At 36.4% G+C, this 72,089-nt stretch overlaps 1 pseudogene; it reads right to left on the bottom strand.

The window, feature by feature from the left end:
- Nucleotides 1-38,252: 38,252 nt before the first annotated feature.
- Nucleotides 38,253-39,508, bottom strand: LOC109250676 (26S proteasome regulatory subunit 4-like; annotated as a pseudogene).
- Nucleotides 39,509-72,089: the final 32,581 nt, after the last annotated feature.

Below are 72,089 nucleotides of genomic sequence, written 5' to 3'. Positions count from 1 at the left end.
CAAAAACACCTGAGGGAGTTAACAATGATGCGAGCTCAGTGGAGATTGCATGTTGATGATTAATTGGATCCATGCCATGCTCTTACTTTCTGCATTCACCTTCACACTCCACAATTTCTCAGTTGTTTCTATTTGTAAAATAGAGATATATAATAAAGCCTACACCACAGAATTATCAGGAATAAAAGAAATGATGCATGTAACATACTGAATGTAGCACCTTGCTCATAATAAGTGCTCAATACCTGAAAATAATATATTTTATATTTTTACCAAAACTTGTATGTGAAATATTATTTCTAAACTAATTTCCATAAAATATACAAGCTTCAGTAGATAGCAATATACTAGATCATTTGAGCATATGCATATAGATAATTATAGATCGTAATTTCAATAAATGACTATTTTTATAATTTCAGCATTAACTCAGCATGACTTTCTTATATAGTTCCTGTAGTTCTGTTGAGAAGTAGAGTAGCATACTGGTTAAAATATGGCCCAGAGTTAGAAAGCCAGTTTAAACAATCTAGGATCTATCATTTATTAGCTGGATGACTTTGGACAATTATTTAAACTTTTTGTGCTTTAATTTACTCATTTAAACAAATGAATATATTCTTATTCTTCTTATTATTATTATTACATGAGACAATATGTATAATGTTTATTGCGCAGAGTAATTACTCAATAAGTAGTAGCTATTGTTATTCTTCCCTCAACAAAGTCTATCTGTATTAGTGTCATATTGCTCCCATACCAAATAACCACAAATTGGGTGACTTAAAGTAACACAAGTTTATTTACTTATAATTCTATAGTCTGACATGGGTCTCACTGGGCTAAAATCAAGGTATTGATAAGGCTATGTTCTCTTCTTAAGATTCTAGGGGAGAATTCTCTTCAATTTCATTCAGATTATTGGTAAATGCAGTTCATTGTGGTTGTAAGACTGAGTATTCTGTTTCTTCACTGGCTATCAGCCTAGAGACATTCCTGCTTCCATAGATTACCAGTATTCCTTGGTTTGTGGATTCATCCCTCCATCCTCAAGGTCAGCAATAGCGGACTAAGTCTTTCTTATACTTTGAATCTCTCCTGCCATCCTTCCATCACATCTCTGATTAACTCATCAGCCTCCCTTTTCCACTTTTAATGGCCATTGTGATTACATTGGGCCCACCTGTATTATCCAAGATATCTTCCCTATATTTAAGGCTCTTCACCTAAACTCCATTTTTCAGAGTTCCACTTGCCATGTGAGATAAAATATTTACAGGTCTGGAAGTTAAGACACAGACATAATTGGGGTGAGGGGGGCATTATTCTGCCAACACACTAAGGCTATGTTTTCTAGGTCTCTCTGAAGTATGTACTTGTAATAGCCAATTCAGAATTTTATGCACATGCAGGCAGGACTTAGAAATAAAACTTTTTGGTTATTTTGAAGAGGTAAAAGTATGCCTCACTTATTTAAGACAATTATAAAAGGTGTTGATTCCCTACTTTAGAATAATAATATAGTGAATATATAAATATTGAGAGCTTTTGACATATTGAGAGAATTTGTTTTCTTAAATTTATAATTATTACACTTCTCAAAAAGTTATCATATAATGAAGGAATGCCTGTAATCTACTATTAATTGGCAAACTGAGTCCAGTGTAATTGAGATAAAATCAATAAATTTCTTTACACTATGGGCAAAATTCTCTAAATTTGTAATTGTAACAAGAAACTTATTTCATCTCTTTCATAGTTAATTTTCTACATATTTCTACATTCAAATATTGATTATTGTAGGTATAACTCTCACAAATGTATTTAAGATGAACTTAGAGTAAATGTACACAGTTTTGCAAATGAATAATTGATTTAATCATCAATTCCATTTAGACAGTAGCTATCATTTTTCAGACTTACTATAAGTGATGGGAATTTAACAAAAAACAGATATGGTGTGCTCTTTTTCCTGTGAAAGTTTCCTCAGTATGGGACACAGATGAATGAAGAGATCATTTAGATTCAAGGTGTTACAGATGCTGGTAGAGGTATGCACTAAGAGCAATAGGAACATGAGGGCTAGTCCAGCTTCTGAGTAGTAGATCACAAATTTTTTAAATGGCAGAGGTGAAACATGGTGTTATAAACAGTAGTTAGATTTTTAGGTTGGCTGTTTACATAATAAAATAGCCATGGGTAATTCTATTTGTATTAAAAAATCGGAGAGTACAGATAGATGGTGGAGTAAGAAGACCCTAGGCTCACTTCATCTCATGGATAAAACTAGATAACACTCATATCAACATAAATAACCCAGAAAATGACCAAAGACTTGCAGAATAAACTCCACAGCTAAATGTAGAGAAGAGACCACATTGAAGAGGGTAGGAGAAGGAGACATGGTCAGGAAGAGATAAAGAGCTTCCCAAACAAAAGTTAAAGGAATTTATGACCACTAAACCAGCCCTACCAGAAATGTTAAAGGGGATTCTTTGAGTGGAAAGGAAACACCATAAGCAAGAATAAGGAAAGTAGGAAGCACAAAAAGTAAAAATAAGCATATTTGTAAAAATCACGCAAGGGACTCACAAAATAAAACCGTATACCTAAAATGTGGGAGGAGAAGAATAAAGAATGGGTTCTAACTTAAGTGGCCATCAATTTAATATAGATTGCTATATACAACAAATGTAATATACAAACCAAATGGTAATCCAAAAATAAAAACCAGTGATATGCAGAAATAACCCAGAATCCAAGTATATCACTAAGAAAGGCAACTAATCATGAGAGAAGAGAGTAAGAGAAGAGAGGAATGGAATTAAACTATGAAAACAACCACAAAACAAGTAACAGAATGGCAATAAATACATTCTTATCAAAATTACCTTGAATATAAATGGACTAAATGCTCCAATAAAAAGACTTGGTGTGATGGAATGGATAAAATAAAAATAAGGCCCATCTATATGCTGCCTACAAGAAACTCATTTTGAGCTTAAAGATTGAAAGTGAAGGGATGGAGAATCATTTATCATGCAAATGATGTCAAAAGAAAGTCTAGGTACCAATACTTGCATTGGACAAAATAGATATTAAAAAAAGACTGTAAAAAGAGACAAAGAATGACACTATATAATAATAAAGGGGACAATCCAACAAGAAGATGTAACAATTGTAAATATTTATACACCCAACATAAAGCACCCAAATACATAAAATAGTTAATAGCAAACATAAAGGAAGTAATACAATAAGAGACGCTAACACCCTACGTACATAGATAGATCACCCAAACAGAAAACCAACAAGTAAACAGAAGCTTTATATGACACATTGGACCACATAGATCTAGTAGATATATTCAAAACATTCCATTCTAAAACAACAGAATACACATTCTTTTCAAGTGCACATGGAACATTCTCCAGAATAGGTCACATATTAGGCTACAAAACAAGTGTCAACAAATTAAAAAAGATCAAAGTCATCCAATTCATCCTTTCTGATCACAATGCTATAAAACTAGATATCAACCACAGAAAAAAATCTAGAAAAGCACAAATACATGAGATTATATAATATGCTACTAAACAATGAATGAGTCAAGCAAGAAATCAAAGGGGTAATAAAAAAATTTATGAAGACAAATGAAAATGAAAATATAAAGGTCCAGGGGCACCTGGGTGGCTCAGTCGGTTGGGTGTCCGACTTCGGCTGAGGTCATGATCTCATGGTTCGTGAGTTCGAGCCCCGCATTGGACTCTGTGCTGACAGCTCAGAGCCTGGAGTCTGTTTTGGATTCTGTGTCTCCCTCTCTCTCTGCCTTTCTCTCTCTCTCTCAAAAATAAAATAATAAAACATTAAAAAAATTAGGAAAAATAAAGGTCCAAAATCTTTGTAATGCAGCAAAAGCTGTTCTAAGAGGGAAGTTTATAGCAATACAGATCTACTTTAGGAAGCAAGAAAAAGCTCAAATAAACAACCTAAGCTTACACATAAAGAAGCTAGGGAAAAAAGAACAAACAAAATCCAAAACTAGTAGAAGGAAGGAAATAATAAAGATTAAATCGGAAATTAAGAAAATAGAACTAAAAAAAAACCAGTATAACAGATCAATAAAACCAGGAGCTCATTCTCTGAAAAGATCAACAAATGGATAAAACTTTAGTCAGACTCATCAGAGAGAGAGAGAGAGAGAGAGAGAGAGAGAGAGAGAGAACTCAAACTAAATCAGAAATGAAAGAGAACAACACTACAGAAATACAAAAGACTATAAGAGAATATTATGAAAAATTGTATGCCAGCAAATTAGACAACCTAGAAGAAATGGATAAATTCCTAGAAACATATAACCTCCAAAAATTGAGTTAGGAAGAAATAGAAAATTTAAACAGATTGATTACCAGCAATAAATTGAAACAATAATAAAAAAACACCCAAAAAACACAAGTCCAGGACCAGCTGGCTTCGCATGTGAATTCTACCAAACATTTAAAGAATTAATACTTATTCATCTCATACTTTTTCAAAAATAAGAGAAGAGGGAAAGCTTTCAAATTCATTCTGAGGCCTGCATTTCCCTGATACCAAAATACTACACACACACACACACACACACACACAGGACACCAGACCAAATCTCTGATGAACATGATATGCACATTCTGATACACAAAATTCTCAACAAAATATTAGCAAACCAAATCCAGCAATACATTAAATAAATCATTCACCACAATCAAATGAAACTTATTCCTGGTATGCAAGGGTGGTTCAATATTCAGGAATTAATGAATGTGTTGCATCATACCAACAAGAGAAAAGATAAAAACTATATAATCATTTCAATAGATGCAGAAAAAGCATTTGACAAAGTACAACATACATTCAATATGAAAACCCCCAACAAAGTAGGTTTAGAGGAATATACCTCAACATAATAAAAGCCATCTATAAAAAACCCACCACTAGTATCATACTCAATGCTGAGAAACTGATAACTTCTCCCCTAAAGTCAGTAACAAGACAAAGGTGTCCATTCTCACTCCTTTCATTCAACATAGCACTGGTCATCCTAGCTACAGCAATCAGACAAGAAAAAGGAATAAAAGGCATCCAAATTGGCAAGGAAGAAGTAAAACTTTCACTATTTGCAGATGACATGATGCTATATATAGAAAACCCTAAAGACCACCAAAAAAAATGACTAGAACTGATACATGAGTTCAGGAAGGTCATAGGATACAAAATCAACGCACAGAAATTTGTTGCATTTCTATACACTAGTAATGAAGCAACAGAATGAGAAATTAATAAAACAGTTGTTTTCACAAGTCCACCAAAAAGAAAAACATACCTAGGAATAAACTTAACCAAAGAGGTGGAACACCTGTATCTAAAACTATAAAACATTGATGAAAGCAATTAAAGATGACATGAACAAGGGTAAATATAGTCCATGCTTATGGATTGGAAGAACAAATTTTGTTAAAATGTCCATACTACTCAAAGCAACCTGCAGATTTGATGCAATCTCCATCAAAATACCAAAAGCATTTTTTCACAGAACTAGAGAAAGTAATTCTAAAATTTGTATTGAACCATTAAAGACCCCAAATATCCAAAACAATGTTGAAAAAGAAAAACAAAGCTGGAGTTATCACAATTCTATATTTCAATATATACTACAAAGTTGTAGTAATCAAAACAGTATGGTACTGACACAAAATAGACACATTGATCAATAGAACAAGATAGAAAGCCCAGGAACAAACCACAATTATATGGCCAATTATTCTTTGACAAAAGAAGCAAGAATATGCAATGAGAAAAAGTCTCTTCAACAAATAATGTTAGGAAAACTGGAAAGCTACATGCCAAAGAATGAAATTAGACCACTTTCTTACACCATATACAAAAATAAACTCAAAATGGATTAAAGACCTAAGTATGGGACCTGAAACTACAAAAATCCTACAAGAGAGCACAGGCAGTAATTTCTCTGACGTTGGCTGTAGCAACATTTTTCCAGATATGTCTCCTGAGGCAAGGGAAATAAAAGTAAAAATAAGCCATTGAGATTACATCATAATAAAAAGCTTCCGCACAGCAAAGGAAACAATCAATAAAACTAAAAGACAACATAATGAATTGGAGGAGATATTTGTAAATGATATATGGAAGTTCTTCAAAAACTAAAAATACAACTACCTCATGACCCAGCAATCTCAATACTGAATATTTACCCAAAGAATAAAAACACACTAATTTGAAAGGGTATATGCACCCCTATGTTTATTGCAGAATTATTTGCAAAAGCCAACTTATGGAAGCATTCTACATGCCTATTGATAGATGAAGGGATAAAGAAGATGTGATATATATATATATATATATATATATATATATATATATATAACATATATATAATTCAACCCTAAGAAAATTGAAATCTTGCCATTTGCACCAACATGGATGGAGCTAGAGAGTACAATGCTAAGTGAAATAAATCAGTCAAAGAAAGACAAATACCATATGATTTTGCTCATATGTGGAATTTAAGAAATAAAACAAATGACGGAGAAAAAAAGAGAGGCAAACCAAGAAACAGACTGTTAAATATAGAGAACAAACTGATGGTTACCAGAGTACAGGTGCATGGGTGAATTAGATGATAGGGCTTAAGAGTACACTTATCATGATGAACACTGTGTAATGTATAGAAATGTTGAATCACTATATTGTACACCTGAAACAAATATAACACTATATGGTAACTATACTGGAATTAAAATACAAAACTTAATAAAATTTTAAAAATTGGATAGTACATATATGATTCATATATAAAGAAGGAATATTCAGTGGTTTGATACATTATTCTCCATTATTTGAACGAAAGAGAACTAGTACCATGCCAAAAAAAATCCCCTATTATTCTCCTATGTGTTGCATTAAATAATAACACAGTTAAATTACTGAAGATAGAGATGAAATTACACTTATGTGTCTCAAGGATTCAGGGGGAAAATTATGTACATATTTCTGTGGAGCATATCATGAAAACCATAAGAACTGTACTTAGAAAAACTGAACTGTAGTTTTCAAAATGTTATATTAATGAAATAAACACACCTGAGTTAATTTAAGAGATTAAAAAGTACATTTCATCAGCAAGTCTTTGATTTATGGATAGAACGTGTTAAATTTTGTTGACACAGTTTCCTATTATACTTTCTGCAACAGCACTTTTAATTTTAATCTCTTATAATAATAACAGAGTAGTTTGTTTGCAAACATTTTGGTTGTTGCTGCTATTGTAGAAGGTTAAAACTCTTTTACTGTTAATATCTTCATTGTTTTAAATATCAGACTGCTGTAGGATGAGAAGAAAAGACATTTTTTAATGGAGCATGGCTTCGTGGTCAATGATTGTATCAAATCATAACACCAAGAGTGTATTCACTGGCTGAAAGTAGTCATTTTTTGGCCAGGTTAACATCTTGAAATTATTCTTACAAAAGTGACTGTATAAATTTCCATTCCATTTTAGTACTTTACGTGAACATGAAAGCCTAATGCAAAGCCTAACTGTTAAAACAGAAAACGGTAATACTCTGCATATTACAGGGATTAAAACAAATTTGGGTGAAGGTTTTCAAGCATTAATTTTAAATATTTTTTGTGAATGTTATCTATAAAACCATACTTTCCAAATCCCTCCTGGGTGATTATCAGTGAATTGTTTAAATTTCCATTGTACTCTCCTTTCAGATCAGCTAACTGTCCGTTCAGTATTTTTTTAGGCTGAGCCCCTGGGCCAATATCACATTATAATTCATTTAACTATCCCTGGCACATTTAGAGCCATACTTTCACTGCAGCTCAATGAAGCCTTCTGCCGTATGTGATGACCAAGTTAAATTATGGTAATAAATGAACAATAGAATAGAATTAGCTGGTAGTAGAACCATTTATGAACACTAGTAAGTTCAGATAGTCAGAAATATTATTTGATTTCATGCTTTCATGTATTTTTACTAACACATTGTTTTTGTCACTTTGTGCTTTTTGTTACTAGATAAATGTTTTTTTAAGAACAGTAAGGCCAAACCTAAGGACAATCTTTCATGCATGTGTGCATCCATCCAAAATTTATTGAGCACTCACTGTGTGTCAGACGGTGTATTAAGGATGGGTGGATACAAAAATATTAACAGATGGTCATGATTCAAGCCAGTAGTATTACAATGGTGAGATGAACCACTTTCTATAAAAATACAAAGGAGAAAATAAAATTATATTGGCTGAGGGGCAAGCAGGAGGTACACATACATTTGGAAAGCTACATTGGGCCATATTGGGAAGGGCTTTGTTAATTGAACTAAGGAGGTTGAAATCATGCCATAGAAAATACGTATCTGCACTGAAAGTAACAGTTAGATAGGGCTCCATTGTTAATGTTAACAGGATACAAAATGACAGTGCTTACAAATATATAGTTTATTGCAGAAATATGACAATATAGAAATCACAGTAAAGTTAATAAATGAATTACAACCAAGGCTGTCTCACAGCATTAGGTCTGGAAAGGATGGACACAATTTTCAGACCTATTCTTGCTATGTAATCAGCCCCAATGACAAGGACCCTGGGGTCCTCACTGAGACCAGGTGCAAGTTATCAATTTCACTGTTACCAATAAACAATGTTGAAAAGTAGAGACAAATCTTCCTGAAACTCCTTGGACCCACAATGACAAACAAACAAACAAACAAACAAAAACCATGCCTTGACCAGAGATCAGTGTCAGGCAAGTATATTTCTTATTTCAGTAAAATAGCCCAGGCTAATTTTAAGCCTGCTAGAGTTAACACTCAAAGCATAGTATTTGATGGAGAATTCTGGGCATAGGATGAAAACAATAATCATCATAGATATTCTTTGATTGTACACTGTATTTTCAATTTAAATTAAAATGATTGGTGGAGGATTTCCCAGGGACCTTTTTTTTCATGGTGAATATAAATTTCTAGGAGTGACAAAAAGAAAAATTTATTTTGAGTGTTTTTGATTCAAATCAAATTTTAAACTTGTATTTTGATGAACACATAGTCACTTTTAAATTCACTTTAAAATTTAAATTGCTTCAGCATTTTAGAATTAAAACATGTTTAGCTACGATTAAAAGGAATGCATATTTTTTTGAATAGTAAAATGCAAAACAATGCCTTCTTCATCTGAATTTCACTATTTCTGTTCTATTTTCATTGTTCTTAGAATAAATCCAAATGTTTTTAATATGACCTTCAAGATCCAGCATGCTGTTACCCTGACTTATCTATACCGGTATCATTATACCCAATGACTCCTTTTACAACTTTTTGTTGTCTGTGGTTCTGTTTGAAGCCCCCATCACAATTTTGCAAAGAAAGCACCTAGAGTAGATACCTTTATTTTGATCCTGATCTTAGGGAAAAACATTCACTCTTTCAATTAAGTATGATGTTAACTATGTTTTTTCTTCAGATGGCCTTTATCAGGTTGAGGAAATCTCATTCTATTCCTAGCTTCAATGTTTTGATCATGAAAGGATATTAGATTGCATCAAGTGTTCTTTCTGCATCTATTAAGATGATCATGTGGTATTTTTCCTTTAGTCTAGTAATATGGTGTTTACACTAATAAATTTTTAGGGTGAGCCAATCTTGCATTTTCCTATGATAAATCCCAATGATCTTGGTATATAATTACACTCATATATTGCTGGATTCAGTTTACTAATATTTTGTTGAGAACTTTTGCATCTGTACTCATAAGATATATTGATCTGTACTTTTCTTTTTATGTGATGTCTTTGGCTTTCTATCAGGATAACACTGGCCTTTTTGAAAGAACTGAGGAGTGTACTCTCCTACTTTAATTTTTTGTAAGATCTTGTGAATGATTGGTGTTAATTCAAATATTTGTCAAAATTTACCAGTGAACCCATTAGGGCCCAGGATTTTCTTTGCTATAAGATTTTTTTTCATTTTTGTTTGTTTTTTTTTTTCAATTACTAATTCTATCTCCTTGCTTGTTATAGGTGTAAATTCAGATTTTCTATTTCTTCTTATGTCAGTCTCAGTTGCTCATGTCTTTTTAGGAAGATGTCTCTTTTATCCTAGTTATCTAATTATTTGGCATTTAATTTTTCATAATATCCTTTTAGAATAACTTTTTCTGTAAGGTCTGCAGTGATGTTCTTTCATTCATGCTTTAATTTAAGTAATTTGTAATTACCCCTTTTCTTTCTTGTTCGTTATAGCTAAAGATTTATCAATTTTGTTGCTTTCTTCAAAAACCCAACTTTTGTTTTAATTGATAAATATTATTTATCTTTTTTATATTTCATTAGTATCAGATATTTATCATATTCCTCCTATTTTCTTGGCTTTTGTTTGCTCTTTTGTTTTTAGTTTCTTAACAAGTACACTTAAATTATTGACTTGACATCTTTAATTTTTCCTAACATTAGTGTTTACAGTTATAAATTTCCTTCTAAGCATTGCTTTTGCAGTATACTGTAAGGTTTGGTATGTTGTGTTTCAATCTTCATTTATCACATAGTGTTTTCTATTTCCATTGTTATTCTTCTTTGATTCATTGATTATTAAAGAATGTGCTGTTTAATTCCCACATATTTGTGAATTCCAAAGTTTCCTTTTATTAGTGGTTTCTATTTTCATTCTATATGACCAGAGAATATACTTTGTATGATCTCATTCTTTTAAATTTGTTGAGATTTATTTTATGAGCTAAACTGTGGTCCATCCAGGAAAATGTTGCATGTGCACTTAAGAAAAATGTGTGTTCTGTTGATATTGAATGGGATATTCTAAAAATGTTTTTTGCACTAGGTGGTTTGCAATGTTGTTCAAGTCTTCTATTTCCTTGTCAATATTCTGCCTTGTTGTTTTATCCGTTATTTAAAGTGAGGTTTTGAAGTCCTTAACTATTATTTCTGAATTGTCTATTTATTAATTCAATTCTGTCAGATTTGTTTAATGTATTTTGAAGCTCTGTTAAGTGCATATAAGTTTTTAATTGTTATGTCTTCCCAATGGATTTATTCTTTTATCATAAAAAATATGTGTTTCTAGTACCAATTATTATCTTCTTATATTTTTGTCATTTATTAAGTATAGCAACTCCAGGTTTATCACAATAGAATTTTCATCTTACTTATTTTATTGTAATCTTTTTACTTTTAATCTACTTGTGTCTTTAAATCTAAAGTGTTTCTGTTTAGGAGAAGCTAAGATGGCTGCATATTAGAAGGACCGTAGGTTTGTCTCCTCCCTGAAACACAACTAGAAAAGTATCAAATCACTTGGAATACCCAAAAAATTTACCTGAGGACTGACAGAACAAAATCTACAACTAGAGAGAGAAAAGAGGCAGCATTGAGTAAGGTAGGAAGTGAGGGAGAACTGACTTACATGTGCTGTAGAGCAGAAGGAGCCCTGGTCACACAGAAGGCAAGAGAGGGAGGAGCATACAAGGAATGACACAAGGATAACACTTCCCCAAAGCCATTGGAGGGGAAAAGGAGAAGGGCTGATTTTCATGAGTTTTTCCAACCAGTGAGACTCAAAGACTAGAGTTTTAAAGGTCCACGGGCTTGGCTGAGATAGAAATCTGAGGGCACTCCCCTACTCCTGGAAAGAAGGCAGGGAAACAACCTAGGGGCAGATTGCATGAACTGAGAAACACCTAAGGCTCACAGGGGAGAGATTATTAACTCTTCATGGAGTGCATCTGTGACAGACAGCATTGGCAAAGCTGCCTCTCTGGAGACAAAGAAGCTGGCAGGTGCCATTTACTTCCCCATCCCTTGGCATAGACACAGAACCACATGTTGAGGGTGGCTCACCCTCAAACTGGCAGCCTAGCTTGCTTGCTCCAAATCCCATGCCCCTGTGCTCTGGAATGACTGCCCTTCTCAGTCAAACCTTGCATCAGTCCCAGTGCAGTGAGACCTTTCCCCAGAAGACCGGCACAGCCTCCTGCCGCAGCATATCCCTAAATACTGTGGTTTTAAAAGTCATCAGGCTTACCTGGGATAGAGCCCAACATGTGCTGTGCTGCTCCAGGCAGGCAAACTACCCAGAGACAGACAGTGTCAAAATGGTGATCTGAAAGATATCTGGGACACACAGGGGATTATTTGCTCTTCTGGGAGTGCTTCTCTGAGAGCAGCAAGTGCAGAGACCCATCTCTGAGGACAAAGGAGTTGGCAGGTACCATGTCCCTCCCCCACCTATCAGCATAAACCGTCTTCAGTAAACAGCACAGCCCAGACACAGGCTGCCTAAAATGCATACACCAAGTCCCTCCCCGCTGCACTCTGCAAGTGTGCCTTAGTCCAAACAGAATGGGACCCTTCCCCAGAAGATAAGTAGAAACCCACACACACACCACTTCTCCCAAACAGAAAGTTCTGCAAAGCTTTAGTTCTAGTGGAAGTAGCACCAGGTCTCACTAAATAAGTAGACACATGCATACCTACTTAAAACTTGCCTACTCTGGCCAAGGACCAAATAATCCCCACTGCAAGCAAGAAGACCCTCAGCAGAGGACTGGCCTAAAGGGTACAGCAGCAAAACACAGTAGCAGAGAGAACATAGCACACACCAGAGACACTTCCTGAAGTGCCAGTCCCTGGACACTGTATGATCTCTTCTTCATAAGGTCATTACCCTCAGGATCAAGAAACATAACAGGCTTTTCTAACACATACAAGAAGACAGAGACTTGGATAAAATGCCAAGACAGAGAAATTCATCCCAAAAGAAAGAACAAGAAAAGGCCATGGCCAGAAATCAAATCAAAACAGATATAAATATTGTGCCTGTTGGAAATTTTTTTCATTTTTTTTTCAATATATGAAATTTATTGTCAAACTGGTTTCCATACAACACCCAGTGCTCATCCCAACAGGTGCCCTCCTCAATACCCATCACCCACCCTCCCCTCCCTCCCACCCCCCATCAACCCTCAGTTTGTTCTCAGTTTTTAACAGTCTCTTATGCTTTGGCTCTCCCCCACTCTAACCTCTTTTTTTTTTTTTCCTTCCCCTCCCCCATGGGTTTCTGTTAAGTTTCTCAGGAGCCACATAAGAGTGAAACCGTATGGTATCTGTCTTTCTCTGGATGGCTTATTTCACTTAGCATCACACTCTCCAGTTCCATCCACGTTGCTACAAAGGGCCATATTTCATTCGTTCTCATTGCTACGTACTACTCCATTGTGTATATAAACCACAATTTCTTTATCCATGTATAAGTTGATGGAAATTTAGGCTCTTTCAATAATTTGGCTATTGTTGAAAGTGCTGCTATAAACATTGGGGTACAAGTGCCCCTATGCATCAGTACTCCTGTATCCCTTGGGTAAATTCCTAGCAGTGCTATTGCTGGGTCATAGGTAGGTCTATTTTTAATTTTCTGAGGAAACTCCACACTGCTTTCCAGAGTGGCTGCACCAGTTTGCATTCCCACCAACAGTGCAAGAGGATTCCCGTTTCTCCACATCCTCGCCAGCATCTATAGTCTCCTGATTTCTTCATTTTGGCCACTCTGACTGGCATGAGGTGATATCTGAGTGTGGTTTTGATTTGTATTTCCCTGATAAGAGTGACGTTGAGCATCTTTTCATGTGCCTGTTGGCCATCCGGATGTCTTCTTTAGAGAAGTGTTTATTCATGTTTTCTGCCCATTTCTTCCCTGGGTTATTTGTTTTTCGGGTGTGGAGTTTGGTGAGCTCTTTATAGATTTGGGATACTAGCCCTTTGTCCGATATGTCATTTGCAAATATCTTTTCCCATTCCGTTGGTTGCCTTTTAGTTTTGTTGGTTGTTTCCTTTGCTGTGTAGAAGCTTTTAATCTTCATAAGGTCCCAGTAATTCATTTTTGCTTTTAATTCCCTTGCCTTTGGGGATGTGCTGAGTAAGAGATTGCTACGTCTGAGGTCAGAGAGGTCTTTTCCTGCTTTCTCCTCTAAGGTTTTGATGGTTTCCTGTCTCACATTCAGGTCCTTTATCCATTTTGAGTTTATTTTTGTGAATGGTGTGAGAAAGTGGTCTAGTTTCAACCTTCTGCATGTTGCTGTCCAGTTCTCCCAGCACCATTTGTTAAAGAGACTGCCTTTTTTCCATTGGATGTTCTTTCCTGCTTTGTCAAAGATGAGTTGGCCATACGTTTGTGGGTCTAGTTCTGGGGTTTCTATTCTATTCCATTGGTCTATGTGTCTGTTTTTATGCCAATACCATGCTGTCTTGATGATGACAGCTTTGTAGTAGAGGCTAAAGTCTGGGATTGTGATGCCTCCTGCTTTGGTCTTCTTCTTCAAAATTACTTTGGCTATTCGGGGCCTTTAGTGTTTCCATATGAATTTTAGAATTGCTTGTTCCAGTTTCGAGAAGAATGCTGGTGCAATTTTGATTGAGATTGCATTGAATGTGTAGATAGCTTTGGGGAGTATTGACATTTTGACAATATTTATTCTTCCAGTCCATGAGCAGGGAATGTCTTTCCATTTCTTTATATCTTCTTCAATTTCCTTCATAAGCTTTCTATAGTTTTCAGCATACAGATCTTTTACATCTTTGGTTAGATTTATTCCTAGGTATTTTATGCTTCTTGGTGCAATTGTGAATGGGATCAGTTTCTTTATTTGTCTTTCTGTTGCTTCATTGTTAGTGTATAAGATTGCAACTGATTTCTGTACATTGATTTTGTATCCTGCAACTTTGCTGAATTCATGTATCAGTTCTAACAGACTTTTGGTGGAGTCTATCGGATTTTCCATGTATAATATCATGTCATCTGCAAAAAGCAAAAGATTGACTTCATCTTTGCCAATTTTGATGCCTTTGATTTCCTTTTGTTGCCTGATTGCTGATGCTAGAACTTCCAACACTATGTTAAACAACAGCGGTGAGAGTGGGCATCCCTGTCGTGTTCCTGATCTCAGGGAAAAAGCTCTCAGTTTTTCCCCATTGAGGATGATGTTAGCTGTGGGCTTTTCATAAATGGCCTTTATGATCTTTAAGTATGTTCCTTCTATCCCGACTTTCTCGAGGGTTTTTATTAAGAAAGGGTGCTGGATTTTGTCAAAGGCCTTTTCTGCATCGATTGACAGGATCATATGGTTCTTCTCTTTTCTTTTATTAATGTGATGTATCACGTTGATCGATTTGCGAATGTTGAACCAGCCCTGCATCCCAGGAATGAATCCCACTTGATCATGGTGAATAATTCTTTTTCTATGCTGTTGAATTCGATTTGCTAGTATCTTATTGAGAATGTTTGCATCCATATTCATCAGGGATATTGGCCTGTAGTTCTCTTTTTTTACTGGGTCTCTGTCTGGTTTAGGAATCAAAGTAATATTGGCTTCATAGAATGAGTCTGGAAGTTTTCCTTCCCTTTCTATTTTTTGGAATAGTTTGAAAAGGATAGGTATTATCTCTGCTTTAAACGTCTCGTAGAACTCCCCTGGGAAGCCATCTGGTCCTGGACTCTTATGTGTTGGGAGATTTTTGATAACCGATTCAATTTCTTCGCTGGTTATGGGTCTGTTCAAGCTTTCTATTTCCTCCTGATTGAGTTTTGGAAGAGTGTGGGTGTTTAGGAATTTGTCCATTTCTTCCAGGTTGTCCAATTTGTTGGCATATAGTTTTTCATAGTATTCCCTGATAATTATTTGTATCTCTGAGGGATTGGTTGTAATAATTCCATTTTCATTCATGATTTTATCTATTTGGGTCATCTCCCTTTCTTTTTGAGAGGTCCGGCTAGAGGTTTGTCAATTTTGTTTATTTTTTCAAAAAACCAACTCTTGGTTTCGTTGATCTGCTCTACAGTTTTTGTAGATTCTATATTGTTTATTTCTGCTCTGATCTTTATTATTTCTCTTCTTCTGCTGGGTTTAGGCTGCCTTTGCTGTTCTGCTTCTATTTCCTTTAGGTGTGCTGTTAGATTTTGTATTTGGGATTTTTCTTGTTTCTGGAGATAGGCCTGGATTGCAATGTATTTTCCTCTCAGGACTGCCTTCACTGCATCCCAAAGCGTTTGGATTGTTGTGTTTTCATTTTCGTTTGTTTCCATATATTTTTAAATTTCTTCTCTAATTGCCTGGTTGACCCACTCATTCTTTAGTAGGGTGTTCTTTAACCTCCATGCTTTTGGAGGTTTTCCAGACTTTGACCTGTGGTTGATTTCAAGCTTCATAGCACTGTGGTCTGAAAGTATGCATGGTATAATTTCAATTCTTATAAACTTATGAAAGGCTGTTTTGTGACCCAGTATATGATCTATCTTGGAGAATGTTCCATGTGCACTCGAGAAGAAAGTATATTCTGTTGCTTTGGGATGCAGAGTTCTAAATATATCTGTCAAGTCCATCTGATCCAATGTGTCATTCAGGGCCCTTGTTTCTTTATTGACCATGTGTCTAGATGATCTATCCATTTCTGTAAGTGGAGTTTTAAAGTCCCTGGTAATTACCACATTTTTATCAACAAGGTTGCTTATGTTTGTGAGTAATTGTTTTATATATTTGGGGGCTCCAGTATTCGGCGCATAGACATTTATAATTGTTAGCTCTTCCTGATGGATAGACCCTGTAACTATTATATAATGCCCTTCTTCATCTCTTGTTACAGCCTTTAATTTAAAGTCTAGTTTGTCTGATATAAGTATGGCTACTCCAGCTTTCTTTTGGCTTCCAGTAGCATGATAAATAGTTCTCCATCCCCTCACTCTCAATCTAAAGGTGTCCTCAGATCTAAAATGAGTCTCTTGTAGACAGCAAATAGATGGGTCTTGTTTTTTTATCCATTCTGATACCCTATGTCTTTTGGTTGGCGCATTTAGTCCATTTACATTCAGTGTTATTATAGAAAGATACGGGTTTAGAGTCATTGTGATGTCTGTATGTTTTATGCTTGTAGTGATGTCTCTGGTACTTTGTCTCACAGGATCCCCCTTAGGATCTCTTGTAGGGCTGGTTTAGTGGTGACAAATTCCTTCAGTTTTTGTTTGGGAAGACCTTTATCTCTCCTTCTATTCTAAATGACAGACTTGCTGGATAAAGGATTCTCGGCTGCATATTTTTTCTGTTCAATACATTGAAGATCTCGTGCCAATCATTTCTGGCCTGCCAAGTTTCAAAAGAGAGATCAGTCACGAGTCTTATAGGTCTCCCTTTATATGTGAGGGCACGTTTATCCCTTGCTGCTTTCAGAATTTTCTCTTTATCCTTGTATTGTGCCAGTTTCACTATGATATGTCGTGCAGAAGATCGATTCAAGTTACGTCTGAAGGGAGTTCTCTGTGCCTCTTGGATTTCAATGCCTTTTTCCTTCCCCAGATCAGGGAAGTTCTCAGCTATTATTTCTTCAAGTACCCCTTCAGCACCTTTCCCTCTCTCTTCCTCCTCTGGGATACCAATTATGTGTATATTATTTCTTTTTCGTGTATCACTTAGTTCTCTAATTTTCCCCTCATACTCCTGGATTTTTTTATCTCTCTTTTTCTCAGCTTCCTCTTTTTCCATAACTTTATCTTCTAGTTCACCTATTCTCTCCTCTGCTCTTCAATCCGAGCCGTCGTCGTTTCCATTTTATTTTGCATTTCTTTTAAAGCGTTTTTCAGCTCCTCGTGACTGTTCCTTAGTCCCTTGATCTCTGTAGCAAGAGATTCTCTGCTGTCCTCTATACTGTTTTCAAGCCCAGCGATTAATTTTATGACTATTATTCTAAATTCACTTTCTGTTATATTATTTAAATTCTTTTTGATCAGTTCATTGGCTGTTGATATTTCCTGGAGATACTTTTGAGGGGAATTCTTCCGTTTGGTCATTTTGGATAGTCCCTGGAGTGGTGAGGACCTGCAAGGGCACTTCCCCTGTGCTGTGGTGTATAACTGGAGTTGGTGGGCAGAGTCGCAGTCAGACCTGACGTCTGCCCCCAGCCCACTGCTGAGGCCACAGTCAGACTGGTGTGTGCCTTCTCTTCCCCTCTGCTAGGAGCAGGATTCACTGTGGGGTGGCGTGGCCCGTCTGGGCTACTTGCACACTGCCAGGCTTGTGGTGCTGGGGATCTGCCGTATTAGCTGGGGTGGGTAGGCAAGGTGCACGGGGGCAGGAGGGGCATGCTTAGCTCGCTTCTCCTTAGGTGATCCACTTCAGGAGGGGCCGTGTGGCAGCGGGAGGGAGTCAGATCCGCTGCCGGAGGTTTGGCTCCACAGAAGCACAGAGTTGCGTGTTTGTGCGGAGCGAGCAAGTTCCCTGGCAGGAACTGGTTCCCTTTGGGATTCTGGCTGGGGGATGGGCGAGGGAGATGGTGCTGGCAAGCGCCTTTGTTCCCCACCTAACTGAGCTCTGTCGTCCGGGGGCTCAGCAGCTCTCCCTCCCTTTGTCCTCCAGCCTTCCCGCTTTCCGAGCAGAGCTGTTAACTTATGACCTCCCAGATGCTAAGTCGCGCTTGCTGTGGGAACACACTCCGTCTGGCCCCTCGGCTTTTGCCAGCCATACTCTGGGGCTCCGCTTGGCAGGCGAGCCGCCCCTCAGCCCCTGCTCCCTCCCGCCAGTCCGTGGAGCGCGCACCGCCCCGCCACCCTTCCTACCCTCTTCCGTGGGCCTCTCGTCTGTGCTTGGCTCCGGAGAGTCCCTTCTGCTAATCCTCTGGCGGTTTTCTGCGTTATTTAGGCAGGTGTAGGTGGAATCTAAGTGATCAGCAGGACGTGCGGTGAGCCCAGCGTCCTCCTACACCACCATCTTCCCTACCTCCTGTGCCTGTTGGAAAATTTAAAGTAACAATCATAAGGATACTCATTGGGCCTGAGAAAAGAATGGAAGACTTCAGGGAGTCCCTTACCAAAGATATAAAAGAGTTAAAAAAAATCAGAAATGAAAAATGCAATAACTGAGATTTGAAATAGACTGGATGCAAAGAACACAAGGATCGAAGAAGCAGAGGAAAAAAATAAGTGATCTATAAGATAAAATAATGGAGAATAATGATGCTGAACAAAAGAGAGAAAGAAGAATTTTGGAACATGAAAGCAGTCTTAGGGAACTCAGTGATTCCATCAAATGTAACAACATGTGTATCATAAGATTACCAACAAAAAATGAGTAAAGGAGGCAGAAAGTTTATTTAAGGAAATAGTAGCTAAAAACTTTCCTAATCTGGGGAAGAAAACAGACATTCAAATCCAGGAGGCACAGAGACCTCTCATAAAAATCAACAAAAGCAGGGCAACACCAAGACATATTGTAGTTAAATTTACAAAATAGTGATAAAGAAAAATGTTAAAAGTAGCAAGACAAAATAAGTCCCTAACTTACAAGGGAAGACCAATAAGGCTATCTGCAGATCTCTCCACAGAAACTTGGCAAGCAAGAAGGGAGTGGCATGATGTATTTAATGTGCTGAATAGGAAAAATCTGCAGCCAAGAATAATCTAACTAGCAAGGCAATCATTCAGAATAGGTGAGATAAAGATTTTCCCAGAAAAATAGAAACTAAAGGAATTTGTGAGCACTAAATCAGCTGTGCAAGAAATATTAAAGGAGACTCTTTTGTGAAAGAAAACAACAAAAGTGACAAAGACTAGATAGGAACAGAGAATATCTCCAGAAACAACAACTAAACATTAAACATTAAAATGGCACTAAATACATTTCTATCAATAATTTCTGTGAACATAAATGGAATAAATGCTCCCATTAAAAGACATAGGGTGTTGGGGCGCCTGGGTGGCTCAGTTGGTTAAGCATCTGACTTCAGCTCAGGTCATGATTTTGCAGTCTGTGACTTCAAGCCCCATGTTGGACTCTGTGCTTACAGCTTGGAGCCTGGAGCCTGCTTTGGATTCTGTGTCTCCCTCTCTCTCTCTGCCCCCCAAACTCACACTCTGTCTGTCTCTCAAAAAAAAAAACATTAAAAAAAAGACATAGGGTGTCAAAATGGATTAAAAAACAAGACCTATCTATAGACCTATCTATAGCTGTCTGCAAGAGACTCATTTTAGAACTAAAGACACCTGAATATTGAAAATGAGGGAATGGAGAAACATTTATCATGCAAATGGATGTCAAAAGAAAGATGGAAGAACAATACTTATATCAGACAAACTAGATTTATTATTTTATTTCATTTTATTTTATTTTATTAATTTTTTTAACGTTTATTTTTGAGACAGAGAGAGACAGAGCATGAACAGGGGAGGGTCAGAGAGAGAGGGAGACACAGAATCTGAAACAGGCTCCAGGCTCTGAGCAGTCAGCACAGAGCCCGACACGGGGCTCGAACTCACGGACTGCGAGATCATGACCTGAGCCAAAGTGGGATGCTTAACCTACTGAGCCACCCAGGCGCCCCTATTTTATTTTATTTTATTAAGAGAAACAGTGCAAGCATGGAAGAGGGGCAGAGAGAGAGAATCCCAAGCAGGCTTCATGTCCAGTGCAGAGCCCAATACAGGACTCAATCTCACAAGATCCTAACCTGAGCTGAAACCAAGAGTCGAATGCTCAATTGACTGAGCTATCCAGGTGCCCACAGACAAACTAGATTTTAAACCAAAGACTGTAACAAGAGATGAAAACAGATACTATATTATAATAAAGGGGTCTATCCAATAAGAACAACTGTAAATATTTATGTCTTCAACTTGGAAGCGCCCAAGTATATAAAACAATTAATAGCAAACATAAAATAACTCATTGATAATACAATAATAGTAGGGGACTTTAACACTCCATTTACATCAATGGACTGATCATCTAAGCAGAAAGTCAACAAGGAAACACTGGCTTTGAATGACACACTGGACTGGATGTATTTAACAGATATATTGAGAACACTTCATCCTAAAGCAGCAGAATACACATTCTTTTCAAGTGCACATGGGACATTCTCCAGAATAGATCACCATGCAAGGTCAGAAATCAAGCCTCAACAAGTACAAAAAGACTGAGATCATGCATGCATATTTTCTGACCAAGATGCTATGAAACTTGAAGTCAACCACAAGAAAAAGTTTGGAAAGACCACAAATACATGGAGGTTAAACAACATGCTACTGAAGAAATGAATGGGTCTACAAGGAAATCAAAAAAGAAATTTAAAAATTCATGGAAGCAAATGAAAATGAAAACACGATATTCCAAAATTTTGGGATGCAGCAAAAGCAATCATAAGAGGAAAGTATATAGCATTACGGGCCTACTTCAAGAAGGAAGAAAAATCTCAAAGAAACAGCTTAACCTTACATGTAAAGTAGCTAGGAAAAGAGCAACAAAAGAAGCCTAAAGCCGGCAGAGGGAGGGAAATAATAAAGATCGGAACACAAACAAATAATATAGAAACTGAAAAAACAACAGAACAGATCAATGAAACCAGGAGCTGGTTCTTTGAAAGAATTAATAAAATTGAAAACCCCCTAGCCAGACTTATCAAAAAGATAAGAGAAAGAATCCAAATACATAAAATCACAATGACAGAGGAGAAATAACAACCAACACTACAGAAATACAAACAATTATAAGAGAATATTATGAAAATTATGTGCTAACAAATTGGACAACCTGGAAGAAATGGATAAATTCCTAGAAACATATAAACTATGAAAACTGAAATGGGAAGAAATAGAAAACTTGAGCAGAACAACAACCAGAAAAGAAAATTAATAAGTAATCAAAAATCTCCCAACAAACAAATTTCCAGGGCCATTGGACTTCACAGGTGTATTCTACCAAAACATTTTAAAAAGGGTATTCTTCTCAAACTATTCTAAAAAACAGAAATGGAAGTAAAACTTCCAAATTCATTCTATGAGGCCAACATTAATCTGATACCAACATGAGACAAAGGCTCCACTAAAAAGAGATATACAGGCCAATATTCCTAATGAACATGAATGCAAATATTCTTAGTAAAATACAAGAGAATCAAATCCAACAATACATTAAAAGAATCATTCACTACGATCAAGTGGGATTTATTCCTGGGATGCAAGGGTGGTTCAATATTCACAAATCAATGTGATACACCACGTTAACAAAAGAAAGGTAAGAGCCATATGATCCTTTCAATAGATGCAGAAAAAAATTTTTGACAAAGTACAAAATCCATTTATGGTAAAAAAGAAACCTCAACAAAGTAGGGTTACAGGGAACATACCTCAACATGATAAAGTCCATACATGAAAAACCCACAGCTAATATCATCCTCAATGGGGAAAAACAGCTTTTCCTTTATGGTCAGGAACAACACAGAGATGTCCACTTTTACTACTGTTATCAACCATAGTACTGAATGTCCTAGCTTCAGCAATCAGACAAAAAATGTATCTAAATCAGCAAGGAAAGAGTCAAACTTTCACTATTTGCAGGTGACAGAATACTCTATGTAGAAAACCCAAAGACTCCATCCAAACGTTGCTAAAACTGATACATGAATTCAGTAAAGTCTCAGGATACAAAATCAACATACAGAACTCTGCTGCGTTTCTATACACCAATAATGAAGCAGCAGAAAGAAAAATTAAGGAATCATCCCCATTTAAAATTACATCAAAAACCGTAAGACACCTAGGAATAAACCTAAGCAAAGAGGTAAAATATCTATACTCTCAAAACAATAAAACACTGTTGGAAACAATTGAAGAGGACACAAAGAAGTAGAAAAATATTCCATGCTTACGGATTAGAAGAACAAATATTGTTAAAATATCTATACTACACAAGCAATCTATATATTTAATGCAATCCCTATTTAACTACACCAGCATTTTTCACAAAGCTAGAACAAGCAATTCTAAAATTTGTATGGAACCACAAAAGACCCCAAATAGCCAAGGCAATATTGAAAAAGAAAAGCAAAACTGGAGGCCTCACAATTCTCGGCTTCAAGTTATATTACACAGCTATAATCATCAAGACAGTATGGTACTGGCACAAAAACAGACACATATATCAATAAAACAGAATAGAAAACCCAAAAATAAACCCACAGTTGTATGGCCAATTAATCTTTGACAAAGCAGGAGAGAATATTCAATGGGAAAAAAAATTCTTCAAAAAATGGTGTTGGGAATACTGTACAGCTATATGCAAAAGAATGAAACTGAAACAGTTTCTTACACCATACACAAAAAATAAATACAAAATGGATAAAAGACCTAAATGTGAGACAGGAAACCATCAAAATCCTAGAGAAGAACACAGGTAGTAAGTAACCTCTTTGACATTGACTATAGCAACTTCTTATTAGATACATCTCCTGAGGAAAGAGAAACAAATTAAAATAAACTATTAAGATTTCATCAAAATAAAAAGTTTCTGTGTAGCAAAGGAAACAATTAACAAAACTAAAAGGCAACTTGGAGAATGGAAGAAGATATTTGAAAATGACATATGAAAGGGTTAGTATCAAAAATCTATAAAGAACTTATAAAACTCAACACCCAAAAACCAATTAATCCAATGAAAAATAGGCAGAAGATATGAATAGACATTTTTCCAAGGAAGACATACAGATGGTCAACAGATATATGAAAGGATACTCAACATCACTCATAATCAGGGAAATACAAATCAAAACTACAATGAGATATACCTAACACATGTCAGAATGCCTAAAATTAACATAGGAAACAACAGGTGTTGGCAAGGATGTGGAGAAAGGAAACCTTCTTACACTGTTGGTGGGAATGCAAACTGGTGCAGCCAGTCTGGAAAACAGTATGGAGGTTCTTCAAAAAGTTAAAAATAGAACTACCTTATGATCCAGCATTTTTATTACTAGGTGTTTATCCAAAGAATAAAAAAATACTAATTCAAAGGGATACATGCAGCCCAATTTTAATGGCAACATTATCAAAAATAGCCAAATTATGGCAATTTGACTGATGAATGAATAAACATTCATTGACTGATGAATGAATAAAGAAGAGGTGGTATACATATATATATATATACACACACACACACACACACACACACACACACACAATGGAATGTTACTCAGCCTTAAAAAGAATGAAATTTTTCCATTTGCAATGCTGTGGCTGGAGCTAGAGTGTATTATGTTGAGATGAAGTCAGAGAAAGGCAAATACCATATGATTTGACTCATATGTGGAATTTAGGAAACAAAACAAATGAACATAGGGGAAAAGAGAGAGAGGCAAACCAAGAAGCTGACTCTTAACTACACAAAACAAACTGATTGTTGCTGGAGGTGAGGTTGGCAGGGGGATGGCTTCAATAGGTGATGGGTATTAAGGAGGACACTTGTGATAAACACTGGATGATGTATGTAAGGGATGAATCACTAAATCCTATACCTGAAAGTAATATTGTACTGTATGTTAACTTCCTGGAACTTAAATTAAATCTTGGAAGAAAAATAGTGTTTCTGTTTTAGAGAGCATATAGTTGAATTAGGATTATTTTGTATCTATTCTTCCAGTCTCTGTCTTTTGCTTGCAGTGTTTAGCTCATTTGCATTTAATGTAATTACTGATAAGATTGATTTCTGCCAGTTTTCTATTTGTTTTCTATACTTCCTATATCTTTCTGCTCTTTTATTTCTCCATTGCTGAACTCTTTTGTGTTAAATATAAATAATGTAGTATACCATTGAAACTCCTTTATTTTTTTTACCATATTTTGTATAGTTACTTTCTTAGTGGTTGCCCTAGAATTATAACTAACATCTTAACTTAAAATAATGAAGATTGAAAAAAAAAACAATTAAGTTTGGATCAATACTGATTTAATTTCAATAGTATAAATAGCTTTACTATAATGTATGGTATTTTACAATACCCTTCTTTATGATAGTATTACAATATAAATTAAATTTTAATACATTTTAAACCCATCAACACAGATTTTCAATTATTATTTTATGTATTTGTCATTTGAGGTAGATTTTAGACTTTTAAAGAAAGATATATTAATAATGTTTTTTATGTGTTCCAGGAGTTAACAATGTACTTACATATACTGGTGCTTTTTATTTCTTTGTGTGGGGTTGAAATACTGTCTAGACTCTTTTCTTATTACCCTGAACGACTCCCTTTAGTATTTCTATAGGGCAGGTGTGTGTCTAATAAATTCCTTCAGTTTTGATGTATCAAGGAATATCTTAATTTCTTTTTGATGGCTAATTATCTGGATATAAAATTCATGGGTGACATTCAGTTTTTCAGCACTTTGAGTATGTCATTTTACTGCCTCTGATCTCCCTATTATCTGATGATAAATCTGCTAAGTTTAATTAATATCTCTTGTACATGTTGAGTTGCTTTTTCTCTTGCTGCTTTAGATTCCTTTTTTGTCTTTGTCTCAATGGTTTGATCATCATGCGTCCAAGTGTATATCTCTTTGGATTTATCCTGCTTGGAGTTCATTGAGCTTATTGAATTTGTAGATTATTTTTTCATCAAATTTGGAAACCTTACAGCCATTATTTATTCAACTATTCCTTGTGCCTCTTCCTCTCTCTCCTTTCCCTCTAAGATTCCCATTATGCCTATATTGATATTCTTGATGATATCCTAAAAGTTTCTTCAGCTCTGTTTTCCTCCATTCTATTCTTTCTTTTCCTTAGACTTTCACTTGACCTATCTCAAACTCAGAATTTCTTATGCCTGCTCATATCTGATGTTGAGTCCCTTTATAGCATTTATTTTAGTTATTGCACTTTCTAATGCCAGAATTTTATTTATTTTTTGTATACTTTCCATGTCTTTATTGACATGCTCTGTTTGGTGAAACATCATTCTCAAAAATATCTCTTATTTATCTAAACATTGTTTTCTTTAGTTTTTGAACACATTTAGAACAACTGATTTAAAGTCTTTGTCTAGAAATTTCAAATTCTGTCCTTCCTCAGTGACAATTTATGTTCATTTCCTTTTCCTTATTATGGGCCATACTTTCCTATTTCTTTGTATGTATATTTTAAACACAATAATGTAGCCAACCTATAAATAATTTGTTGTTTCTCTGCTGTTTATTTGTTCTGTGATGTCCTTGAATGATTCTGTAAAGTCTGTATTCATTAAATCTTTGCACATTTAGCTTAGTGCTCAACTAATGATTGGACAGAGATATACTTAAATTTTTTGAATCAATAATTCTTCTATCCTTACCAAGAGCCTTTGTATGTATGTTGACCTTCATTTCCTGCTTGTATAGAGCCTCAAGATTAGTCAGAGATAAGAGATTAAGTCCTTCTCAGGTCTTTCTTGGGTATGCAAACAGCTCAGCAAAGCATTTGGCCTTCTAGATTCCCAGGAATATGTCAGAATTTTTAAAAATCTTTATGAATTTCTGATTCTCTAGCCTTTTCTTTTAATTCTTTGGTTAGCCTCTAGTTTGCCCAACTAGTATTGTTATTTCAGCCAACTGAAATGTTAAACAGTTGCTACTAATTTTTTCCCACATCCTAAGTATGTTCATGAAGAGTGAAGTCTAAGCCAGGCCAAATAAAACAAGTACTGAGAATAGAGCTTTGGGGGAGCTGTCAAACAGGTTGAATAGTAATAATTCTCTGTGGATGGGAATTTTTGAAAGCTCTAAGCCTGTTATGCCCATTAATGTGCTGGTTTTCACAGCTAACCTCAGTGTGATGCTGTAAGTTTTCAAGTCTATCACAGAACTAGGGAGAGGGGGATAGAAATAGGGTAAATTAAAATGTAAAAAAAAAAAACCTCACTGTTCTTACTGAGATTTAGCCATATTTTTGAATAAATGATCTTCACATTTTCCCAAGATTTTGGCTAATTTCTAGATATTTGAAAAAGTTTATTTTAACAGTTTTTGCTCTAATTTTGTTGCTTTTATTAAGGAGTGGATTTTTTTTTGGAGGTCATTACTTTACTCTTCTGGAAGTTCTTGTTGCCTTAAATATAAGTTTATAATCCAATGTCTGTAGTAACAACACTGTCCCAAACACATAGAGCAAAATGTGGCAGAAACTAAGGGAGAAGTAAATGATTTAACAATCATACTCGGAGACCTCAATGACCCACTCTTATTAGTGGATAGAACTTATCGACAGAAAGTCAGCAAGGTCATAGGAAAGTTAACATTATAAAACAACTTGATATACTAGTTTGCTACTATATTATCCCATTTATGTGAAATGGCCAAGAAAGGCAAGTCTATAAAAACAAAAAGTAAATTAGTTGTTGCCTACATCTGGTAGTAACAAACATGGATTGACTGGAAAGAGTGATGATGGATCTTTTGTGGGCGATGGAAATATTCTACAACTGGATTTTAGTAATATTTGTATAATTCTCTTAATATGCTAAAAATCATTGAATTGCACACTTAAAATGAGAAAATTGCATTGTATGTAAATTTTACTTCAATGAAGTTAAAAAAAAAAGTCCATGTCAATAACAGCATAGATTTCTAGTATTTTAGTGAAATACAGCCTTGAGATAATCAATCTGTTAAATCAGGAAAACAAAGCAAAACTAAACAACAATGACAAAATAAATTTAAAAAAATACATGCTTTTAATTATATCTATTTGTGTAATTTTGACACATTCTTATTTCATAATTCCATCCCTTTTGAACTAAAGTCCTACATTAATTATTGATAACTATTACTTAAATATTATAGAACACTCATTCTGATAAAATTAGAAAAATAGTGAAACTATTAAAAAACAAACGTGACTTTCATGGTTTATTGTTTCATTCAGATATTTTTCTAAAATGCTTCAGAACTACCAATGACTTTTTACATATATCTTTATGTGAGTCATGAATGTGATGATGGATTATTGACATATTTCCATGTCAATGTGAGGAATTTTTAAATGACGATAATACAGAAGATAAACTTGCAAACACTCTAGAATTAATGACTGTAACCACAAAATGAAATGTATGACAGGCGAATCAATCATTCAAAACATGATATTCATTATTTTTGTGTTTATACTGAAAGTCAATAAAAACAAAATTTTTCATTTGAAAAAATTATAGTAGTCTGTTTCTTAAAAGTAGATTTAATTAGCAATGGTTTTAATTAACTATAATAACTTAAAATTTTAGAGTATATTTACTCTAGTATATTTACTCTAGTATATTTACTCTAAGTAAAATATAGAGTAAAATAACTCTATATTTTAGAGTATTTCTAAGTACTCCAACTTAATTACAATGATTATGATTTGAGTGTGTACCATGTGCTTGCTGTTGCACATCAGAAATATATATGTATAAAAATGCTATACAAATATTTGTATAAATATAGATAGATGTAAATACATATGCATGCATGTGTGTATGAAGTATTTACTATTCACAAGTCTGTGAGATACATACTATTATTATCCTCTTTGTAACAATGAGGAAACTGAAAATCTGGAAAGTTATTAATTCTGAAAGAAATATTGAGTTTCTTGAACTTGAATATTTAGAATAATTCTGTGAACTATAATTTATCTAATAAATCTGGATCTGTTCATTCCAGGAGGCAGAACTGACCTATCAAGTTAGAAATTAAGATAGTGGTTTCTCCTAGAGGTATAGGAGGTAGAAGGGAGCCTACAAGAAGATTTCTGAGTGCTAGGGTTCTGTTTCTTTATCTGAGTACTAGTTACATATGTATGTCAGGTTGTGAAAATAATTCAAACTATAAAGATATGATGTATGACTTGATATATATAATATATATTATATTATATTACATATATTAAAATTTAAAAGTTAATAAAAACCTTTGCACTTTATTTTCAATGATATTTTACAGGAATATTTGCAGGTGAGCAAAGCATTTTATTTCTAATTGTGAAAATTTAAATATCTAGAAAAGAATGCCTTTTAAGTGTTAAGCCACCAATTCTAAAACCGTATAGCATAACAGGAAGTTTTAATTATTAATTCATCTTGTTTTTTAAAATTTTTAAATGTTTATTTATTGTTGAGAGAGAGAGAGACAGAGAGATCATGAGTGGGGGAAGGGAAGAAAGAAAGGGAGACACAGAATGTGAAGTAGGCTTCAGGCTCTGAGCTGTCAGCACAGAGCCCGATGTGGGGCTAGAACCCACAAACTGCGAGATCATGACCTGAGCCGAAGTCAGATGCTCAACTGAATGAGCCACCCAGGCACCCATTATCTTGTTTTAAAGTTGTTTTGTTTTTCTATGACATTTGATATATTCTGTTTCAATCTGGTTTGGTCTTGGCGGAGTTAAAGATAAGAGTCCTTGGGCTGTACTCCCACTGAAAGTCTCTAACTCACACATTTTAAGCAAATATCTTTGGTATTCAACTAAAATAACACAACAAATTCTGTATGAAGATCAAGTTTGATTTCAGAAAACCAAGTGACACAATCTTTTCTGGCATACTTGTAGTTGAAAGACCAAAACGTGGCCTGAATGATAAATGTGTAAGGTAGATTAGCAGTTGAATAAACTCATATTAAAGATATTAAATAATCAACCAGTGTTAACTTGGAAAATATTCTCTAGCAGACTAACTTGAGACTCTATCCTTAACACTTTCTGATCCAACATAGTCAATAAGGACATTTGTGGAGCTTTGGAAGTTATCTTTATCAAATATTCAAATAACCCAAAGCTGGGAAAGAAATGTAACATGGTGGATTCCAGTTGAAATTGAAAATTATCTTGACAGTAAAACATGCAGGGTAATCCACTGATACGGTTTTAGATTTAATCAGTCATACACAGGATTGAGAAGTTCATGTGAAATAAACAAATTTGCAGTTACAGTAAAGCTGCTAAAATAAATGTAATCTTGGAAAATTATTATATATAAATATATCAGTCAGCATTTCCAAAAAATGTGGTATGTTAATAATTACCTAATGAAAAAATGGTAATTGAAAAATACTGGGTTTAACAATTAATCAGTTTTCTTACTGCAATACTTCTCAGACCCTTTAATGAACAGTAAAAAAATTCTTTTTGCTGTGGAACATTTGAGTGACTGATGTTTAAGAGAAAGTTCTTGTGAAAAACTGACAGATGAAGAATGCACTGTAATTCATTCCCAGACTCAATCCCAGGATAAGACAAGGGAATAACAGCAACAATGACTTTAAGGACTGAAGTTGGGATTTGCTACTATGAACTTAACTATTTCTTATCTCTGCTTCCCTCTACTTGGCTTCCTTTCACAGACAGGTCCTCTCCATATTACAGGGAAGATAGCCTCCAATAGCCTCATATTCATATCTTCCCAACTGTGTAACCACAGCAGAAAGAAGCTTCTCTATTTTGGAGTCATATTATAAATTCTAGGGAAGGACACTGGGTAACAGGACCAACTCCTGGACCAATTGCTGTTATCTGTGAGGTGAAATATGTTGATTAGCTAGGCTTTAGTGAGAGGTCTATACCTGAGGCAAAGAACCCTTCATACAATAAATGATAGTTCTAGAAGACATACATGGAATGCAGAAGAGGTTTTTTTAAAATATTATTAGAGAAACTAAAACAATATACTACTATAAGACTTCCATGTTATATGCAATAAATATTTAAAATAATTCTGATATTTATATATGTAATACAGACTTAATGAAGAAAACTTGGAAAATAGAGAAAAAAAGTGAAGGGAGATAATAAGAAGTAGCTTTAAAATCTTCAATAAAGAGAACCACTATTAATATTTAGGGAGTTTAATCACAGTGATAAAGAATTTTAGGGGCACGTGGGTGACTTGGTCTACTAAGCATCAGACTCTTGATTTCAGCTGAAGTCACGATCTCATGGTTTGTGAGTTAGAGCCCCATGTCAGACTCTGTGCAGACAGCACATCTGCTTGGGATTCTTTCCCTCCCTCTCCCTCTGCCCCTGACCTGCTCTCTGTCTCTCTCAAAATAAATAAATAAACTTTTAATTAAAAATAACATTAAGGAGACCTGGGTCGCCTAGTTGGTTAAGCGTCTGTTGATTTCAGCTCAGGTCATGATTTTATGGTTCATGATATCTGGCCCTGTGTTAAGCTCTGCTCTCTGTCTCTCTCTCTCAAAATAAATAAACATTTTTTACAAAGAGAAGAAAAAGGAATTTTATACGCCAAATTCTGTTTCTACCCTGGTTTTACCAAGCGTTATGTAGTTATGTGACTTTAGGTAAGCTTGTTAATCTCTGCATTTCAATTTCTCCTCTGCTCCACAGGAAGAAGAATACTCAGTCTGTGGTTGTTGTGATGATTGCATAAAAAAATTTCTCTAAAGTCCCTAGCACTGTATCTGATAATATTAATTACTAAATATATGGCAGTTCATTAGTTATTTTTACTCTTGTTATTTGGACATAGTTCGCATGTTTCTATTATAAACTTTGTATGTGACTGCTCAAAAAAAGCCAACTTTGACTAGGAAATTTATAATGGAAAAGATTACCAAGGCACCAATTCTGACATTGACAGAGTATCTATAAAGTTCGTATACAATGTTAGATTAAGTAGAATTACTTGAGTCCATCAAGATGAATTAGCTACAAGTATATACACCCAGGTAGATGGGTGATTTTTTTTGTTTTTAGCAATATAACAGTATTGATTTGACATTAGATATTTTTTTTAAATTCCAGTAGAGTTGACGTACAGTGTTATATAGTTTCAGGTGTACAATATAGAGATTCAACTCTTCTATATATCACCCAGTGCTCATCACAAATTCTCTCCTTTTTTAAAATTTAAATACAAGTTAGTTAAAATATAGTGTAGTATTGGTTTCAGGACTAGAATTAAGTGATTCATCACTTACATATGACACCCAGTGCTCATCCCAACAAGTGGCCTCCTTAATGCCCAGCACCCATTTAGCCCATCCTCCCACCCACCTCCCCTGTAGCAACCTTGTTTGTTCTAAGAGTTTCTTATGGTTTGCCTCCTTCTGTTTTTTTTCCCCTTCCTTTCCATACATTTATCTGTTCTGTCTCTTAAATTCCACATATGAGTGAACTCATATGATATTTTTCTTTCTTGGACTGACTTATTTCATTTAGCATACTACACTCTAGTTGCATCCACATTGTTACAAATGGCAAGATTTCATTCTTTTTGATCTTCGAGTAATATTCCATTCTGTGTGTGTGTGTGTGTGTGTGTGTGTGTGTGTGTGTGTGTTTGTATATCACATCTTCTTTATCCATTCACAAATTGATGGGCATTAAGGCTCTTTCCATAATTTGGACAAACTGAGAGGGGTTGAGTGAGTGTGGTATTGGGTTTGCACAAGAGGAAAACCTCTCTAGACCATGGACAGGGGAGCAAGAATTATTGAGTGTCACAGTTTTTTTTTTTTCAAAAAGCATTTGGAACTCAAACTCTGAGGTTTTGGAAGTGTGTGAGATTTTCCTGGAGTGGAGCTATGGCGCCTGCTCTTGGGGAGAAGGATGAAGCTGGCCTAGGAGTGCACAGTATCATGTAAGGATCTCTAGGGTGCACTGGGAGAGAACATTCCCCTAACTGGAGTACTTATGGAAGAGGGTATATTGCTTCTCCAAAGATAAAAGACCCTGCAGGTGCCAGCCAAAGGTTTTTCTTTGGCAGGGGACAGAGGTGCACCCAGAGGGAATACAGCCTTGTTGTTGCTTTTGGCGGTGCTACACTGTAGATTCTACATACAGTGCAGGCATGGGACTGTTTTTCTGGGACAAAGAACATCTGACACAGCATAGAGAGGCTCTACTCCAGAGGAGCAGGTGGGTCTTCAGGGTGTCCAGTTCTTTAAGACTTCTAGTTTTGAATCCCAGCTGTGCACTAAAGAGGAAACACAGCAGAGCTGTGGTGCAGGGCAAGCACTGACCTTGTTATGCTTTGAGGGCTACATGAACAATGGGGCTGTGTGAGATTCCTGGTCTGGAAATGAGAGATTGGGATGTAACCATTTTCCCCCCAACACCAAAACAGTGGGACTTCAGAGAGCAGCACAGTGGCCCCCAGTGGAAGTGGGACCTGTTTACACCAAACCTCGCCCCTCTGTGTCTGGAAACTGATTATTTACTGGGGCAATACTGTGAGTTAACACAGTGGTCCTCTCCTCCAGAAAACCAGCATAGACAACACCCACTCCACATGCACCAAGTTTACTAAAGACCAAGTGCTGCAAAACTACACCTGTAGTTCTTATGGAAATAAGACCAGGCTTAATTTTTTCTGTTTCCTTTTTTTCCTTTCATCTTTTTTCTTTTGGAATCAGGCTCATAGTTTCTTCTTTGTTTGTTGCATTTCCTTCTCTCTCTCTCTTTTTGGATAAGACTTCCATTTTTCTTTTATTTTTCTTTCTTTTTTTCCTTTCTTTTTCTTTGAAATCAGCCTTATAGTTTTTTAATTCTCTGTTCTTTCTTTTATTCCTTTTCCTTTTCACTTTTTTAGGGGATCAAGCTTCCCCCCCTTTTTCCAGGCTCATTCTCTCAAACAAATCAAAGCACAGCTAGTTAAAGGTCCCTCACTCCCCAATGCAAGACTGATCAGTGGGAAAGAGAAGCCAACATACAACAGCAGAGCACAAGCAGCATACATCAGAAACACTTCTTGAAGTGCCAGGCCCTGACAGTGTATGACCCCTTTTTCATATAGCAGCACACTCAGGTGCAGGAAACATAACAAGCTTTTAAAACACTCAAAAGGCAGAAACTTAGCCAAAATGACAAGACAGAGGAATTCTCCCCAAAAGAAAGGTTAAGAAGAAATCACAGCCAGGGACTTGCTCAAAACAGATATAAGCAATACATCTGAACAAGAATTGAGAACAACAATCATAAGACTACTAGCTGGGCTTTAAAAAAGCTGCAGAGATCAAAGACCTAAAAACTAGTTAGCCTGAAATAAAAAAAATTCTATAACTGAGATGCAAAGCTGACTGGATACAGTTACCTTGAGGATTGAAGAAACAGAGAAGAGAATGGGTGATATGGAAGATAAAGTCATGTAAAATAATGAAGCTGAAAAGAAGAGGGAAAGGAAACTATTAAATTATGAGGGGAGAAATAGGGAACTTAGTGATTCCATGAAATGAAACATTATCCATATCATAGGAGTTCCAGAAGAAGGGCAGGAAAAGGAGGCAGAAGATTTATTTGAAAAAAAATTATAGTTGAGAACTACCCTAATCTGGGTAAGGAAATGGGCATTCAAGTCTAAGAGGCACAGACAACTCCCCTCAAATCAAAAATAGGTCAACACGACAACATATCATAATGAAACTTGCAAAATACAAAGGTAAAGAGAGAATTCTGAAAATAGCTAGGGAAAAAAGGCCCTTAAACTACAAGAGTGCACAAATAAGGTTAGCACCAGTCCGGTCCACTGAAATTTGGCAAGCCAGTAGGGAATGGCAGGAAATATTCAATGTGCTGAATGGGAAACATATGCAGCCAAGAGTTCTTTGCCCAGAAAGGTTTTCATTCAGAATATAAGGAGATTAAAGAATTTACCAGACAAACAAAAACTAAAGGAGTTCATGACCACTAAACCACCCCACAAGAAATATTAAGGAGGACTCTGAGAGGAGAAAAAAAGACGAAAGCAACAAAGACTACAAAGGACCAGAGAACATTACCACAAACACCAACTTTGCAGGTAACACAATGGGACTAAATTCATATCTTTCTATAATCACTTGAATGTAAATGGACTAAATGCTCCAATCAAAAGACATAGGGTATTATAGTGGACAAAAAAAAAAAAAAGATTCATGTGTATTTGCCTATAAGAGATTCATTTTAGATCTAAAGGCACCAGCAGATTGAAAGTGAAGGAATGGAGAACCATCTATTATGCTAATGAATGTCAAAAGAAAGCCAGAGTAGCCATACTTCTATCAGACAAATTAGATTAAAAAAAACTGTAACAAGAGATGAAGAAGGGCATTATATCATAATTAAGGGGTCTATCCACTAAGAAGATCTAATAATTGTAAATAATTTATGCCCCTAACTTGGAACACCAATATATATATATATATATATATATATATATATATATATATATATATATAACTGATATATATATCAGTTAATCACAAACATGAAGAAACTCATTGACAATAATACAATAATAGTAGGGAACTTTAATATCCTTACTCACAGCAATGGACAAATTATCTAACCGGAAAATCAACAAGGAAACAATAGCATTGAATAACACATTGGGCTGGGTGGACTTAACAGATATATTCACAACATTTCACACTAAAACAGCAGAATACTCATTCTTCTAGAGTGCACATGGAACATTCTCCAGAGTAGATCACATACTTGGTCACAAATCAGCCCTCAACAGGTACAAAAAGTCAAGATCATACCATACATATTTTCAGATCACAACGTTATGAAACTTGAAATCAATCACAAGTAAATATTTGGAAAACCCTCAAATATATGGAGATTAAAGAACATCCTAATAAAGAATGAATTGGTTAACCATGAAATTGAAGAAGAAATTAAAAAATACATGGAAGCCAATGAAAATGAAAACACAACAGTCTAAACCCTTTGGGATGCAGCAAAGGCAGTCCTAAGAGGAAAGTATATTGTAATCAGGCCTATCTCAAGAAGCAAGAAAGGCCTCAAATACACAGACTTACCTTACATCTAAAGGAACCAGAAAAGAAAACATCAAATAAAGCCTAAACCAAGCAGAAGGTAAATAATAAAGATTAGAGAAGAAATAAATGTTATAGAAACAAACAAGCAAAAAATATGGTAGAACAGATCAATGAGACCAAAAGCTGGTCCTGTGAAAGAATTAACAAAATTGATAAACCGCTAACCATACTTATCAAAAAGAAATTACAAAAGACCCAAATAGGTAAAATCACAAATGAAAGAGAAGAGTCACAATCAACACCACAGAAATACAAACAATTATAAGTGAATACTGTGAAAAACTATGTGCCAACAAACTGGGCAATCTGGAAGAAAGGGAAAAAATCCTAGACATATACAAACTAACAAAACTGAAATAGGAAGAAATAGAAAATTTGAACAGACTCACAACCAGCAAATAAGTTGAATCAGTTATCAAAAATTTCCCAACAAACATGAGTCCAGGGCCCCGTGTCTTCCCAGGAGAATTCTACCAGACATTTAAAAAAGAGTTAATACCTGTTCTTCTCAAACGTTTCTAAAATATAGAAATGGAAGGAAAGCTTTCAAATTCATTCTGTGAAGCTAGCATTACAGCAGACATAGACCCCACTTAAAGTCTTGGTTTTAGAGACAATTTGGTTTTGTTAATTCTGTTACATTTATTTATTTATTTATTTATCTACTTATTTAGTTATTTGTTTAGTTATTTATAATTGACACACAATGTTACATTAGTTTCAGGTGAACAAATTAGTGATTTGATTTGACAAGTTTATACATTATGTTATATTCACCACAAATGTAGCTACGATCTGTCCCATTACATTGCTATTACAATATCATTGACTGTATTCCTTATGCTTTTTTTTATTCCACTGAATTACTCATTCCATAACTGGAGGCCTTTATCTCCCTCTCCTCTCACCCATTTTTCCCTTTCCCTACACCCCTGGCAATTATCCGTTTGTTCTCTGTGTTTATAGTTCTGATTCTACTTTTTGTTTATTTGGGTTTTTTTATTCCATTTGTGATTGGAATAAAATGGTATTTGTCTTTCTCAGTCTGACTTATTTCACTTAGCATAAAACCTTCTAGGTCCATCCATGTTGTTGACATGGCATGATGTCACCCTTTTTATGGCTGTGTAATATTCCATTTTGTCTATGTGAGTGTGTGTGTGTGTGTGTGTGTGTGTGCATTTTCCTTATCCATTTGTCTATTGATGGATACTTAGGTTGTTTCCATGTCTTGGCTATTGTTAATGCTGTAATAAACATACAGGTACATATAACTTTTCAAGTTAGTGTTGTTGCTATCCCTGGGTAATGCTAGTGGGATTATTGGATAATATAGTATTATTTTAAATTTTTTAAGAACTTCCATATTGTTTTCCACAGTGGCTGTACTAAATTATATTCCTACCAACAGTGCACACGGGTTCCTTTTTCTCCACATCCTTGCCAACACTTGTTTCTTATGATTTTCTTCTTACAAATTTTTATTTACATTCTAATTAGGTAACATATATTGTAATACTGGTTTCAAGAGTAGAATTAATGATTCATTACTTACATATAACACCTAGTGCTCATCATAACAATACCTCTCACCCATTTAGCCCATCCCTCACCCACCTCCCTCTATCAACCCTCAGTTTGTTCTCTATCATTAAGAGTCTCTTATGGTTTGCTTCCCTCTCTCTTTTTTTTCCCATTCCCATATGTTCATCTGTTTTGTTTCCTAAATTCAATATATGAGTGAAACCATATGATACTTGCTTTTCTCTTACTCATTTATTTCACTTAGCATAATACACTCTAGCTCCATCGATCTCATTACAAATGTCAAGATTTCATTCTTTTTGATGGCTGAGTAGTATTCATTCCATTATGTGTATGTACATCTTCTTTATCCATTCATCAGTCAATGGACACTTGGGCTTTTGGGTTTCTTGTCTTCTTGATTTTAGCCATTGGTTTTAGAGAGAATTTGAACACATAATGAATATAGTGCTGAGAAAAATTAGTGAAAGATATGGACCTAGTCTTCAGCAAAATGACAATCCGGTAAAATGTAAGAATAATATTACATGTTCATTAATTTTGAAAGTTACTTGATTTTCCCTACCAAAAATGATGTAGTCTTATGATTTTGTTAAACTAGTTAAGGAAAGTGAAATATACTTTTACTATGTGTATTTCTATAAAAAACAGGACTTTCAATAAGAAATTGTTTGCCATCAAAGGCTCTAAATTACTTCAATTTATTTTCCTTCACCTGGTTTACAAAAAAAAAGGAAGAAAACTCAGGAAAACACTAAAGACAGACAACGCTCCCCCCATTTATCACAAATAGCATAGTCTATGTATGCCATGTTTTCTTAAATTTAACTGATCCTTAGGTATCATTTTTTTTTTTTGACAGGGGCACACTTTATTGGGGAGAGAGTACTGCATGTGACCAACAGATAAAGGCAGCCTATTGGGTATCCTGTACATATGCTCAAAAAGGTACAAAGGAGATTTTGCTAATAAAGAGCAACTAGAACATGGATTCCTCTAGGCAGCTTCCCCAATCTCATCCATCTAAGATGTGGGGACAGTCCCAGCCATTTCCCTGAAGTTAACTGTGGTCTGATAGAGATAGAGCCTCTCAGGGATGCCTTCTTGTTGTTTATAAAGAACATTTTCTTTAGATTTTTTTAAGTCTTCATTTGTTAGTTTCATTCTATGTTCTCTCAAGGCCATTGGATGAGCTTCTATATAAATTGCCTTGACTTTGGCAATGAGAGGTCATCATTAGCCATGATCAAGTTGTCCAGGTTTATGTCATTGGCCAGTGTCAGCCTGTTTGTTTGGATCTGAAAGAAGCACTTCTTAGTCTTTTCATTGGGCAAGGGAGAACTCCATCTTCCTGCCAATGCAGCCTGATCTGACAAGTGCTGGATCCAAAGTTTCTATCAGTTTGTGGCCATGATAACTTGCATGTCACCCCTTATATCAAATCCATCCAACTGTTTCAATGGTTCCAACATGGTTCATTGAATTTCTCTCTCACGACTGGAATTTGAGTCTTATCTTTTTGTCCCAATGGCATCAATTTCATCAATAAACACAATAGATGGTGCATGTTCTTCTGCAACTCAAAACAATTCCTGAATGAGTTTGGACCCGTCACCTAGGTACTTCTGGATAAGTTCAGTGTCAACCACTCTCAAGAATGTGGCTGAGGTTTGGTTTGCTACTGCTTTAGCTAATAAGGTTTTGCTTGTGCTTGGCAGATCATCTAGAATGACCCCCTTTGGGGGCTTCATATCCAACTCTTCATAATATTCAAGATGAGTGACAGGAAGCTCCACAGATTCCTTAATTTCCTGGATTTGGTTGTCCAACCCCCCAAAATCAGCATAGGTTTCCGGGGGGGGGGCTTTTCTACCTTCATCCCTGTAACCAAGGGATCTGTGTCATCCATGAGCACCTCTATGTCTTGTGGTTAAGCAGGACTGAGCAGCTTGGTTCCAGCAGACCCTTGTCTGCAATGGAAAGAATGCTGATGTAGTGTTCTGAGCCTACAGATATAGACACAATGGCATGGTTGTCATCAATGATCTTTTCAAATGTTCCTACCTTTCGGGTCCCCCTCAATCATCAACCTTTGATCTTTCCTCCTCTTGCTTTTCTTCTAAAGGCTTCATTTGTTCCTGATTTCTAATGAATTCTTCCTCCATGAGAAGATAATCTTTAATTCTCTCTAATTTCAATAATTTTAACCAGCACTGAATATGAGGTGTCACCAAGGGCAACTTGCTGGCAGCATCTGGTCCCTTTTTCTTCTTTTTCCACACCGTAGTTGGTACAGGAAGTTTGTAATTTTTTCTTGTCCTTGTCATCCTTCTTGCCACCTCCAGGGGGCCATCACCACCACTCTCACTGACCCATCTTGGTTTGGCCATCTAACCCAAGTATCATTTTTAAAAACATTTTCTGATAGCTTGATCATGTTTTATAATGGTAGTCTTATGACTTCCAATAAATTTCTTTTTCATTAAAAAATCTAATGATAATAATTGCAGTTGTTTTTCAGATAAACTTTGCCTAAAGTACACCCTTCATGTTATTTATATGGAAATGCCTATTTAATTACACAAGAATTATGTAATATATACTTCTTTCTTCAGTTAGTCAACTAAGGTTAAAGTCACTATGTACAGATTACTCTGTAATGCATAATGGTTGTAAAACATTCAAACAGTATAAAGAATGTTGAATTCTTACCATAACTCCACCCCTTAATAGTAATAGAAAATCCCTGTTAAGTATTAGGTATGTATCCTCCTGGAATTTTCATTCATATATAAACATATATGCACATGTTTTATGTAGGTAAAATTATGCCACACATGGCTTTCCTTCAATTTACTTGTTTTATGTTATATATTTATTCTTATTAAGTAAATAATTCATATATACTATAAAGACATAAAATCTGCTAAGTAAATTTGGAGGTTGCACCATAATCTTAAGATAAACAACTTTTAACAGCTTAGTATACATCTTTCCATAAATATATGGATATATATGTACATTTTTTCTTATAAAATATCATATTTATCTCATTGTGGACATCTTTTCATTTCAGTAAATGTAGATTTCCTTTTTTTTTAGGTTTATAGTGTTCTGTTTACCTATATGCTAAATTACATTTATTGAATTCCCTATTTACAAATATTTAGACTGCTATCAATGTTTGCTATTACAAATGAAGATGCATTTGACCTCTGGATAAATAAGGATACAAGGATTTTTTTTTTTTTTTTTTTTTAAATTTTTTTTTTCAACGTTTTTTATTTATTTTTGGGACAGAGAGAGACAGAGCATGAAGGGGGGAGGGGCAGAGAGAGAGGGAGACACAGAATCGGAAACAGGCTCCAGGCTCCGAGCCATCAGCCCAGAGCCTGACGCGGGGCTCGAACTCACGGACCGCGAGATCGTGACCTGGCTGAAGTCGGACGCTTAACCGACTGCGCCACCCAGGCGCCCCAAGGATACAAGGATTTTAATCGCAGTGTTTGTAGTTGCGTGTGTGTGTGTGTGTGTGTGTGTGTGTGTGTGTGTGCATGTGTATGTGTATAATCCTTTCACAGTTTTATGAGTGCCAAGGGGATCGAATTGGACAACACCAACTCTGTAGGCCAAAGCCTTGGCTATTTGCCATATGACAATGCTTCTTTTATATGTGACCATATGTACTTAGTAAATTGTGAGCAGAGCTTAGTATAGCAAAATTTAGATATTTATAAGTCCTATGAAATAATCTGTACACAAAAGAAAAGGAAAAGACAGCATTAGATATTTGAGATTTTTCACATGCTTAAAACTTTGTAATATTTCTGTAAGCAAACATAAGAAGTTTGCCCTTCAGTGACCACATTGATAAAATAAAGCTTTCATTGGATGTCTTCTTAATCATGCTGCTTATAAAGATTTCCAGGGCACTGAAAAAAGAGGAAATACTGAGAAAATTGTGTCCCATTGGTTGGACATGGAAAAACATCTTTTTGTCAGCCCTTCATAAGACTGAATTTAAATATGCAGTGTATGCATGTGCACTTGAACATATGAAAGAGTTAAAAAAATTGTGCCAGCAGATATATGATTATTACTTAATTTAATCCTGAGTATATAGGAAAATAACTTATTTGGGGAAAATCTATTTGATTAATGCCATCTCTTCAAGTTTTGAATCTGACTCACTTTCTTATAAACATGACCTATTAGCAAATTTGTGGCTTGGCAAAAAAAAAAAAAAAAAAAAAAATAGAAGAGTCTTACTACAATTCTGGCCAATGATCCTCCAAAACAATGAGTATTTCCATAGGAGAAATTCCTAGGAGTAAACATTTTTGAACCCAGGAATCTGTACTTAATTACCTCAGCACTCTTACTTGGATATGGACCACCTTTACTGTGCACTTATAAATACACTTTAATTTCTCATTTGAGCTTGGCTTATTATATTTTAATTCCCAGATCCCCACAGCATACAGTTATGGTAAGCATTCAGTAGATATATATGAGTTGCTTTGAAACTTGCTAAGTTATCTATTGATATAACATATACTTTTGTTAATTAAATGATGTCTTTGCACATGAAGAAAGTGACTATATTTGCATGATTTTGTTTGATCCAGAACCTAGAATGGTTTCCTTATTAAAACATGTTACGATACTGTTGTTGAGATAATATATTTCGTGGCTTAGTTACCCATATGGTAAAATCAGTGTCGAACTCATATCATTTGAGCTAAGAGAGAATATTATCAGCTGGATCAAACACTAAAACTACATGTGTTCCATATAACTTCTCAATGCTTCTGCCTATATACCTCATTGTTTGTACTACCAGAAAGGTAACTGAGAAAACGCATGTGGACCCATAGTCTAGAACTTAAAGGGTAACTTTCCAGTTAAGCAAAACTAGAGAAAATACAATATTTGGAGAAAATAACTGGAGAAGGGATACTCCTTTGTGATTTGAAATGTACAATATTATCAAATTTGTTATAACACTGAAATTTAACTGAATTAACTCATTTATAGTGAAGGGTAAATGGTGAACTACTAAAAAGAAACACAATGGCAGGTCCCTAGGTGGCTCAGTTGGTTAAGCATCTGATTCTTGATTTCTGCTCAGGTTGTGATCTCAGGGTTCATGAGATCAAGCCCAGCCTTGGACTCTGTGCTGACAGGGTGGAGCCTGCTTGAGATTCTCTCTCTCTCCCTCTCTCTCTGTCCCTCCTCTGCTTGCATGCACAAGTGCACAGGTGTGCTCTCTTGCTCTATCTCAAAGTAAATAAATAAACATTAAAAAAAAAGAAATATAATGGTTCTATGCACATAGGCCAGGTAGAGATAACACAACTTGAAAGTATTTTGGAGGATTGGATTTTCTGGTTTCTTTATTTATGTGTACAATCCTCATCTCTCATAGGTGTGAAGGCCTAATGTGACACATGCAAAAGTGTGACTATAAAAGGAAGGGTTTTGTTTCTTAAACATACAAACAGGATTATTTGCATATACTCAGTTGTTCTGATTTCCTCTTCAGAAGATGCATTGTTGCCAACATAGGCAGTTAGCCAGAGAACAGATAATGTGAGGAATAAAAACAGCTACCCCTCAATTATTTATTTTAATTTGCATTTATAAGCCCAGCCATATTACAGTCTCTTAATTTATATTTCAGTTGTACAGAGTTCTATAGGAGCCTGTGAAAGTGGACATAATAGCATCCTCTCCAGCCAATTCATTTATTTCTCAGAGAAGTAATGTGACCCTATTCATCCAGGTCCTTTTGCTTCTGATGTTCCGGCCTCTCAGAGGGCCACATGGTAACGCAATTCAGCTACCAATTCTGACAACTCTTCCCTAGCACTTTCCTTTTCCCAGAATGATTGTACTTTACTGCAAGAGTGAGCCAGAAGCACAGTGCTTTCCGTTTAGGAATTGTCACTTTTATACATTTTAACCTTTTCTTCATGCATTAAAGCACTAATGAGGTACTCAGCAGAGGTGTAGTAAGTAAAATTGAAGTCAGGTTTTTCTTTTTTTTTTTTTTTCAGAGTACCATTTATGTTCACTATAGGTTAAATCAAAGATAATATGTTAATATTTAATTCCTCATAACATAAATAGGATATAAGAAAGAAATACTAATTAAAAGAGGGATCTTTAAAGAAGAGGGACATATATGCCTTTATGAATAAATTTTGGGGGGAATAGGAGTTACCTAAGCAGTTTTGTGTAAGACAACCTAATCATAAAAACATTCAGCTGCATTGAAATATTAATGAATACCTTTAAGCATACAAAATACATTATGGTTCTATCCAGTGGGGAACTTTAGAAAATGTCAGGAAGTCAACCTTCTCTTACAAATGTTCTTAGAATAGTCTATAACCACACTGTCAAATTTACAATCACTTCCACCTGTGTTCCTGACCTCATCCCAGGTAATTTTCCCCAGGATTCTGTCCATTGATTATCCCCTGTCCATTCTCCCCCTCAATTTCCCCTTCTTTATAAGATACATTCCTATAGCCTATATTCACATGGTCAAGCATTTCCTATTTAAACAATAACATGAAATAAATCCCTCCCTCAAAGAAGTCACCTTGTCTTGCTATTTTCACTTCCCTGTTTTCTTGTCTAATCTTTAAAAGTCTATCTTCTCTCTCAGTTTCTATTTCTTCATCTTGCACTCTTCCCCAGGCCACTGTACTCTGGCTTCTACCTTTACCACTCTGTTCAATCTTATTTCATTAATAATAGGAATAACTTTCTCATGTAAGATCTTTATCTTAATAAACTTCTAGAAAACATGTGATAGCACAGATTGTCCCTATTTATCTGAAACTCTTCTTTAACAATTTCCACAGTATCTTTTGGTTCTTACCCTATTTCTCGGACCATTCCTGCTTAATCATGTTCAGTAATTGTCTCCCCCCAGCACATTCCATCTTTATCCTTAACCTATCACCTTATGCTTTACTGAAATCATAAAAGCCATCAGCAGAGAATTGCATCATTTACCCACAACCAAATCTACAAACTCACCTGCATCAGTATTCCTATTTCTAGCTTCCTTTTCATATCGTAAAAAGTTGACCTTTTCCTATTGAAAGCCAGTAACTTCTTTTTATTCTTTTTTTCAATTTATTTTTTTAATTTACATCCAAGTTAGTTAGCATATAGTGCAACAATGATTTCAGGAGTAGATTCCTTAATGACCCTTACACATTCAGCCTACGCCCATTCTACAGCCCCTGCAGTAACCCTCTGTTTGTTCTCCATATTTAAGAGTCTCTTATATTTTGTCCCCTTCCCTGCTTTTATATTATTGTTGCTTCTCTTCCCTTATGTTCATCTGTTTTGTATCTTGAAGTCCTCATGTGAGTCAAGTCATATGATATTTGTTTTTCTCTAATTTTGCTTAGCATAATACCCTCTAATTCCATCCGCATAGTTGTGAATGGCAAGATTTCATTCTTTTTGATAGCCTAGTAATACTCCATTGTGTGTGTGTGTGTGTGTGTGTGTGTGTGTGTGTATAATCTCACATCTTCTTTATCCATTCATCCATTGATGGACATTTGGGCTCTTCCCATACTTTGGCTATTGTTGATAGTGCTGCTATAAACATTGGAGTACATGTGTCCCTTTGAAACAGCACACCTGTATTCCTTGGATAAATACCTAGTAGTGAAATTGCTGGGTCATAGGGTAGTTCTATTTTTAATGTTTTGAGGACCCTCCATACTGTTTTCCAGAGTGGCTGCACCAGCTTGCATTCCCACCAACAATGCAAAAGAGAATCTCTTTCTCAGCATCCTCGCCAACATCTGTTGTTGCCTGAGTTGTTAATGTTAGCCATTCTGACAGGTGTCAGGTGGTATCTCATTGTGGTTTTGATTTGTATTTCCCTAATGATGAGTGACGTGGAGCATTTTTTCATGTGTCAGTTGGCCATCTGGATGTCTTCTTTAGAGAAGTGTCTATTCATGGCTTTTGCCCATTTCTTCACTCGATTATTTGTTTTTTGGGTGCTGAGTTTGTTAAGTTCTTTGTAGATTTTGGATACTAACCCTTTATCTGATATGTCATTTGCAAATATCTTCTCCCATTCTTTCGGTTGCCCTTTAGTTTTGCTGATGGTTTCCTTCACTGTGCAGAAGGTTTTTATTTTGATGAGGTCCCAGTAGTTCATTTTTGCTTTTCTTTCCCTCGCCTCTGGAGACGTGTTGATTAAGAAGTTGCTGCGGGAAAGATCAAAGAGGTTTTTGCCTGCTTTCTCCTGGAGGATTTTGATGGCTTCCTGTCTTACATTGAAGTCTTTCATCCATTTTGAGGTTATTTTTGTGTATGGCGTAAGAAAGTGGTCCAGGTTCATTCTTCTGCATGTCGCTGTCCAGTTTTCTCAGCACCACTTGCTGAGGAGACTGTCTTTATTCCACTGGATATTCTTTCCTGCTTTGTCAAAGATTAGTTGGCCCTAAGTTTGTGGGTCCATCTCTGGGTTCTCTATTCTGTTCCATTGATCTGAGTGTCTGTTCTTGTGCCAGTATCATACTGTCCTGATGATTACAGCTTTGTAGTATAGCTTGAAGTCTGGGATTGTGATGCCTCCTGATTTGGTTTTCTTTTTCAAGATGCCTTTGGCTACTTGGGGTCTTTTCTGGTTCCATACAAATTTTAGGAAACTTTGTTCTAGCTCTGTGAAGAATGCTGGTGTTATTTTGATAGGGATTGCATTGAATATGTAGATTGCTTTGGGTAGTATCAACATTTTAACAATATTTCTTCTTCCTATCCAGGAGCATGGAATCTTTTTCCATTTTTTTTTTTTTTGTGTGTCTTCAATTTCTTTCAAAAGCTTTCTATAGTTTTCAGTGTATAGATTTTTCACCTCTTTGGTTAGATTTATTCCTAGGTATTTTATAGGTTTTGGTACAACTGTAAATGGGATAGATTCCTTGATTTCTCTTTCTGTCGCTTCATTGTTGGTGTATAGGAATGCAACCAATTTTTGTGCTTTGATTTTATATCCTGCAACTTCGCTGAATTCATGAATCAATTCTAGCATTGTCTTGGTAGAATCTTTTGGGTTTTTCATATAGAGTATCATGTCATCTGCAAAGAGTGAAAGATTGACCTCCTCCTGGCCGATTTGGATGCCCTTTATTTCTTCGTGTTGTCTGATTGCAGACGCTAAGACTTTTAATACTATGTTGAATAACAGTGGCAAGAATGGACATCCCTGTCTTGTTCCTGACCTTAGGGGGAAAGCTCTCAGTTTTTCCCCATTGAGGATGCTATTAGTGTTGGGTCGTTCATATATGGCTTTTTGATCTTGAGGTATGCTTCTTCTATCCCTACTTTCTTGAGGGTTTTTATCAAGAAAGGATGCAGGATTTTGTCAAATGCTTTCTCAGCATCTATTGAGAGGATCATATGGTTCTTGTCCTTTCTTTTATTGATGTGATGAATCACGTTAATTGTTTTGTGTATATTGAACCAGCCCTGCATCCCACATATAAATCCCACTTGGTCATGGTGAATAATTTTTTTGATGTATTCTTGGATCTGGTTGGTTAATATCTTGTTGAGGATTTTTGCATCCATATTTATCAGGGAAATTTGTCTATAGTTCTCTTTTTTAGTGGGGTCTCTGTCTAGTTTTGGAATCAAGGTAATGCTGGCTTCATAGAAAGAGTTTGGAAGTTTTCCTTCCATTTCTATTTTTTGGAACAGCTTCAAGAGAATAGGTGTTAACTCTTCCTTAAATGTTTGGTAGAATTCCCCCTGGAAAGCCACCTGGCCATGGACTTTTTTTTTTAATTTTTTTTAATGTTTATTTAATTTTGACAGAGAGAGACAGACATAGCATGAGTGGAGGAGGGGCAGACAGAGAGGGAGACACAGAATCTGAAGCAGTCTTCAGGCTCTGAGCTGTCAACACAGAGTCCGATATGAGGCTCGAACCCACGAACTGCGAGATCATGACCTGAACTGAAGTCGGACGCTCAACCGACTGAGCCACCCAGGTGCCCCATGGACTCTTTTTTTTTTTTTTTTGGCAGAGTTTTGATTACTAATTCAAGTTCCTTACTGGTTATGGGTCTCTTCAAATTTTCTACTTCTTCCTGTTTTAGTTTTGGTAGTGTATATGTTTCTAGGGATTTGTCCATTTCTTCCAGATTGCCCATTTTATTGGCATATAATTGCTCATAATATTCTCTTATTATTGTTTTTATTTCTGCTGTGTTGGTTGTAATCTCTCCTCTTTCACTCCTGATTTTATTTATTTTGGTCCTTTCCTTTTTCTTTTTGATCAAACTGGCTAGCGGTTGATCAATTTTGTTAATTCTTTCAAACAACCAGCTTCTGGTTTCATTAATCTGTTCTACAGGTTTTTTTTTTTTTTTTTTTGGTTTTGATAGAATTAATTTCTGCTCTAATCTTTATTATTTCCTGTCTTCTGCTGGTTTTGGGCTTTATTTGCGGTTCTTTTTCCAGCTCCTTAAGGTGTAAGGTTAGGTTGTGTCTCTGAGATCTTTCTTCCTTCTTTAGGAAGGTGTGGGTTGCAGTATACTCTCCTCTTATGACTGCCTTTGCTGTGTCCCAGAGGTTTTGGGTTGTGGTATTATCATTTTCATTGACTTCCATATACTTTTTAATTTCCTCTTAACTTCTTGGTTAGCCCATTCATTCTTTAGTAGTATGTTCTTCAGTCTCCAAGTATTTGCTACCTTTCCAATTTTTTTCTTGTGGGTGATTTCGAGTTTCATGGCCTTGTGGTCTGAAAATACGCACGGTATGATCTCGATCTTTTTGTACTTACTTAGGGCTGATTTCTGTCCCAGTATGTGGTCTATTCTGGAGAATGTTCCATGTGCACTGGAGAAGAATATATATTCTGCTGCTTTAAGATGAAATGTTCTGAATATATCTGTTAAGTCCATCTGGTGCAGTGTGTCTGTCAAAGCCATTGTTTCCTTGTTGATTTTTTGATTAGATGATCTGTCCACTGCTGTGAGTGGAGTGTGTAAGTCTCCTACTCTTATGGTATTACTATCGATGAGTTTCTTTATGTTTGTGATTAATTGATTTGTATATTTGGGTGCCTCCACATTTGGCACATAGATGTTTATAATTGTTAGGTCTTTTTGGTGGATAGACCTCTTGATTATGATATAATGCCCTTCTGCATCACTTGATACAGTCTTTATTTTAAAGTCTAGATTGTCTGATATAAGTATGGTTACTCCAGCTTTCTTTTGTTGACCATTAGCATGATAGATGGTTCTCCATCCCCTTATTTTCAATCTGAAGGTATCTTTAGGTCTAAAGTGGGTCTCTTGTAAACAGCATATAGATGGATCTTGTTTTCTTGTCCATTCTGTTACCCTATGTCTTTTGACTGTAGCATTGAGTCTATTGACGTTTAGAGTGAGTACTGAAAGATATGAATTTATTGCCATTATGTTGCTTGTAGAGTTGGAGTTTCTGGTGGCCTTCTCTGGTCCTTTCTAATCTTTGTTGCTTTTGGTATTTATTTATTTCTATATATATATGCTTATAGTCCATATATATACTTTATATTCCATACACTATAAGTATAGTCCATAAACAAAAATATATATATTTTTTCATCTTTTCTCCCTTCTGAGAGCCCCCCTTAACATTTCTTGCAGGGCTGGTTTAGTGGTCACAAACTCCTTTAATTTTTGTTTTTCTGGGAATCTTTTTTATCTCTCCTTCTATTTTCAATGACAGCCTTACTGGATAAAGAATTCTTCGCTGCATATTTTTCTGATTCAGCACATTGAATATATCCTGCCACTCCTTTCAGGCCTGCCAAGTTTCTGTGGATAGGTCTGCTGCAAACCTGATCTGTCTTCCCTTGTATGCTGGGACTTTTTCCACTTGCTGCTTTCATGATTCTCTCCTTGCCTGAGTATTTTGTGAATTTGACTATGATATGCCTTGTTGATAGTCGGTTTCTATTGAATCTCATGGTGGTCCTCTGTGCTTCCTGGATTTTGATGTCTGTGTCTTTCCCCAGGTTAGGAAAGTTTTCCACTATGATTTGCTCACATAATCCTTCTACCCCTATTTCTCTCTCTTCCTCTTCTGGGACCCCTATGATTCTGTTGTTCCTTTTTAATGAGTCACTGATTTCTCTAATTCTTAAATCGTGCTGTTTTGCCTTAATCTCCCTCTTTTTTTCTGCTTCATTATTCTCTATAAGTTTGTCCTCTATGTCGCTGATCTCTGTTCTGCCTCATCGATCCTTGCCACTGCTACATCCATCCGTGATTGCAGCTCAGCTATAACATTTTTAATTTCATTCAATTTTTTACTTCCTTTATCTCTGCAGAAACGGATTCTAATCTATTTTCGACTCCAGCTAGTATGCTTATTATCATGATTCTAAATTCTGGTTCAGACATCTTGCTTGTATCTGTGTTGATTAAATCCCTGGCTGTCATTTCTTCGTGCTCTTTCTTTTTGGGTGAATTCCTTCGTTTTTTCATTGTGAAGGGAGAAGAGGAATTAATGAAGTAGAAAAATTAGAATTAAAAAATATTAAAATTAAAAAATTAAACACACACACACAAACTCTAATAAATGATGCTAGATCCTAGGTGTGTTTTGGTCTGGGTGTTGAAAGTGGTTTGACAGATTAGAGAAAAAAAGGGGGGAAAAGAAGGAAATCATTTGAGAATTTGAAAAACTGAATACACTGAAATAGACTAAAATGAGATGATGGGAGAAAAATAGAATTTGAAAAGATTAACACAAAAGTAAAGAGTATAGTACAAAAAATTAAAGAAAAATATTTTTAATAAAAATCAAAAATAAAAATGAATTTTTTCTCTTTCTGTATTTAAGAAAAGGAAAGGAAACAAAAAAAGAAAATAAAGAAATCATTTGAAAATTTGAATAAGTGAATACTCTATAGTAGACTAAAATAAAATGATGAAAGTAAAATAGAATTTGAAAAAATTTACATAAAAGCAAGAAATATAGTAAAAAAATAAAGAAAAATATTTTAATAGAAATTGAAAGTAAAAATGAAGTTTTTCTCTTTCTGCATTCAAGGAAAAAAAAAGAAATAAAAAAGAGAAAAAAGAAAAAGAAAAAGAAAAAAAGGAAATAGTTTGAAAATTCGTAAAAGTGTATACACTGAAGTAGACTAAAATAAAATGATGGAAGTAAAATAGAATTTGAAAAAAATTTACACAAAAAATATGGTACAAAATTACAGAATAATTTTTAATAAAAATTGAAAATAAAAATGAATTTTTTCTTTCTGTATCCAAGAAAAAGAAAAGAAGTGAAAAAGGAAAAAAAAAAGAAAATTGAATAGATGGACCTGCTAACAGATTGGAATAGGACTGAAATTACTTCATTTTCCCCTAGAAGTCAGACTATGTAGTGCTTTATAGTCCACAAACTAAGTAGGTGGTGAGGCTTGTGTTCTTGAAGAGTGAGGTTGGCCCAGTTGGCAGGGCTCAGTGCAACAGCTCCGTTATCCACTAGATGGCGCTGCTAGCCTATTGGGGTGGAGTGCTGTGGTGCTCCTAGGTGCCTATGCGCATGCTTGGGAGCTGTGAAAATGGCGTGACCCAGCTATCCAGTCTCTAGTATGGGAACTCTGTTCTCTCCAATCAGCAATCACGCACCCATCCTTTGTCTTCAGCTTTCGTCCACTCCCCGCTTCTTCACTGTCCGTGACCAAGCCCCAGGTTGTACCTCTATCCCGAGTTTTGTCTCAGATGCGGCTGTTTTCCCCGGGACCACCCTTCTGAAGGACTGTGGCTTTGACCCGTTCCACCCCTCTGCGGGAGGGTCTCACCGAGCAATGGCCAAATGCTGGCTGCACCCAGGAATGCCTGCTGGACTCTGGTGCTGCCGGTGCCCTGAGACTGCGGCCAAGTGCCTGCCCACCCCAGAAAAAGTTTGCGAGATAGTGTAGCAGCAGCTTTTCAGGGATTATGGAAAATCACAACACACATCTGGCACCAGGCTTCACTCTTAATGACCTTGTTCCAGCACCAGCAAATGTGGCTGTTTTCTGGGGTCTGCTGGGACCAGGTGGCTTCAACAGCCTCTACCAAATGTCCTTCCAGCAGTGGAACCGCTTTTCCCTGTGTGGCCTGAGAACCTCCCGGACCCCACTCTGTTCCTGGGGATTTGCCCTTCCCACCAGAGCACCACCAGGTATCCAGCTGCAGAGTTGCAGACTTTGCACTCCCCTTGTTTACAATCTTAATGGGATTTAAACCCTCTCCTTTCTCCTTTCTCCCTTCTCCCTTTTTAGTTTAGTTCCTGAGGCTGTTTCCAATTTTTCACTTTCTCTACAGCTGCTTTTGGGGAGGGGTGCTTTTCCTGTATTCTACCCACCACCCCTCTCCCCCCACCGGCCCCAGTCTCTGTCCTCTCTCCACCTGCAAAAGCAGCTCCCTGCCTGCCAGCTTCTCTCTCCCCAAGTTCACCTCTCTGCGTTGTACCTGCTGAATTCTGTGGTTCAGGTTATGATTGTTGTGTTAATCCTTCAATTAGTTTTCTAGGTGTGTATGATGGTTTATTGTTGGTCTGGCTGTATTTTATGGACACGAGACACACAAAAAACTTCCATGCTGTTCTGCCATCTTGGCTCCTCTCTCTTATTCCTCATTTTAATGGAAATATTGCTAACATTTCACTGCCATGTGTTATACTATGTTTGTTACCATTTTTTAAACTGTATTTTGAAGTACAATTTACATATTATAAAATTTGCATATTTCAATTGTATAATTCAATGTTATTTAGTAAATTTACTAAATTGTGCGACATCACCCCAATCCAATTTTAAAATGTTTCTATCACCCCACAAAGATCTCTCATGCACATTCTCAGTCACTCACTGTTCCCACTCTTAATGCAATGTGTCAGGTGTTGGTATCTTTCATTCCTTTTTGTTGTCAAATAGTAAAATATTATTCTATCGTATGAATTTACCATCTTTTGTTTATGGTAGGTACCCATTATCGATTTAAACTTGTTCACCTCTACTGTTAATTTGAGTGTGATTGTTCCTCCATTTTCCCCCTCCCCCTGCCCCCCAAAAAAGTGCTTTTATTATAGCACAGGGACAAGATCCGTGAGCAAAAAGAGCTGCACTGGCATTGCAAAGAGTAACTGATTATATATTTTTTAGTTAGTTGGAGGTTTGGGATAACATTAAGTCTCTCAGGAATTTGTGTATGTTAAAAGCAAGGTCTCCAGGACCTTGGAGGTTTAGCTATTGTTAAGATAAGGTTGCTTTTAGTCTTTAATGAAACATCAACCGTAAGGCAGCCATGAGCTCCTTGAGGAATGTCACACTCTGCATGTCTCAGGGATTTATCAGTGGGCTGCAGGTTGTAAGGAGACTTAATTTGAGCTACATTTTTCTTGCCTTTGTTTTCCTCATCATTTCCCCCCTGAACAACTTTGACCTTTAAATCTTTAAGGTTGCTGAAGGTGGAAGGGCTTATCTTCTGTAACTTCTTCCTGCTGAATAGGGGCATAGAGATGTCCCTATCTTTGGGTCAACATTGGTCCTTGGGGATGTAGCAGTTATTAAAGGCAAAGACAGCCAAATCCAAGGTAGACAGCATATATGAATCTCCTGGAATAGAAAAGATCATCTGTCAGCTTAAAGTTATGGCAGCGAAAGAGTCTCAGCACCAGGGGGAGAGACACTGGAGAAAACAGCAAAACATGATTAAAATTATTATGAGAAAAAGAAGCCCAATAAAAGATCTTTGATAGTTACCAAAATGAATGGACATTGTTAATTAACATTGTAAAATTCTGACAAAATATTCTACTTTTTTTGTGTGTCAGGAACCTTTGAATTAGCAAGAATGCATCTGTTTCTTATGCATATGACTTGTCCATACAAATCTTTTAACCCAGCTCATTCAATAGAGGTCTACATTTCTTCCATCATTATTAACTTACTTATGCTTTTACTTGTGATTCAATATCTGTAATTTTTCACAGAAAATTATTCAAATGGGGCACCTGGGTAGCTCAGTTGGTTAAGCATCTGACTTCTGCTTAGCTCATGATCTCACGGTTTGTGGGTTCAAGCCCCACGTCAGGCCCTGTGCTGACAGCTTGAAGCCTGGAGCCTGCTTCGGATTCTGTGTCTCCTTCTCTCTCTGCCCTCCCCCACTTGTGCTCTGTCTCTCTCTGTCTCTCAAAAATATAAGTAAACATTAAAAGATTTTTTAATAAAAAAATAAAAATAAGAAAAGAATGGGACACCTGGGTTGCTCAGTCGGTTAAGCGTCTGACTTTGGCTCAGGTCATGATCTCACGGTTTGTGGGTCCAAGCCCCACATGGGGCTCTGTGCTGAAGCTCAGAGCCTGCTTGGGATTCTGTGTCTTCTTCTCTCTCTGTCCCTCCCCCACTTGTGCTCTGTCTCTCAAAAATAAATAAAGGTAAAAAAAAGAATTTTTTTAAAAAAATATTCAATTAGTTTAGTTTTTTGTCATAGAGTTGCAATGGTAATATTATAATTTGTTTTAATGTTTATTATTTATTTTGAGAGAGAGAGAGCACACGAACTGGGAAGGGCCAGAGAGAAAGGAAGAGACAGAATCCCAAGCAGGCTCTGCACTGTCAGCACAGAACCCAATGCAGGGCTCAATCTCATGGAACTGTGAGATCATGACCTGAGCCAAAGTCAGATGCTAACTGAGCCACCCAGGTGCCCCTATAATTTTTATATTTAAAATCGTTCTGTAAGTTATATAATGCTCATTGTAAAACAAATACAAAATTATATAAAGACAGCAGTCATCTGGATTTTGAACACCCAGTTATAACAAATATTAATTTTTTTCAAACATTAACATTTTTATAAATATTCTTCCTCTCTATGATGATACATAAACCCCAAAACAAAACCTCACAAAGACACATAAACAGAACTTCAAATAAATGAGCTCAAAAGCATGCTGTACTTCTTAAACCTGATTTTAGCATGCAACAGTATCTTTGCAAGTCTATAAAAATATTTTTGAACATCTTTGCAAGTTTATAAAGATCTACAACGTTTTTTTTCAATTTCTGTACAGTAGTCTGTCATTTCCATATGCATATGCATATATCCTAATTTCCTTTACCAGCATCTCTTTTTGGATATTGTTTCTTATATTTAATCTTTAAAAAGTAACAATAAACAGCTTTATGCATACCTATTATCCTACTCTTAAAAGACTAAATTTTCATATTAGGGCTTAAAAAACAAATATTATGCATATTTTACATTTTTATATATGATTGCCATACTGCCTTCCAGAACTGTTTTGCCAACTTACATTCCTGCTGACAGTGTACAAATGAATTTGTCTTCATTATTGACTTAATTATATCTTTTCAACATTTTTTAAGTTAACCAATATTTTAGATAAATTATGTTTGTACTAGTATATACTTGATTATTAGTAAGTCCAAATATATTTCATAATTTAATAATGGTTTATATTCTTTTCATGAATTTTCTATTCACATCCTTTATTTTTATTAATTCTATTTAAAATTTTTTTGCTATTTGTTAAAAATATTTTCCTCAGGTCATCATTTGTCATTCAAAAATTACATAGTGTTGAACAGATCAAGTTTATTTTATTTTTTAAAGGTTTTCATTTTTTAGAGTAATTTTTGGTTTGTAGCAACATTGACTAAAAGGCATAGAGATTTTGCATATATCTCCTGCCCACACACATGAATAACCTCTGCCATTATCAACATCCCCTATGAGAATGGTGCATTTGTTACAATTGATGAACCTATATTAACATGTCTTTATCATCAAAAGACAATAGATTACGTTAGGGTTCACTTTTGGTATACATTCTATGAGTATGGACAAATGTATGACATGTATCTACAATTATAGTATCATACAGAGTAGTTTCACTGCCCTAAATATCCTCTATGCTCTGCACATTCATCCCTGTCTCTCCTTACACTCTGGCAATCACTGAAGTTTTTACTGCCACCATAGTTTTGCCTTTTCCAGAATGTCATATACTTGGAATCATACAATATGCAACTTTTTTGGAGTGGCTTCTTACACTTAATGATATGCATTTAACTTTACTCCAAGTATTTTTAAGACTTGATAGCTCATTTATTTCTAGTACTGAATAATATTTCATTGTCTGGATGTACCACAGTTTGTTCATTCACGTGCTGAGTAATATCTTGGTTTCTTCCAAGTATTGGAAATTGTGAATAAAGCTGTTTTAAACCTTTATATACAGATTTTTGTGTGGATATGAGTTTTCAACTGGATAAATTCATAAGAAAGATAGCAAGAGAAGAAGAAAGGAGCTACAAAACAGGCAGAAAAAATTAAGATGGAATTAGTAAGTCCTTACCTATCATTTGTTACTTTAAATCTAAATAGATTAAATGCTCATATCAAAAGGCATAGAGTAGCTGAATGTTTTTTTCTTTCGCACACCTTATAAGTAGCAGTTGATATAGTATGAGAAGGAAGAAATTTATGAATGCCTTTATTGGCACCATTGTTCATTAATGTCATCTCTGTAAGACCTGATTCACATAGAATAGGTATGTGTTATGAAGTTTGTGTCCCCTTATTCCTTATAGGCCTCAGGCACAGAAGTTGATTAAACTGGGAATAGTCTGTGGAGGAAAAATGTTTAGCAATGACTTGGTAATGGAATCTGTTCTAGTCATAGAATTTTTTACAGGTTCTCTTGGGAAAGTTAATATGACAATAGCACATTATATCTGCAGTAGTTTTATTTCACTGCTGAATGAGTTGCACTGTATTTATTTTTTCCATGCCTGAAAATTTAACTATTATTAAGTTCTTTGCTGTCAAGAGCTATGACAAAACATTAATAATATTTCATACTCTAAGTGTTTTGTTCACTAAAAATGTACATGAAGAAAACAAAAAACATTGGTTCTGAAATGTTATTTTGGTCATATGTCTAATGCCAGTGAAGTGGTATGAAAACTATAGACACAACAGAGAAAATATTGTCAATGTAATTGCTCTCCTTTCACTTACCATCTTGTTTTCTTTGCTGGATCTAGTTTACTCATCATTTTTACTTTAACTGTTTTTATACCTCACTTGCATACTCTAATAGTTACAGAGGAAATAAAAGAATTAAATATTTCTAGGAGGCTTTAATTTGGGAGTATTTCCACACAAATTGCTTCTTGACAGTTCTAGAAAACAGTGGAATCTTCAATTGATCTAGTTTATCTTTTTCTCTAAATTCTAATTATTGATGCCACATGTCAAAAGGTTAAAAAACTCTAGGTTGAGCATACCTTTGGGTATGTAGGGGAGGAAAAAATCATTTTTTCTCTACTTATCTTTTATCTCTGGCTGGGGCCCTGTAAATTAGAGTAACAAAAGAAAGATTAACAAGAGAAAAACAGAAGTTTATTAATGTGTTCATCCTGTATATTCATGGAATACCTCAAATGGGGTGGTTAGAACTTGGGCTATTCAACATCTAAACAAAAGAACAATAAATTTTTAGAGACAAGACAAGAGAAAGTAAAAGGACATTGAGTCTTAAGGGGCAGCAAATTATGGGAAGGCAAATAAGTGGGGAAATTTAGCAAGGTTTGTTATGTAGATTCCTCTGGTACTGCCTCTGGGTTGATAAGGTCCACAGTTGTCTCCAATAATTAATTTCTGTTCTTCCTAGTAGAGAGGGAGAGCACTTTTACAAATTCATGTCCTACTTTTAGGCATATAGGAAGAGGGTAGAGAGCTTTTCTTTTATATGCTTCTTCTCAATTGTCTTCACCTAAAATAATCCTTATACCAAAATGGTACATTTTAGAGTGGCATATTCTGCTACTCTTCACTCATCTCCATCAAAGAGAATTTGGGACACATGAGAGGATCTTATCTCAAAGGAGCTGCCTCTCTGCTGAAGATATATATATATATACATATATATATATGTGTGTATGTATGTATATGTGTGTGTGTATACATATATGTATATAACTTCCAGATATAATTATTTGCCATACATAATGCTGTATAGTGGATATAGAATAAGACTTCTTGGTTTTCCAAGGAAGAACATTAACTCTAGATTGGATTTAAAGTTGTTACTTGAAAGCAAATGGTATGATGGTCATTATACAGAATACAGAAGCAGATTTTGCAGGGAATATGATGAGTCAGATTCACATATATTCACATTTTTGGTTGAGTTTAGTATGGGGCATTCAAGTGGAGATATCAAGTATGCAGCTGGAATTTGGAGTTCTAGGAGAAAAGGTTAGAGATGCAGCATTGGAAAGGATTAGTTTATACATAGAAATTGAAGCCATGAGTATGAATGACATTTTCCAGGAAGACAATGTAGTATAGCAGGATTCTCGCACAGAGAGACGGGACACTGAGGCTCTTCCTTCTAGGAAGCAGCTTTATTTGTGCTGGCATGGGCTCAGTAGGCTAAGACCCCAAAAAGGCTGAGCCCAGAGCACAGCGAAGGGTAGCCGTTTATGAAATTTCTACTTCTTTGTTTCCCATATATGGTGAAACATATATATAGTCTGATTGGACACAGCCCAAGTTACAGAGTTGTGTTAGAGTTATGCATACGTGTATAGGAGTTGATTGGGCCACATTGCACGTTGTTTTCCTTTGTTCTGAGAAGGCCTCCACCACATTCCTTAGGGAGGGGCTCCACCACGTTCACCCCTTTGATGCTCGGACTCCCCTATTTTGGGTCAAAGAGAATCATCTTGGTTTAGAGGTTAATATTTTCATGACATCATCACATGCATGGACATTTTCCTTTCAACCATTGCCTCAATAAGGCTGGAGACAGACCGTATGACCAGGGGAGTGAGGCAAGGTAGGATTAAGCAAGCTCCCCAAATCAAGAGAATAATATCTATGAGGGTTTTGAATCCCCCAAGAGTTGAAAAACATCCTCCAAATAATTCCCTGGGGTTCCAACCTTCCCAGTTCTGGACTGGGACATGAGTAACCTTTTTTTTTTTTATTTGCTCTGTGATTTCCTCTATGACTTTTTCTTCATCATCTATCTGTAGGCAGCTGTTGCTTAGGTTAAACTTTACACAAACTCCTCCCTCAGAAACAAGCAAGTAATCTAAGGCCAAGGGATTCTGATAGAGAGCATTGCACATTTTGCTTTGTTGCTTGGCTAGTAAGTTAAGAGCCCTGGCAATTTTATTGGTTATAATTTCCACAACTGTTTGCAGTCTGATTATGCGGTTTAGCATGTAAATGAGAATGTGGTAGCCCCAGAACCCTTGCTTTGCCCAGGTGGCAGGGCCATAATATTGGATTATATGGGAGGCCGTTCTTTATTTTTCCAATTGCCAGTTTGTAGGGCATGTCATTTCCTTTGAGTCTCCCTGTTCCCATACACTTGGACTCCCAAATGTTTCCCTATGGCAAGTGAGGGGAGGAAGAAAGACAGATGAATAGTTCCCAGCACACATGAATCTGACCAGCCTGAGGGAAGTACTGTATAGGCTGCCCTTCCACATATCCAGTACAGTCCATCTGGGGCCTGCCATTCGATGGCTGCATCAACATTGTCTCAGGCCCCTTGGAGATGAAAGAAGTTAGACAAGGGTTGGAGATCTGCCTCTAGGTGATCTGGGGACCCCCACCATTGGGTTTCCTGGGCAGTTGAGTTGTAAAATCTTTGGCCTAGGCATGTTAAGCTTCCAACAGGGATGGTGAACTTTATTCCCCACTGAGCAAGTCAGTTTTCCCTAATAAGTGAAGTTTTGAGGAGCCAAACCCTGGTAGTAGGACTGGGGTATTCTGTTCGATTATAAGGTTTGCAGGGATCTAATTCTCTAGCCTCCCATGGCCATTTATCCTCCATGTTGTTTCCCCGACATACATAATGAGAAGAGTTTGGGCTATAATCTCTGCTAGGGCTAGAAACAGGTTTTTCATCTATGGCTACACATACATTAAGGAATATAGACACCATCTGGTTTGGATTGGTAATTTGAATTTTGTTAATTAGTTGGCCCATGCCAGTGGGCCAGTGACTCTGGACTTTTAGCCATTCCTCTATTGGGAAGTACTGTGGGCCAAAACAAGTGTATTGACTCTCTTGTTGGCAGATAGGATAGGTGGTCTTATTGTGTATGCAGGTTCCCAGGATCTTTCCTTGGCATGAGATGCAGGTATACCCAAGTAAGGTCCAAGCGACTCCCTGGCCTGACCTGGTCATGCAAACACATGGATCACATGATGAGGACTCGAGGTCTACAGAAGGGGTCTAGATTAGAAGCAACCAATACCAACAAAGCAGCTTATCCACAAAAGGAAGGTGTGTGCTAACAGAAACCTCTCACCACACTTCCAGCTGGCTGGGGCAGCCTCTGCCAATCCTATGGCAAAAAGTAGAGCAAGAATCACACTAACAGTGAGAAACTGTGAGTTTACAGTGCATCAGAGTAAGGAAAGAGATATAGAAAATAAGGACAGTCTATATGTTCCACTGGACCATCGATTCTTCAAGCTTCTGCCGTGCGTAGACTGGTCAGTTTCCAGAGGGACTAAAGCAGGGCTACAGTCTCCCAGAACCTCTGGAGTTGTAGATTGCTCCTTCCATATGATCAGCTTGCACAGCGTTGTTGGATCAGGAAAGCACTCCCAGTTTCAAGATGCCAGCTTCACTCTGCTGTGGTGAGTCCAGGGACCCACTTTGGCTACCTTTACTGCAGTAGGGGTGGACAAAATGACAGTGAATGGGCCCCTCCAATGGTGTTTTAGGAGTTGGACCTTCCACTCCTTCAACCATATAGTATCTCATGGTTTAAAGGGGTGAGCGTCTGTGGTCAGACTCACAGGTAATCGCTCCCTAACCCAATGGTGAAAGGTGGTTAGGGTAGAGCCAAGGTCACATCTGTTGCCTTAGGGTTAAATTGTGTATCTCATTTAGATCCCCCTTTATGCCCTTGATAATGGGGAGGCACCCATAAAGGATTTCATAAGGGAAGAACCTTGTCTGCTTCAGCCTCCCACTTGCAGCTGCAGTCTGCCTCCCTGAAGGTCCCTTATCTCTTTTTCCCTGCCTAATGTTAAGCCTTTCCCTATTCATTCCTCCTCCTGGAATAGGGCCCCTAACTGCCGTTAGGGAACAGGGACAATGACTGTTCTGGCGTTTTCATGCTAAGAGATGGTGTGGGGGTACAGCAGTTAGAATCTACCCAAAGGTTGGTTGAGTGGTCCACGGTATGGTTCTACAGGAAGGCTGGCAAGCATGAGGTGGCACAAACATCAGCAGACACAAAGAGGAAAACACAAAGTAAGGATTATATTGACCAAAAAAGATGGCATCTTAAGATAATGTTCCCAGTTCCCAGACCAGTCAAATAATCCAGGAGATTGTCCAATTATGCCTGAATGTCACCTATCAGTTTTAAGACTGTGAGAATTATCAGTTATATTGAAACAACACATCAGGGAATCTCTCATAACCCAGGTGATGGAGGAGGAGTAAATAATCAACAAGAACAAGTTTGTGGTTGAGAGGATTGTTTCTAAGACATACTTCACGGGCTGATATTACTTGCTGAACTGTCCTTGACAAATTTCCCAGTGAACATCCTTTCAGTAATTTAATAAGTTTTATCCCTTCCTAAATGAAAGGCTTGATGCAGTGCTTTAATGATATTTTAGCTCTGTGAGCTAGGTAATAGTAACTGCCCCTGCTCTGTTTGTAACCATCCCGAGGGCTGGAGAAAGTGTCCATGAGTCAGACCCCAGTTTATTTTCTTGGGACAGAATGTGGGATTGAGTCTCCCTTAGTAATTGATACAGCAGGCAAGCTATTTTCATGAACCCTGGTGTCTACAGCCTACAATATCCAGTAATTCCCCAAAACTTACACAATTGTTTATCTGTCCTGGAGTGAGTAGCACTATAGTCTCTAATTTAGTTATATTGTCCCTTCCTAGCAAGGGAGTAAGGCTCTCTTGTATTATCAAGAACAAATAAGAAAAAATTAGTTTTCCCCATGTGCATCCCAGGGGCTGAGAGAAAAATTTAGTTGTAAGTTTTCTGGAGATGCCTCTAATCATTATGCTGCATTTGGATGGTTGGCCTGGAGTGGAAAGGAGGACAGAAAAGGTGGCTACAGTATCAAGAAGGAAATCAACTGGCCTTTTAGTAACCTGTGGTTCCCAGAGTTACCAGAGGCTCCAGGCTTCCAATAGACAGTTGTTTCCAGCGAGCCACCCTGAAGTGCTCCAGGCTCCATCAGTCCCTTTCAGGGACACTGGTCATCTGAGCCCATGCAGATAGAGGTCCTGAGGGCATTCAGACTTCCAGTGATTGTCTCCACATAATGGGCATGGCTTACAGGGCTTTGAGTTCTGTTGTCCCTTCTGAGGGCAGTCTCATTTCCAGGGCCCTGTCTGGCCACATAGGTGGCATTTTGTGCCAGGACCTCGGGAAGTCTGGTCTGACATAGTGCATAAGGCCACGACTAAGGCTTCAGATTTTAAGGCTACTTTCCTTTTTTTTTTTTTTTTATCTCTGTTGTAATATACCCGATTGCAGCTTGTAAGGGCTCCTCCATGGTCCTTCCCAGGCCAACAGCCAATTTTTGCATTTCCTGAATATCTATGGCTGATTGGGTGACAATTTGTCCGTTAAAGTCATCTCAGCCTTAAGGGTATCAGGGGAGATAGCTATATATTTAATGAGAGCCTCCCTCAACCTCTCCAGGAAGGCCATCAGGCTCTCATTCTGTGTTTGTAAAATAGTGGCTAATTTAGCATAATTTAAAGGTTTAACCTTAAACCTCCTTAATTTCTCTAAAGCACAAGCTTGGAAGTGGTGGCAATACCATTTCTTAATGGGATGGTCATAGTCCCAATTAGGATCTTGGCATGGAATTACCTGGGCCCCAGTAAGAAAGTGGAAATTCCCTAAAAGACGTCCAGCCCCATGATAATTAATCAGTTGTTTTTTTCTCAGAGTTTATGGATCAAAATCATCCCAATTTTTCAGAATGCACCCCAAAAGAGTATTGGCCTTGGTTGGGGAATTACACATCTACAGGAATAAAAGGGGGAAGAGGTGTCCCTTATCTTAATTTGCTATAGCTGGCCAGGCGAAACCTCATCTCCAGACCCTAATAGTTAGCCAGGAGAAACCTCATCTCCTGGCCCTGCAATTTGGCTGGCAGCCAAAAGCTTTGTAAGTCTCACCATGTGCTGGGAGTAGTCGTTCTTATCCAGGCTTGACCCTCCCTCTGAGAGCTGACCTTGTCTTCCCTGATTTCTCCTATCCCTCCGTTTTCCACCTGCTGGACTTTGGGGGTATCTACTGTGACCAAGCAAGACTTCCCTGGTTGTAGAAGGATGCACTAATTTTATTTTGGCCCAACAGTAATCGTCTTTACAAATATGTTTTAAAAGGCTGGTGAAAACCATTTTTGTAAGGATAAAATTGGTTGTCAAGGGGGTTAAAAGGGCCAAAGTCGATGTCTACTCCCTTGCTTTTTTCAGCAGTACCCATATAAATATGTTCCAGCCATGTGAATATCCATTTTAGAGTATCTAGGTTGTTACAAATTGGCATATACTGGGCTAAGCATAGCAAAATGGCTCCTATGCATTTCAGTAAAATCCTTTTATATATCATAATCATCTATCCCTTATGTGGCAAAGACATCCATTACTTTTCTAAACAGAAACAACACAAATGTGGAGCATTTGGAGGCTGGCAGCAAGGACATCATCACCGACTCCCCAGCCTTTGGATCAAAGGATGGGCAATTTCAACCAAGTGTTGTGTAAAAAAACCTCAAAAGGGTGTGCCATCCTGCTGTCTTGCCCTTTTGGTAAAATCATATTTTTTCCCATCTTTTTAGGCAGACAAAAGGGAAAAAAAAACCTTTGTTTACCTCTTTTCTTAAATCAAAAGCATACTAACAATCCAAGAAAACTTTGCCTTTTTAACAGAGAGTAGAGCAGAATTTTAATCTTATACCAGTGTACTTTTAAAATGCATTCATTTTAACCTTAGTCCATCCTGACCACAAAATTTCTTTCCAAAGATTTCCCTTCACAAACCTTCTACAACTTTCCTTTCCTTTTGACCTAAGTCCGTTTTCTCTAAACAACCAGTCTCATTTGGGACAAAATTACTTTCTATCACCTTCAACAAAAAGTATTCCCATTCCTTATATCTTTCTTACATATCTCCTACTTTTCTACATATAGAGTTACTTTCCTTATTTTTATCAGTTTTAATTACATTTAGCAGAATTTTAACTCTTAGAAACCTTCGTCTCCAGTGAAAACTAAGTAGTAACCAATTGTGAACTGTTACATAAGAATATATTTTAGATGGCAAACTTATGAATCCATTAGTATAAAGCATGTTTTTATTAACAGATCTAAATATCCTTAGTTGCTTTTTTTTTTTGCCGTAAGAAGCCAAAAGCATAAACTTATATTTAGTAATTAATGTTTTAGTATTCCATTCTATTTGGAAAAGACCTAGATGTCCAATGAATTCAATTCCATTTATTACACAAGCAAACCTTTAAAGTTTTAGGCTATCAAAGACTGAAAGCTATCTTAACAATTAGCCTTGAGAACTTCGAGACAGGCAAAATTAATCATTATTTTAAGTCATCTTTTTACTAACAAATTGCAACAGAGACAACATGAACTTATTTGACCTTAGCAAACGCAGGTAGAATAAGTTTCATATTTAATGCTGATAACTCTAAAGACATGTCTATCTTAAACCAATAAACTTAAATTAGTAAATACAAATATGTTCCACCCACGCCCACTGAAAAGTCAATCAATTTGTTCCCCATTATTAGTTTTTACCTGGAACAATAGTGGGGAATCTGAAGTGGGCAGTCCAAGGGGGTGCTCTTCACTCTTTGACTTTGAGGGTGGGAGGAGAGCAGATGGTGCCTGAGGCACTGAGGTATAGGAACCTGTTATGCAGGCCACACCCAAAGTGGTGCAGAAACAGATGGGGAGGGGAAGGCAGAAGAGGTGAGGGGCCACCAGCAGGCCTGGAGGCAGATAAAAGGCCAGAGGGCAGAGAAAGAAATCTCCTGGTCCTAAAGCCTGTCCTGTAGGACAGATTAGTAGATGAAGATTTTTCTACCAAGTGGAATTAGGCACCATGTCAGGCTAGAGAAGACAGGGAATTTCCTAAAACAAAAAAAAGTTTTAGCAGCTGCTTGGGAATATACCTTAAAGTCTCCATTGGGAAGTAGACTAACTAGAGACAGTTGGCTCTAATCATCATAGTCATTGACCCAGGAAATGAATGAGGGAGGAGCCCCCACAGACATTTAGAGTAACCAGAACCTTTCCACTGTCCATCTCATTCACACACAGTCACACAGTGACACCAACCCGCTGCCCAGTGCCCAGTGCCTTGTGCCTTAGAGTTGCAGTTTCATTCTTTATTCCTTTAAAAAAAAAATTGTTAATGTTTATTTATTTTTGAGATAGAGACAGCACGAGTGGGGGAGGGGCAGAGAGAGAGGGAGACGCAGAATCCAAAGCAGACTCTAGGTGTCAGCACAGAGCCTGATGTGGGGCTCAAACCCATGAACTGCAAGATCAGGACCTGAGCTGAAGTTGAACACTTAACTGACTGAGCCACCCAGGTACCCCTCATTCCTTATTCCTTATGGAACTACTTGGGCAACTCTGGGAGGTAATCAGGTTCCCCTTCTGCCTCTTAGGGGCAGGTCTATCAAAATGAACCCAGGTTCTTACCAGTCTGATGGGCAGTGCTCCCTGAGCTGGCTCCTGGGCCTCACTGGGTTCTGTTGTGCATCCAGGGCCCTCACCCCTGCATGCCAGGAGGGGCTAGTCTCCTACAGATCAAGCGGTCTGCTGGCGCCAGGCAAGGTCACTTCTCCTGGTGTTCTAAGGTTTGCACCCCAATGACAAAGGAGGTGGAAATGTACCATCTCCAAATCCCAGAAGCGAGCCCCCAAGAAATGTAGCAGGAGTCTCACACAGAGAGATGGGACATTGAGTCTCTTCTTGCTAGGAAGCAACTTTATTCGTGCCAGCATGGGCTCAAGGGCTAAGACCCCAAAAAGGCAGAGCCCCAAGTGCAGTAGGGTGTAACCTTTTATACAATTTGTATTTCTTTGTCTCCCATATATGGTGACACATATAGTCTGAACGGACACAGTCCAAGTTACAGAGTCATGTCAGAGTGATGCATACATGTATAGGAGTTGATTGGGCCACGTTGCACTTTGCTTTCTTTTGTTCTGAGAAGGCTTCCACCACATTCCTTAAAGAGGGACTCCACCACAGTAGATGTCCAAGATGGTACATGAGCAAAATCCACAATTACTGGTTAGTTGTTATTTAGTAATTCAATTAAAAATAGCTAATAATGGGGCATCTGGGTGGCTCAGTCAGTTAAGGCATCCAACTCTTGATTTTGGCTCAGGTCATGATCTCACAGCTACTGAGTATTAGCCATGCATGGAGCTCTGTGCTGACAGCATGGAGCCTGCTTGGGATTCTCTCTTTCTCTCTCTCTCTCTTTCTCTCTCCCTCTCTCAAAACAAACAAACAAATAAATATTTGTTTAAAATAACTAACATTTCAGGGCACCTGGATGGCTCAGTTGGTTAAGCATCTGACTTTGGCTTAGGTCATGAGTTCATGGTTTGTGAGTTCAAGCCCTGCACCAGGCTCTGAGCTGAAAGCATGGAGACTCCTTGGATTCCCTGTCTCCCTCTCTCTGCCCCTTCCCTGCTTGAACATCGCCATGCTCTCTCTCTCTCTCTTCTCAAAAATAAATAAGTTAATGAATAAATAAATAAATAAATAAATAAACATTAAAAATAGCTAATATTTATTGAATGAAAATTATGTCCAAATTTTGATGCTAAGTATTTAATTTCCATAATAATGTGAAATAAACACTAATTTTTTTTTATTTTACAGATGAAGTAATAGTCTCAGAGAGGTTAAGTGACTTGACTAAATCACATACCTAGTAAGTGATAGAACCAATCATTTGACTTAGCCCATGCTTTTGACCATTGTCTTGTGCTTTGCAAATATTTATTGAACAGCAAAACACAATACAAGGCACTTGAAATACCAAAGTGAGAAAGACAGATAATCCTGCTTTCACGGGATTTACTTCCTTGTGGTGAAACAGGCCTTAAACTTGTAAACCCATAAATAAAAACATGAGCCAAAATTGTGTTAAGAGCCATGAAGGAAATAATTGGGATAATATAACAGTGTGTGTAGACATGGGGAACAATAGAATCAATAAGTCAGTTGGGAAAGACAACTTTGATAATATTTAATCTGAGACTTGAAAGAATGAGAAGAAGCCAGGGAAAAGCTTCATAAGGTTAGAGAACAGCAAAATGACCTTGAGATGAAAACAAGATGAACAAAAGGAACAGAAGCATCAGATGAGACTAGAGAAGTAGGCAGGAGTTAAACCACATAAAGTCTTCCAGGCTGCAAGGAGTAGTTTAGATTTTATTCTAAGAATAATGGCTCTGTCTCTTGCCTTCTCTTTCTTTCCCATTGCTCATTTGTTTTGTTTCTTAAATTCTACATATCAATGAAATCACATGCTATTTGTCTTTCTCTGATTTATTTCACTCAGCATTATACTCTTTAGTTCCATCCATGTCATTGCAAATTGCAAGATTTCATTCTTTTTATGGCTGAATACTAGATATATATCATATCTTCTTTATCCATTCATCTATTGATGGACACTTAGGCTGCTTCCATAATTTGGCAATTGTAAATAATGCTGCTATAAACATAAGGGTGCATGTATCCCTTTGAATTAGTGTTTTTGTAATTCTGGGATAAGTACCCAGCAGTGCAATTACTGAATCATAGGGTAGTGTAGTTCTAGCCAAGAAACAGACTCTTGACTTTTGAGAACAAAATGATGGTTACCAGAGTAAAGATAAGTGGAGGGATGGGTGAAATAGATGAAAGGGATTAAGGAGTGCACTTATTGTGATGAGTACTGGGAGATGTATGGAATTGTTGAATCACTATATTTTATACCTGAAACACTGTATGTTAACTATCCTGGACTTAAAATTTTTAAAAAGAACAAGTGTTTGCAAAAAAACAGTAACAAAATTTTGTCTTCAGCTATGTAAAAAAATAGAAAATAGGAAAGCATTGAAGGCTTTTAAGGAGAAAAATCCAATGATCTAATTTATACATAAAAACATCACCTTAGTTGCTCTCTAAAGAATAGATTGCAAGGAGATAAGAGTGGAAGAAACAGGAAGATCAAGAGGAAGCTATTATAGTAGTCCATGCAAAAGATGATGATGTCTTATTCTCATGTAGTATTAGTGGAGATGAAAGGTAGACTGGTTTGAGATATGTTCTGGATATAGATAGTATAGAACTTGCTGAGGAAAGGGATGAATAAAAGTTATTTGTAGATTTTGAGTTGGAGCAACTATGAAGATGATAATTCCATTTACTGAGATGGGGAATACTGAGAAAAGAACAGGTTGGTGACTAGGAAATCAATAAAGTTGTTTTGGCAATGTCTTGTCCATTAGTTGTCCAAGTGGAGAGGTCAAGTAGAAAGTTGTATATATGTCTATAGCTCTGGTGTAAATTCTAGATTATAGTTTTGAATTTACAAGTTATCAATGGATAAACCAATGGATGAGTAGGGTTACTTAAAAAGAGGAGAGGTTTAAGATGAGAAAAGAAAAGAAAAGAAAAGAAAAGAAAAGAAAAGAAAAGAAAAGAAGAAAAGAAAAGAAAAGAAAAGGGAGTTTGAAGTCCCTGGAATTCAAGATTAAGGTTCACCATTGTTGTGGGATTGGGTACTTAAGGAAGAGCTAGCAAAGTGAAAAGAAATAACTAGTGCAATAAAAATATTTGACAATTTAACCATTCCATTAGAATACTTGTCTCTATTGGCTTTAGTGACAATATACATTCCTTATTTTCTTTCATTACACAAAAGAAGTGACTGGCCTTCCAAAACCCTCTTTGACCTTGGCCACAACAAATTCTTACTCAACACATCTCCAAAGGCAAGCGACACAAAAGCAAAAATGAACTATTGGGACCTCATCAAAATAAAAAGCTTCTGCACAGAGAAGGAAACAATCAAGAAAACTAAAAAGCAAGGACTTTAAGAGACAAAACAGATGAACATAAGGGAAGGGAAACAAAAATCATAAAAAAACGGAGCAGGAGAAAGCAGAAGAGACTCATAAATATGGAGAGCAAAGAGTTACTGGAGGGGTTGTGGGAAGGGGAATGGGCTAAATCAGTAAGGGGTACTAAGGAATCTACTCCTGAAATCATTGTTACACTATATGCTAATTTGGATGTAAATTTAAATAAATAAAAAATAAAACAAGTTAAAAAAATAAAAATAAAAACAGAAACTAAAAAGAAAATGAGGAATAAGATATGGATGGCAGCTATCAAAACTTTGCTCAGCATATCACTCTAGGCCTAGGTGCACAGTAATAAAATATTTAAAAGATATAAATGTTGGGAAGTAAAAACACACACACATATTTTATTGGCAGTAACAACATTAATATAAATATAAATTATCTTGGAATCATTGTAACTGAAAATGTAGGGTACCTATATTTGCATGAACTTAAAAATAATTTTAATAATGAAATAGATAAAAAGAGATGTAAATTTATTGAGAGAAAAGTGGTAAGAGTGAATGTTTTAGGTACACAATTCTCAAAATTATGCACATAATAAAATTCCAGTCAAAATATCTTCCCTTCCTCCTTCCTTCTTAAAAAAAAGATGGCAAAGCAATGCCATCATTTAGATGGAGGAATCAGTAACCAAAAAAGCAGAATTATGACCAGATTTTACCATCAGTTAATAAAATTCAGCTACAATAATTAAAATGATATAAATATAGAATGATAATGATGAGGTTTTGGGGTGATGTTGGCGGGTCCAGAGCCTACGGCCAAGAAAGAATTCTTGAAGACGTCTTTGGTGCAAAAAGGTGATTTTATTAAAGCACCAGACAGGACCCATGGACAGAAAGAGCTGCACTGGGGCTGTGAAGAGTGACTGGTTCTATACTATGGAGTTGGTGAAGGTGAAGTCAAAAGGAAAGCCTCCAGAAGGACTTTGATATGCTAAAGAGAACTCATAATATGCCAGGGGCCATGCTATTGTTATGCTCAGGTTGTTTTCCCTCTAGTAAGGCATTAACATTAGGTCTGTAGGGGGTTCCTGGAGATACATTTTACTGGTATTTGCCTTAAGTATTTGTCAATGAGCTGAAGATTATAAAGAAATTTAATTTTACCTGCCATTTCCTTCTTGCCTTTGTTCCCCACATCACTATGGAGGGGAAGGTGATATTAAGGCTCCAGGAAACTGAGTCCATAGATTTCTCGAGATTAGGCTATTGAGAAGATTGCCTTTTTCTTGTAATTTACTAAGGTATTTGTAAACTGATGGAGACTCCTGTCCTGCATGACTGTGATCTCTATCAGTCAACCATTTTTTTTCCCCTTTCCTTTGTTCTTGGGCAGCCAGGAGTGCCTGAGGAAAATCACATACATCCCACCTGGGGTTGGGGGGCGGGTTGTTCTAGCTTGTGCTTGGCCCTCAACTTGCCTTATGGTCCCTCATCAATAACAACATTGAAAATGTTGATATATTTGACTACATGCAAATTTTAATGTTTATTTATTTTTGAGAGAGAGAGACAGAGTGAAAGCAGGGGAGGGGCAGAGAGAGAGGAAAACACAGAATCCAAAGAAGTCTCCAGGCTCCAGCTGTCAATACAGAGCCTGATGTGGGGCTCAAACTCACAAACTGTGAGATCATGACCTGAGCCGAAGTCGGATGCTTAAGCAAACGAGCTACCCAGGAGTCCCTTTGACTACATTCAAATTAGAACACTGTGTATTTTAAAATAAACACCCGCCATTAACAAAAAATAAAGTTAATGAACTAAATGGGGAAATAGTTTGCATTGTGTGTATATTATGGAAAATAAGTTAATATGTTTAATATAAATAAATTTCTTATACTAAATAAGAGAAAAACATTCCTAAATAGGGCAAAATGGGCTAGAGACATGAAAATATAATTCCTAAAATAAGAGACCATTCAACATACTTGAAATATTACACTTTACAGGGCATCTGGGTGGCTCAGTCTGTTGAGCTTCTGACTCTTGATTTCAGTTCAGGTCATGATCTCACGGCTTATGAGTTTAAGTCCTGCATGGGGCTGTGTGCTGACAGCAAGAATCCTGCTTGGAATTCTCTCTCTGCCCCTCTTCTGCTCTCTCTCTCTCAAAATAAATAAATAAACTTAAAAAATAGTCTACTGTACAAAGTTGACAAGACATCAAAGAAATGCAACTATGAATATAAAATACAATTTTCTCTATTGCATTGACAGAGGTGTTTTTTTTTAACACATAATGTTAATGTTGGCAAGAATGAAGATAAATGGAGAATAAATTGGTACTTTTTTGGAAATCAATCTGGAAGTATTTATAAGCATTATAAAAGAGCTATGCAACATAAGTTAAATAATCTACAGCATTGTCATAATTATCCTGACATCATTATTATTGATGATCAAATAAGATTGAGTTTCAAAGGTAGAACATTAAATAATCAAACTTATTAATGAGAGATATGTATCAAGAAATAGTACACACTTCAAAGTCACTGGTTCTTAACATAAAAACAATGCCAATATAGGAAAGTTTCTTATTTGCAGACTAAGAGTATGATATCAGTATGAAAGAACATTGAAAAAAAATTAGATTGTTTTCTGTAATTTATTATTTTTTAAATGCTAGCCTTTTGGTTTTTCATTTTTAGACCTCAAAAAATGATTTTATTACTATAATAATCACGTTATTTAACATTCTACTCTTAAAAGTAAACAAAGCTAGTCTATTGCTAGCTCCTAGTTAATGAAGTTGAAAATATGTTCAATTGACATCTAAATTAACAGAAAAGTTGTTTATTGGGAAGATGTATCAGATAAAAAATAATGACATTTTTTTAACACATAGCAATTTACTTTCTCTATTTTTTTTTAGCTAATCATATGGTCAGAAAAATATATTTATTTTAGTTAATCTAGTTACATGCCTGGCATCAAAATGTCATGCCATCTGGGAAAGTAGAAAACAATTTTCTTTTCTAAAATTTCTAGAGATGAATGTTTCATAGACTTTTTTGAGACTAGTTCCTCAGAATCCTTGGCCCTGTGTTGAATTCTTGATCTGGAAAAGATGGGAACTCAAGAATAATTCACCTACTAAAGATGAAAATGCAATCTCTGACCAGCCAGAGCCTTCTAAAGATGTATTTCTCAAATGAAACACTTAGCCATGTGTTAAGAAGATGGACACCACATTCTTCATTCTTGAAACTCATCTGAAAGGGAAAACTATACCTAGGATAAATATCAAGGGGTCTTGTTATGACCAGACAGCTGAAGCAGAGTGATAGCCATTGCACATGTTCAGGCATTGTGATGCAGTGCCTTTGTTATTCAGACCTTTTTTATTTATTTATTTTCATTTATTTATTTTTTAGAGAGAGAGCACCAGCGAAGTAGGTTCAGAAGGGGAGGGAGAGACAATCTTAAATGGGCTCCATGACTAGTGCAGAGCCTGATGTGGGGCTCGATCCCACCACTGTAACCTCATGACCTGAGCCCAAGCCAAGAGTCAGACACTTAACCACTGAGCCACCCAGGCATCTCTGTTATTCAGACTGTGGTTAAAGTTCCCTCCTCTACCA

This window comes from Panthera pardus, unplaced genomic scaffold, assembly GCF_024362965.1.
Source record: "Panthera pardus isolate Hobbes unplaced genomic scaffold, ASM2436296v1 HiC_scaffold_27, whole genome shotgun sequence".
NCBI lineage: Eukaryota > Metazoa > Chordata > Mammalia > Carnivora > Felidae > Panthera > Panthera pardus.
This window is presented reverse-complemented; position numbering and strand designations above follow the sequence as displayed.